The 70,975-nt window shown below is 31.4% G+C and overlaps 8 protein-coding genes across 15 annotated transcripts in view; 3 read left to right on the top strand and 5 right to left on the bottom strand.

The window, feature by feature from the left end:
- Positions 1–3,710: 3,710 nt before the first annotated feature.
- Positions 3,711–6,488, bottom strand: LOC137819063 (uncharacterized). Of its 5 annotated transcripts, none has more exons than XR_011082225.1 (2): positions 6,353–6,488; positions 3,711–4,219 (listed from the first exon to the last, which is right to left on the bottom strand). XR_011082225.1 is itself a non-coding variant. In XM_068622791.1 (2 exons), the coding sequence occupies exon 2, from the start codon at positions 4,201–4,203 to the stop codon at positions 4,003–4,005; it is 201 nt and encodes a 66-aa protein (XP_068478892.1). In that variant the 5' UTR covers positions 4,204–4,219; positions 6,298–6,366; the 3' UTR covers positions 3,711–4,002. The 5 variants fall into 5 exon arrangements, 3 of the variants coding, with proteins under 3 accessions (XP_068478892.1, XP_068478894.1, XP_068478893.1); XR_011082224.1 differs by having other exon boundaries at positions 6,256–6,366; XM_068622791.1 differs by having other exon boundaries at positions 6,298–6,366.
- A 266-nt stretch (positions 6,489–6,754) lies between these two features.
- Positions 6,755–9,443, top strand: LOC137819064 (mediator of RNA polymerase II transcription subunit 9). Of its 2 annotated transcripts, none has more exons than XM_068622794.1 (7): positions 6,755–6,949; positions 7,075–7,403; positions 7,492–7,554; positions 7,665–7,745; positions 8,098–8,156; positions 8,235–8,315; positions 9,109–9,443. In XM_068622794.1, exons 2-6 carry the CDS (start codon positions 7,098–7,100, stop codon positions 8,290–8,292), a joined length of 567 nt encoding a protein of 188 aa, XP_068478895.1. In that variant the 5' UTR covers positions 6,755–6,949; positions 7,075–7,097; the 3' UTR covers positions 8,293–8,315; positions 9,109–9,443. The 2 variants fall into 2 exon arrangements, 1 of the variants encoding a protein (XP_068478895.1); XR_011082226.1 differs by having other exon boundaries at positions 6,756–6,949; positions 7,665–7,752.
- Positions 9,444–12,006: 2,563 nt separating this feature from the next.
- Positions 12,007–14,039, top strand: LOC137818081 (LOB domain-containing protein 22). Its single transcript, XM_068621302.1, has 3 exons — positions 12,007–12,455; positions 12,832–13,308; positions 13,910–14,039. Exons 1-3 carry the CDS (start codon positions 12,076–12,078, stop codon positions 14,037–14,039), a joined length of 987 nt encoding a protein of 328 aa, XP_068477403.1. The 5' UTR covers positions 12,007–12,075.
- A 16,301-nt stretch (positions 14,040–30,340) lies between these two features.
- On the bottom strand, positions 30,341–36,752 carry LOC137818787 (chaperonin CPN60-like 2, mitochondrial). The gene is made up of 17 exons (XM_068622396.1): positions 36,570–36,752; positions 36,261–36,392; positions 35,824–35,983; positions 35,105–35,280; positions 34,750–34,845; positions 34,564–34,668; positions 33,993–34,079; positions 33,813–33,902; positions 32,708–32,788; positions 32,470–32,538; positions 32,304–32,381; positions 31,816–31,911; positions 31,631–31,730; positions 31,398–31,501; positions 31,172–31,277; positions 30,896–30,974; positions 30,341–30,710 (listed from the first exon to the last, which is right to left on the bottom strand). The coding sequence occupies exons 1-17, from the start codon at positions 36,615–36,617 to the stop codon at positions 30,608–30,610; spliced, it is 1,710 nt and encodes a 569-aa protein (XP_068478497.1). The 5' UTR covers positions 36,618–36,752; the 3' UTR covers positions 30,341–30,607.
- A 1,456-nt stretch (positions 36,753–38,208) lies between these two features.
- LOC137818788 (NDR1/HIN1-like protein 6) lies at positions 38,209–39,189 on the bottom strand. Its single transcript, XM_068622397.1, has one exon. It carries the CDS (start codon positions 39,126–39,128, stop codon positions 38,391–38,393), a length of 738 nt encoding a protein of 245 aa, XP_068478498.1. The 5' UTR covers positions 39,129–39,189; the 3' UTR covers positions 38,209–38,390.
- A 6,873-nt stretch (positions 39,190–46,062) lies between these two features.
- Positions 46,063–52,222, top strand: LOC137818545 (receptor-like serine/threonine-protein kinase ALE2). 3 transcript variants are annotated; one of them, XM_068622041.1, is made up of 10 exons: positions 46,138–46,663; positions 47,662–47,848; positions 48,078–48,383; positions 48,494–48,601; positions 48,695–48,802; positions 48,911–49,282; positions 49,401–49,694; positions 50,208–50,600; positions 50,697–50,940; positions 51,394–52,222. In XM_068622041.1, exons 4-10 carry the CDS (start codon positions 48,541–48,543, stop codon positions 52,064–52,066), a joined length of 2,145 nt encoding a protein of 714 aa, XP_068478142.1. In that variant the 5' UTR covers positions 46,138–46,663; positions 47,662–47,848; positions 48,078–48,383; positions 48,494–48,540; the 3' UTR covers positions 52,067–52,222. The 3 variants fall into 3 exon arrangements, with proteins under 3 accessions (XP_068478140.1, XP_068478139.1, XP_068478142.1); XM_068622039.1 differs by lacking the exon at positions 47,662–47,848 and having other exon boundaries at positions 46,063–46,663; XM_068622038.1 differs by lacking the exon at positions 47,662–47,848 and having other exon boundaries at positions 46,095–46,663; positions 50,205–50,600.
- Positions 52,223–52,264: 42 nt separating this feature from the next.
- LOC137818546 (protein HOTHEAD-like) lies at positions 52,265–59,335 on the bottom strand. The gene is made up of 6 exons (XM_068622042.1): positions 59,021–59,335; positions 58,101–58,473; positions 54,420–54,730; positions 53,932–54,317; positions 52,919–53,487; positions 52,265–52,801 (listed from the first exon to the last, which is right to left on the bottom strand). Exons 1-6 carry the CDS (start codon positions 59,205–59,207, stop codon positions 52,747–52,749), a joined length of 1,881 nt encoding a protein of 626 aa, XP_068478143.1. The 5' UTR covers positions 59,208–59,335; the 3' UTR covers positions 52,265–52,746.
- A 7,629-nt stretch (positions 59,336–66,964) lies between these two features.
- The window catches only part of LOC137818547 (protein ROOT HAIR DEFECTIVE 3 homolog 1-like), a 10,479-nt gene continuing 6,468 nt past the window's right edge, over positions 66,965–70,975 (bottom strand). Inside the window, exons 17-23 of the mRNA XM_068622043.1 lie at positions 69,537–69,799; positions 69,353–69,449; positions 69,102–69,266; positions 68,745–68,849; positions 68,126–68,220; positions 67,777–67,873; positions 66,965–67,562 (exon numbers count right to left, since the gene is read on the bottom strand). Of these exons, the coding sequence (XP_068478144.1) occupies positions 67,341–67,562; positions 67,777–67,873; positions 68,126–68,220; positions 68,745–68,849; positions 69,102–69,266; positions 69,353–69,449; positions 69,537–69,799 (1,044 nt within the window). The 3' untranslated portion in view covers positions 66,965–67,340. The remainder of the gene's footprint in view (positions 67,563–67,776; positions 67,874–68,125; positions 68,221–68,744; positions 68,850–69,101; positions 69,267–69,352; positions 69,450–69,536; positions 69,800–70,975) is intronic.

Raw genomic sequence — 70,975 nt, forward strand, 5'->3', positions numbered from 1 at the left:
TAAAACCTAAAAAATAAAAAAAGATGCCCTTTGATACCTGATGTGGCTACAAAAGAGATTCAATCCCGAGGAACCAACCTTTTCATCAACTTTTGTCTTTGTGAATTTTTTTTAATTTTTTTTTACTTATTGTTTTAAATGTACTATTAATGTTGAACCACACATTAGAAAACATAAGACATTTAAAAATATCTCAAGTTTAATAAACAATAGAAAGAATAATATATTTATGATAATAATTTTTGTTTGTGGCAATATATTGTTAGGTGAATGAAGTAGAAATAGGTATAATAAGGAAAGTTAGAAAGTGGCATTATTTCATTGGTTTGTAAAGGCAAAACATATGTGCAGATAAAGATTCCTCTGAATCCCGATGCAATCTATACATCAAAAAGGAAAAAGTTAAATAGGAGAATGTTATTTTTAGCTAAATTCATCTTACCAATAATTTTTATATTAAGATGCCATCATCATCTAAATCATCACTTTTTTTTTGTTTTGGACTTTCAACTATTATTTATTTGTAAGAGACTTGTTGGTGATTAAATGAGAGATGTGTATTTAAATTAACTTTGCCTTCTAATAAAATTATTAAATTATTATTATTTTTTTAAAAAATTAGTCACTATATTAATTAAATTATATATTATATTAGAAACTAAAAAATTATTTATATCTAATGTGATATTTATTATTAATAAAAATTTATAAAATAGTTTTTAAATTGGTATCTAAATTAGCTACCAAGGTTTTAGCTACTAATATTTTAAATGCTAAATTATTTTCTAAAAAACTAATAGAGACTAATTTAGAATATAAGTAATTAGTAGATAAAACCTTAGTAGCTAATGATTAAATATCAATTTAAAAATTACTTTATAAATTTTTATTAATAATAGAAATTACTTTAGATACCAATAACTTTTTTAGTTTATAAAATGGTTTTTAATTTAATCCATATAATAACTAGTTATTTTGATCTCTAAAATTAGTTTATATTTCACAATTTTTCTGGAACCGAAAATTAAGAAAACAAAAATTGTGTTTGGAATCACTTTTTTCATTTTCTTGATAGAAAAAGAATTAGTGTATGGAACCATAAAAAGTATTTCAGATAATTCATAAAAAAACTTTGGAATTTATTTCCATGAATTGACTGATAAAAAAGTATTTCATGAATCACTTTCAAATTAGGAAAATCTTAAGAAGAAAGTATTGGTGATATGCAATTTGATCATTTGTGTGGTGGTGGAGACACTTCTCATATAAGATTGTATATCACTTTCTTTTTTAGATTATGCTTTATTATGTTAAGAAAAATAATTTAAAAACTGATGTCGACAAAATTTTTGGAATATTTTTAAATAATTTATTCACAAATGTAGTTTGCAGAACACCATTTTTAGTTACTTAGTGCATGTTTGAGGAAAGGGCCAATAGTATATTTAACATTCTCCACCAGAATTCCAATGATAATTCAAACGTAGATGCATAAGAGATCAGTGCATAGAAACATGCACTCATATTGTAGACAGAAAAATTAACAATCAATGTTACATGCATCTGCATAATCATGTATGTATTGAAATACTAACTGTGGATTTGCCATCAGTGGAACTGAAATTATGAGTCAAATGTTACAATACCTGTTACTTATTGAAACTAAATGAGTTGGTAAACAGTTCTTGGTTATTTTGATGCAAATACTGAGATGTGTTTGTGTTAGAAAAGGAAGGTGCATGGACAGATAAAGAACAGAAAAGGAAATGGTGGTAGGGTAGCTTAGGTAGGGTATAGCATTAGCATAACATAGCAACACGAAGAGCAAAAAGCACAGTCCCCTATGGCATGGCCATATCATACATATTCTTCTGTATCTTCTCTCCCTTCCTTTGTACTGGTTTTGATAGATAGATACATAGATAGATGTGCTTTTTGTCTGCAGAAGCAGATCGAAGGCAAACACAAGAAACAATATGTAGTGCTACCTCTAAAAGCTGAGACCTGTCACAATGATTCAACTCCTTTTCTTTGCTTTTTAATCATGCCCTTATATATACATACATATATACATTCACCCCATAGTCCTCCTAGTTGACTTGTCATTGTATAAAATACTCAAAAGATGCTTTCCCTCCTAACAATGCCAACTTTTCTGCATGGTTTGACTAATCCTTCATCTCTTTATTCTCTCCTCTCTATACATTATGAACTCTATTATATGTGCATGTTCTTCCCTCTCTCTCCCAATCCATTACTTCATTTCCAAGGTGCTGTTTGTCCATATAAAGTGAGAGATTGAAATGAGTGCTAAGAGTTTTCATAACATATTATTGCAACCATATTATCTGATTTATTTCCTCTTTTCTCCTCAGAGAATTGTGCAATATCAGGTTCCACCTAATCATTCTTTTAGCAGAGATTTTGTTGTAAAATTTGGTGATGTGATAGTAGTTTTGGTCTTCTATTGTTACTTGGGAGAATTTGGTTCTTTTTTTTGTAAATTTGTTTTTTCTGACCATTTTACTGGTGTAGTTTTAGTGTGTTTTGATTGATATATAATCTTGAATAAAATAATTGTGCAATGATCTATTGCATTGTTACATTCAGACATTTATGCTGACATAACATCATCTATTACACTCTCACATCTAGACTTTTGATAAATATTGGATGTCAAGTTAATAAATAGATTAAAATTGTAAGAAAATTAAAATTTGAAAAGAAAATAAGAGGATCAAATTCACTAATTGTAATTAAATCTTAGTTGATATAATTATTCACTTAACAGTTTATGTCAATTTGTCACACAATACTACAAAACTGATTATTATTTTAGAGATTTTTTAAAAACAGAAATAACTTTATGTTTGCTAATAGTTTATATAATTACTGTAAACACAAATCTACCCGTTAAAAGTCTCTTTAATATCTCAAAAAGTCCTTCAATTTTGACTTTGATTAGATGCAAAAAGGAAAGCATTTTTAAGAGCTAGAGGAATGGATTTGACTGGTGTAGTCATATATAAATTGTCAAGATTAAATGCTTATTACTTTAAGAAATCACAGGACTTTAAAATTCATGCATAACATGAGTGTTTTACTTTTTACGATTATCTAGTGAAATGAACAAAAAAGTACTTCATCTTCTGTCTATTTATTTTGCAGAAAGTGCCAATTGAGTGAGACCATTATGGTTTCTTTTTTTTTTGTCAACAAATATTATGGTCCCTAATATGAGTCCTTTACACAGTTTATATGGCTCATTGTATTCCCACTTTATTGGTTCTTTGTCCTAAATGCCACTGAATAATTCCCTGACAATAAGCCCAAATGTCCTACACTTCCTTCCCATGAAAAGAAGAGAAAAAGTTGAGCCAGAAAATGATGGTAACACACTTTTATTTATTCTGCCAAAAATGCTTACAAAACCTTTTAGCCTTTTTGTTTTTGAATTATACTTGTTTTCAGTAAGAAGTACAAAATAAACCCAAAGTTTTTTTTTACCAAACTAACGCAGTTCCAATAATAATAAATTCATAAAAAGAGGGGTGTCAAAATGTGTCCCATACAATGCCACTTCTTCCGGATTAGGAAGCCAGTATAAGGACAATACACTCAATTGAAGGAAAGGAACTGTGTGAATGCACTTCCCTTAAAAAAACTTCCAAAAATAATCTTGTTAATAATATTCAATCATCACAAGTTACTTCAAAGAAAACTCATTTATCAGCATTTACAAAATCTAATTCAGACTACTGGACTGAGACTTCGGTTTTGTCTCATAAATCCATCCATAGTTCCATAAAAAATTTCAGGAACTCAATAAATTCAATGGAATCTTATTACAAAGACTTGAAGTGGTTGTGACATTACCATCTGTCAAGACTATAAATTCGCTATGGCCTCATTCTTCCACTTAAACTTGGGAATATTCAACTAAGTTACAGAAATTTACCAACACAGAGTGTCAAACTGGAAGAAATAAAAAGACACAGATAGTTATTTTGGAGACTGTTGAGATGCATCAGTTTGCTCTTTTTTTGACCCTGTAATAGTTGCAGTTGCTGCTGCGGCCATTGCAGCTGCCGCTGCACCAACTTTTACGCCACCTGCAGCTTTCATTGCACCAGCAATTTTAGCAAATGCTGCTATGCCTCCAACAAGCATAGCCCTTAATGCAACTGTTGGTTTTATCGCCATATCTAAGTCAGACTACCTGTAAAGAACAAAGTCTAACTAATGTCAAGACCAAAAAAGGTTATCAATCATAACCCAACAACATGAGATCATAATAGTATGCCCTGTCACCATGGTTTCCATCAATCCAGCAACATCAACAATCTAAATGCATGCAAGCAACTAACTAAAAGGGACATGATTAACTTTTACCCCTAAAAGGCCTCGTAATTATCGCATCTGAGCAAGGTAATAGTGATGACTATGACCTAAAACCATTATTTAATCAACGGTTTGTTTGGTTAGTGTTACAATGGATTTTAAATTTGCTTTGATTAAGCTTTGGAGGAATGATTAGATGAATGGAATGCCAGAAACAAAAAGGAAACTTAAAGATGAGTTATCCCTTTCAAAATTTGATGGTCTTACCATAATACAAGAATTTATATCATAATTAAAACATATTCCATCCATCCTGCCTTCTGATATAATATGCTTTTTGGTAGATCTCAATGGCACCAACTGATCCATGTACCTGACCTATAGTGGAATAAGATTTGGTTGTTGTTGAATTCAATCTATTTTCATCAGAGTTACAAGACTACAATATACTTAACAGCACAGAAGCCTCTACAATTTGATATCTTAGAATAGTGATACAGGGTTAAAACTTCAAACTGAGAGCATTGAAGTTTATTTTCTCTGTTGCTTAGACTTGTTTTTTGTTGTAGCAGTTGAACCTGCGTGGTACAAGTATAATTCTTTTACACTTTAATCCTTTCAAACAACAACCTTGTTGGCACTATATCTATCGGACCTTCATCTCTAAAAATTTCAGAAAAAAAAAGAGTAATTAACCAGAACTTCAGTTTTTGACAGTGCTGAATGACATCAGGTGATTAATGTAGCCAAGCTCTCACCTAATGGAATAAGGCTTTGTTGTTGTCATCGTCATCAAACCAGAACCTAAAAATAGTAAAAACCCACCTTATCTACCGGCTAACATGGATGAAATGATACCTGCTGACTATAATACAAAGAAAAGGAAACAAATCAAGAGGAGATTTTAACTCTCCTCATCACCTATTATGAATTTAGTTTCCTTGAAGCTGTCTGCTAATAATAAAACGGTTTACTTTTCCTGAAATGCACCCAAATTCAAGCTATTTGTGCTGAAGGTACATCAGAATAAGTTTAAAAGAACAACTATGGTCTGCAGTGATTGTGACTCTTTGGTGGACGACAGCTGGTATTTCTGTATTCTTGAACTGAACTGACTGAAAGATTGCATACCGCAAGCAAAATCAGCTTCAGGGTAAGTATTATATTTTTTTCCTTTACCAATTACAAATAATCTCTACAACGCCAGAGGACCAGATACTTTTTCCCCAGTTCCAATTTCTTTACCAAGTATTGCAATTAGTATAGAATTTCAAAAATCCTTCTCAGTCCCGTCTCATTCAAAATCGTTTGAAAATGACTTACCATGTTTTGGTATCTGTTACAAAAGAGACTCTGAAGATTGCATGTTCTATCAAATGAAAAAATAGCTAAAACAATGTTCAATCACCTAGTAGAAAAAAGAATGCTTATTCATTCTATCACTATCACCTTAACTGTTGATACTACTCCAAAGCCAGAAACGCCATACCAACAACTCCATCACCATTGTTATTATTGCCCTTAACTTATAATCGTGATCAAAATAGTACAACCAGTTTACACTGTTTTCTGAGTATATATATTTCTTTTGTAAAGGATCAAAATGAACACCGAATTTAGGACCAAACTCAGTTCCTATGAGTATTGTCATTGCATAGAGTAAACACTACGTTCTATAATATAATTTTGTAAGCACTTTCTAAACAATGATTTGTGCTTCTCTGAATTCATGCCCACATGAAATTCTACAAATTAATTTCTTTCTCCTTTGGTTTTGATTATGAGCATAAAACAGCAGCCAAACAAAGGAGAAAACTTGGATGACATGAATAGTTTATGTTATAGTTACATGTCAAGCTAAAGTTGCAGAGAAAAAAGGGGGTAGGGGAAAATGAATAACAATCAAAATCAAACCTGGAATTGAAAAAATTGAGAGAAGCAGGTGAAAGATGAAACCTTTAGAATGATGTAAGAAAAGATAAAGAGAATAATGGACGCAGTGAATCTATACCTCGCCGATGTTTCCCTTAACCTCGGACTTCAAAATAAGGGTTGCGCTACTCTGTTTACTCAAAACGACATCGTACACAGGCTTAAAGGCTGTGTTTGGTTTCTACAACAACTACACCTGAATTGTGCAATTTCTTGAAATTCCAATTTTACCCCTATCAAAATAAATTATCACTTGTGTATTCTAAATTCCCAAACGTTTGAAGTTAAACTTTTTTTCTAAAATTATAATTCAAAATATATATATTTTGTATTTTGCATAATACAAAATAACTTATTAAAGTTATTTTTTGAATATTTAAAAGTTAACAAGATATAGAAAATTATGTTTAAATTTTAGAAAAGCAAAAAAAAAAATCAATATTTCTGAAAAATATATCTAATAATACTTTTAAAATTTACCGCACAAACACATCTTACTCCAAATCAGTGCCCTGAGACAGCTTCGTTCCCAAATCGCGTTCCCAAATCGCGTTCATTCTTCAAATTCGCAGCATTCAAAATCGCGTTTGCAAAGCGCAATTCCAACAGCTTAGGGGCTCTAACGCCATTCGACGTTGTTTGCGGCCGTCACTTCTCGCCGGAGCGTCGCTGTTAGGTACCTATCTCTTTCGTTTTCTCGTGTCTCACCTCGAATTTCTTTTACCATTTAGGGTTCCGGGCATTTGTTTGCGTTGATTCAAAATCTTAACCTGAATTAGGGTTAATTTTATTTTTTTGCAGAAGAAGTATAATTGTAGAGACAGATGGATCACTATGGTTCTTCTGGAGGAAGCTGGACTATGATCCCAACTCACACTTCAAATGTTCAATCCCAATCCCAATCCCAATCGAACCAGGACCCTAACCTCTTTCTTCAACAACAACAACAACAGTTTCTCCAGCCACAACCTTTTCAGCAAGCACTACAACCTCAATCTCCATTTCAACAGCACCAGCACCTTTATCAGCAGCAGCAACAACAGCAGCAACGTCTGCTACAGCAACAGCAACAGCAGCAGCAGCAGCAGAACCTTCACCAATCACTGGCCTCTCACTACCATCTCTTACATGTAATGTAACCCCTTTCAAAAATTTAGTTTCATCTCCGTATTTCTTTATTTTTCTTTTCAATAAGGGAGTTGCTTGTTATGGGCACAGTTGGTGGAGAATTTGTCTGAGGTTATTGAACATGGAACCCCAGATCAGCAATCAGATGCATTGGTTTGAAATTTTCCTTTTTTTCATTGTTTTCATTAATCCTTTTTTTAATCAAATTTTCCTTTTAGGATTTTCAATATTTTTTTTTCGTTTTTTTATTTCATTTATTAAAGATCAATGAGTTGAGTAACCACTTTGAGAAGTGCCAGCAGCTGTTAAACTCAATCTCGGACTCGATTAGCACCAAGGCTATGGTAATATGTAATTCTCTAACTTTACCCTTTTATTGTTTTATAAGTTAGTTGTTAAACAGGATTGAAAGTTAGTTGAACACTTGAGCTTCAAAATTCTGAGTTTCCAAAGTCTGCCGAAACTGAATGGCTCTACTTTGGTCTTGCCTTTAATCAAATGCACATTATGCACTCTCTCTCTCTCTCTCTCTCTCTCTTTATCTCTTTTCATACTCTCACTATCTTTTGTTAGATGGACCGTGCATGATAAACATATTCTGTGTTATTGATGTTGAAAATCTTGTCTATGCTGGAAACATCTTTAACTAGTACTTTGGAGCTTGGGTTATTCTCATTATATGTGTGTTGAATGCAGACAGTCGAGGGACAGAAGAAGAAGCAAGAGGAAAGTGAGCAGTTGCTAAATCAGCGAAGGTCTGTACAAATAGTATTATCTTTCTGTGTGGTTAAGTATCTAAATGCTAAAAAAATGTTTGTTTTCCCCTGTTCCAGAGACTTGATTGCCAATTACAGAAAATCTGTGGAGGAGCTTGTTAGGTCTGAGCCATAAGAGAGTATTATCCATTGAGATAGGTAGGGAACCTTAACTAACATTTTTTGCCTTCATGTTTTACTAGTAGTGTGGATCACCAGCTTTCTACCTTAAAATTAAGATTAGCAAACATGCTAATAATTATCTATACTTGATAAGTAATTAAAGATGCATCTCTCAATAAAAGTTCTATATTATCTGCAAATATTAAAGGATGAATAACCATAACTATTGAAGAATTTTAATATTCTTTATTTACTGTTTTTTTAATTTTGTAATGTGGAATACTCAGTTGTATAATCCAATTGGGTTATACTTACATGTATTTTGCTTTGGAGTAGTCACATGAAGTCCAAAGACTTAGAAGTCAAGTCACAAATAAGATTAATCGATGAACTATGAATTGCCTCTTTGAGAAATCCAGTTCTATTCAGTCTCAATTGTAATTTTGTTTTGGTTAGAAAAGATCGCAATGTCTTTGTTTTATATGGTGTAATTGATTGAACAGTTTCAGTCCTGCTTTTTAAGTTTTCCCTTCCTATGCACTGATGTCATGTAGTATAGTAGTATCCTCTTGTCTATTGATCTTACTACTGCCGAAACTATTCATCAGCTTAGTTGTAGTAAGAAAAATAATTTGTGTCTCCAACGAAGTCTGTAAAAATGTAGTGATTAGCAGCATCATTTCCAAAACACCTGATTCAAGAATGAGCGCAAGTTAGTAAATGTCACACTTTCTTCCATTTATAATAATCTTGATGCTCGTCATTGGTTATGATTCAATATTTATTATTTTAACTTTTTGTGACCTTAAGTTTTGATCTTTTATTACAGATCTTGCTGTAGATGTGAGTGTTGAAATTCTCCATTCTCATTCGGATTGTTTATGTTCAACCTTGGAGATTTAAGCCTGCGCATGAATTTATAATTTAATAGATATTCTGCAATTTACTTGTCATGTTTTGGCCATGGATGTCAAGGTTTCTATCCATGAAACAAGGTCAAATTAGGTTTAAATCAACGGCAAATCTTTACCATCAGCTTCTGTTGTCTGTATTAGAAAGGCATGACATTATATTGAGAACAACTCTGGCAATTTGGAGCAATGAGGAATGTAATGTTACTGATTGATTATACAAAATTGGTTGGTTGCCTCCGTTTATCCATAATGTTGGACTACCACTTGTTGTGGATTGAGTCAAATTTTCGTTGATATTGAGTGCATAATGTCATTCATTACACTAACAAAAATTGTTTGAAGAACATTGAATGTTGTCGCTTGACCGAAAGGAATGAAAAGTGAAATCTAAAATGCAATTTTCGCAACTGTTTATAGGTATCACGAGAGTGTTATCTGATATGTTTTTAAATGGTTCGAAGTTGTGAAATCCTTATTTGTTAATGTTTCTGATACCCAAAAACAAAAAGAAGAGATATTTAATGGCTCACTGTGCTCTTTGTCATCAAACTAGATGTCTTTTTTATGTTTAGATTAAGAACAAAGAAATTAGTCCTTTTTATATTTTTCAACTCTCAAAAAATAACATGAGTTAGCAAAAATAATAGGGTAAAATCCGTTTTGTCATTGAAAAAATTCTAAAATCTTAGAAGAAATTTTCATTTCTCTAAATTTTGAACAGATTTTTTAGGGCTATTAACCTATGTAGCACAGATATTGACACGGATACGAACACGAAGATACGTATAATCTCTAAAATGTAGAACATGGGACACGTATCTATATATTATATAATTTTGAATTATATAAATTGAAAACTATTTTTCAGATTCTTTTGAGAGCATGAAGTTATTTTTTTATGACTAGTTCAAAGAATTTGTTTCATATTTTTATAATCATAATAAAAATTTATATAATAAATTTGAGTTTTTAGAAAATTATTGTATTTATACATTTTAAAATTGTATTAGAACCGTGCTAGAATTTTAAAAAATCCAACAAATATTTTTTGAATTGAACATTTCACCAATAAGTGTTCTACGAAATATCGACACCAATATGTGTGTCCGCGACACGGATATGTCATTTTATGCCTCATACCTATTAACATTTAAACATTTTATGTAGTGGTTAGTAATAATGATAGATAAAAAAAAACATAAAAAGTTGACGGTCTTAGGAATTTAGCCTTATATTTTATAGATTTTTTTTTTTGTATTTATGAAATTAAAGTTATTTTTAAAAGAGATTAATTTTATTTAAATTAAAATTTGGGGTTGATTTTTTTTAAGAGTAGTTTTAATTGTATTAATGTTTTACTATTCAATTCTTTTCAATTATTTTTTCTGATAAAAAGGTATTTTGTATTTATATTTAAATTAAATAAATAATATTATTTGATATTTAAACAAATAATTAAAAGTTATCGATGACTATTCACCTCATCCTTACTCTTAATATAATATATTAGTTATATATTCAAACAAAATCACCTCTAATTATAAATTTACATATCAAATCTCTCATTTATATCAGTTTTTTATTGTTATTATCAGCAACATATAAAAATATTTTAAAACTTAAGAAAAAAAGGATATTTAATACATTAAAAAATTTATAGGAAGCAAAAACACATTTTACCCAAAATAATATCCCATAAACAGAATGTTTGTTACCAATACTAGTTTGATTATGCAACTAACATCATTTACAACCTGAAAATTATTAAATAAAATTTAATTTTAAATATTAAAAATATTAATTATTATATTAACTAAATTATATATTATTTTAAAAATAAATAAATTAATAGTTTATAAATTAATTTTTATTATTGATAAATATTTTTTAAATTGGTATTGAATTAGCTACAATCATATAATTTAAATCTAAATAATTAATAGTTAAAATCTTAATAACTAATTAAATATTAATTTAAAAATATTTATCAATAATAATAGAAATAAATTTAAAAAATAATAATTTTGTAGTTTTTAAAATAATATCTAATTTAATTATTATAAAAATTAATTATTTTTAATTTTTAAAAATTGTTTCTATTTAATAATTTTTCATTTTCCTTAATTGCAATTATGAATGAGCTGCAAGAACTCTAATTAAAGCTAACATCTTCGGATCAACAAGTTTAATTTGGGTGCAATGTGAAGTTGCAAATTATCTGAACATGATTTCATAGCTAATTTGATTTTGTTTTTCCCATTTATTGGTGAGAGATTTACAATGCATAAAGAAAAGTTGAAGATAACAGAAAGCAAAGCATAAAAAGACGTGTATATATATAGGTGTAAAAACTGTCCATATCATGACACGTAAATCTGCATAATTAGATGAATGGAGTCTGAGCCACTGATACATTACACATAATCCTTCATCATCTCCAAAAATGTCCGAATGAATCGCTCTCTGTTGCTGAAACAAACCCTGTGAAGATGATGTAACAATTAATGAACTCAATAATAATAATAATGTGAAGGTGTTGACTTGGCTTTCAAATCTGCATCTGGTTCACAAAAAGGCAAAAAGAATAATAATAATAATAATAATAATAAGTAGGGTTCCTATTTTAAGGTGCAGCAGAAAGAATAGTTGTTCTAATAATCATGGAAACAGAAGCATGGAAAAAATAGAATGGAAAAAGTTATCTGAGTCCAAAAATAAGACTTGGCAAAAGGAAACGGTTAGTGTATTAATTATATCTATCTGTCTTTCCTCCCATTTCTCTCCATCTCCCATTGTTCTCATCAAACAAAGCCCAGAAAATAAGGGCAGACAAACTTTAGCCCCAGAAAAGGTCCCCCCCTTAGGCACCTTCCCCGCCGGAGATGCAGCCGAAATCCCGTTTTTTTGTTCCTCCCCAAAAGGCCGTGAACAACAATAACAACTCCAACACAACCACCACCACCCCCACCTCCTCCACCACCACCAACAACAGAATCTCAACAACAAGAAATGGCAACAGCACCACCCAGGCTTGCGCTGCATGCAAGTACCAACGCAGAAAGTGTGCACCTGACTGCATTCTCGCACCTTACTTCCCCCATGATCGACAGCGCCAGTTTCTCAACGCACACAAGCTCTTTGGCGTAAGCAACATCACCAAGATCATCAAGGTTGTCAGCCCTCACGACAAGGACCAAGCCGTGCGCACCATCATCTACCAATCTGACATGCGCGCCACAGACCCCGTTGGAGGATGTTACAGGTACGCTAATCATACATTCAATACCACATTTTTTATATATATACGAACATATATAGCACAGACATTCTGATACAAACACATACATGTAGCACAACAAACACATACATAGACATTGATACAAACATACATGTAGCACAACAAACACATACATAGATATTGATACAAACATATACATGTAACACAACAAACACATACATGTATTGATATGATACGAGAACACTGATACGATAGCACAGATTTGATATGATAAGACTCATATGATATGAACACTGATACGATTTAAGTGTTTCATTTAAATTCTATTAATTCATTGCTGATAAAAAAAGTGAAAAATACTGATATGATTAGGGTTGTGAAACTATCATTTTTTCTATAGGTATATTCTGGACCTTCAGGCACAGATTGAGTACTGTCGAGCGGAGCTGGAACTGGTGCTTCAACAACTGGCGATGTTTCGAGCTCAGGCTCAGAATCAGCATCAGTATCAGCAGCAGCACGGGATGTATGCTCCGAACAATGTGAACGTGGCTGTGAATGGAGATGGTGAGGTTTTGAACGCGGATCCGATGGGGTTGTATAGCCAGCAACAGTATCAGTGTCTGCAGCCGCACCAGCAGGAGCAGTATGTTATGATGCACGAAAATGGGAGCCAAAACTGCAACGGCGCCACTCCTTTGCAGGAACAGATCAACACGTGGGCTGTTCAGAACACTGCTGTGTCGCTTTCTTCGTTGTCGTTGCAAGGGCAGAGTAGTAATGTTAGTGATGAGTATGATCACAAGCCCGTCATTGACATTGATTCTGATGAGAGAAGTGAGTTAGGGTTCGAGTCTGAAGAATTAGTCCATCGCAGGTTTGTCTATCAATAGCATATATGTGTGTTCTCATTGAGATTTGAAAGGGCTACATCAAATTACAATTACCTTCGAATATATATGAATCAGTGATTCAAAATCAACATTAAATCATATACCTGTAAATCAAAGTATCAAGATATCAGTCAAAATAAGATAAGAAAAATAAGTTAACAGTACTTTTGGAAAAACTTATAAACCATTCATCACCCCTTCTTCTAAAGTGATTATGTTATTACACACTCTTTTTCTCAGCAAAACATCTTCTAATCACTTTACCTCATCAATATCAATTGCTTAATGCATGGACTATCATGATTTCCATTCATATCCATTCTTGTGTTGGGTTTGTCATGAATCCGTTAGTTCAAAGATTTGTATTGTTCACAATAATGAAAAATCTAGTTGGTTCTGGAGTTTTCTCAGATTTTGTATTTGTTTTGAATAGAAATTAATGGGATTGGGTGATCTAGATCTGTGAAGGCATGAATTCTAACAGAGTGAAGAACTAAATTATGATTATAGTTGTTTGAGTTTGTGAGTGATGAAGCATGCAGCATGAACTAACAGGATGAAGTTGTTGATTTAAATAATTTGCAGTGACGAAGCAGTGCTGTTTAAGATAGATGATGCAGTAATAAAAGCTGAGGGTGAGTGCATGCAACAAGCTCAAGATCATGACCTGAAAGGTGCAGCAACATCGTTTAGCCTCACAAACTGTACTTGCTGATGAGTGTTAATTTAGCATAGAATGTAGAAGATGCTTCCACATCATTTTGATGGCATATTAGGATATTGCGTTTTGTGGTTAAAAGTTTGCAGCAGTCTTATATGCGAAGCTAGAGTTATTTACACAATTTCTTTCACACAATTCTTTTTCTTTTCTTGTAGTCATGAATGAAAATAATGTATTCTTGCTCCTTTGATGCCTGATTCAATGAAAGGAATGAACAGATTAGGTTTATGTTCAGAGTCAAATATTGGAACAACACAAAAATTCTTTTACCATATCGTGTGATGTATTTTTCATAGACTTAAGAAAAAGCTATTGTTACAGCAATATTACATAGAACAAAGTTATACTTTGAAAATGAGGGTATACTTGTATACAACCCTAGAACAAAAGTTATACTTTGAAAATGAGGGTACTTGTATGTATACAAGCCTTGATTGTGAGAGTTATAACAAATAAAAATATAATAAAAAATAAACTTTGTAATTAAATTATATAAAAAATTATTGAAATAATTATATTGAAAGTTGTATGGTGGGTGCAGAGAAAAAAGAAGTTATTTTTCAATTAATGTATTATGGTCTTTTAGAATGGCTTTTGGAATAAGGAGAAATTTACTTGTAACATTAAAAACGAATAGCTAAACTTGGGAAATAAGTTGTGAATTATTTTGATAGTGTAGGTTTTGAGATTGAGTGATTCTGAGCATTGAGTTGTTAAAAGGTAGAACATATGTACCAACCCTAATAAACAGGACCACGCCAAGTAACGAATCACTTGAGTTGAAAACTGGGTTTTTCACTTTTGGGCAAGTCGTGATATCACTTTGTTCACGTCATTTTTTTTTTCAAATAAATATATATTATAATTATTTAATTATAATTAAAATTATAAGTTATGTAATATTTGAAATTAATTTGATAAATAATTTTTGTATGAAGGAATAAATACTTAGATAAAGAAAATGAGAAAATTAATAATCAAACTTGAAATTGAATTTGATTATCAAGCTTGTTTGTGCAAACAATTGTTTCTATTGTGACATCCGGTTCTGCAATATGAACATTTTTTTTTGTTTATTTAGAATTGAATTATCTATTTCATGGATTAAATTATACCTCATTAGCTATAAATGACAAAATGAGCAAACAACAATTACATGTGGACAAGGCAGATGTATAATTTGAAACTTCCCAGAATTCTCTATTTATTTTCCAAATAATTAATTCTCATTTCTATTTATTTCCAAATGCAATAACACTTTTTTCATATTTTTTATTAATCTAATAACCAAATTAATATATTACATTAACGTCAAACATGATCCATACACAATTATTCAATTTTTTATTGCTTAAAACTAACACCCTTAGAAAATTATGTATTAAATTAATTTTAAACATTACATAACTTACTACTCAATACATAAACAAGAAATTTCTACAAGAAAATTAAAAAAATAAATAATATATATATATATCACTACAAGAAAATCATGAAATAAAAACTCATTTTTAGAAACCAAAATAATTAGTTGCAATAGTAACTAAATTAGAGACCATTTTAGAAACTAAAACAAAAATTGGTTTCTAAATTAGTTTCTATTATTTTTAAATAGTTTCTAAATTGGTATCTAATTAGCAACCAAGGTTTTAGAGACCAAATTTAGAAACTAAATAATTGGTAGTTAAAACCTGATTGCTAATTAGATACCAATTTAGAAACTATTTAACAATAATATAAACTAATTTAGAAACCAATTTTTTGTTTTAGTTTCTAAAATAGTCTCTAATTTAGTTACTATTACAACTAATTATTTTGGTATCTAAAAATTAGTTTCTATTTGATGATTTTCTTGTAGTATATATATATATATGACGTGGACAAAGTCGTGCCAACTTGGCACGACTTCTACATATTGACACGACTTGTTTATATTTGTAATTTTTTTGAAAGCAATCCGTAAAAACAGAAAAAAAAAATGTAGAGAAGAAAGTATGTTAATGGATGTGATCTTAGGTGTATTAGCATGTATTATAAAAAGTTAGGGATACAATTAATATGATCTCAATGACCTGAATTATAGCAAAACATATATTTATATTATCATTTCTGGCATTTAAGTAGGAGCAACAGAATAGAATCAGATACAAAGTTTATTACTAAACCAATGAGGAATAGAATCAGATTCAAAGTTCTATACTAACTCAAGATCAGATACAATCCTTCTGGTATGCATATATATATATATATAGTTAGGAGCTTTGAGGATTGAAGAATAGCAACAGCATGTACTCAAGCAAAAACAGTGGGAAGCAAAGGATCTTAGGGTTCTTGAACAATAGTGGATTCACATGTTCGGGGAAGGGGAACAACTCCATGTATATGAGCTGCGTCAAGCTTCCAGGTGGAAGGCTGCTGAGTATTTATTGCCTTGGAAAAAGGGTTTTGGGCTGCTTCAAGAAATGCGTTTGCCTGCCTCTGCCCAAGTGTTGCATCATATGCTGTGGTTGCTGTGCTTGTTCTGCTTGTTGTCCTTGCTAACACTCACACCTTCATCTCTTATAACTCTTTCACTATATTTCTGAAAATGGTTTATTAAAATTTGTCATGTTGGAATGGAATTAAGAAATTATTATGTAAGTTTAAAAATTTATTTTATTATTAAAAAATATTTAAATAATGAATTATGATATTTTCTTTTGAAGTTTGAATTAATTAAACTTTTTAATATATAATATTTATAATTACTTGTATCTTTAATAAAATTTAAAAAATATAGTAGAAAATAGTTTTGTGTTAAATTAAAATAAATTTATTAAATATATTAAAATTTATGAAAATAATAAGTATTATTATATATATTTGTTATTTTATATAATTATATATATTTTATTAATATTATAATTTTATTTTATTATTTTTATTATTTATAATTACATGTTGTTATTTATAGTATAATTAAATATTTTTGAAATTGTTAAATAAATTTAGCTAACATTTAATTTTGTATATTGTATTATATAATTATACTAATAATTATAATAGTAATAAATTAATTAATATGCAAGAATATAGTAATAATGTAATTATATTCAAACCAAAACTCATTGGACACTCTCACCATATTTTGAGAATGGATACATATTTAGGTAAAATGCAAAAATACAAAAGTATTAAGTTGAATCAATACTCAATCTCTTTATTAACATAATCAAGACAAGAGTCAATACTCATAAAGATACATTGATTATATATTATAATATTTAGTATTTATAAAATGAATTATTATTGTTTTCAATTTATTTCTTAGCTAAATATTTTATATTTTATTTATTTCTCTTTCCTTTTCACATCCTTTTCACATGCCTATTTTCTTTCTCTCTAATTTTTCCATTACCAAATAAAGCATTAATTTCCATATATTTAAGATAAGTTTTGGGGTATAGATAACAAAAAAAGTAACCATTATTTATATATATATATATATATATATATAAAGACAACTTATTTATAATTAAAAAAAGTCAATAAAAAATAATGATGTGTGTATTTTATTTTTTATAGCTAAATTAAAATTAATATAAACATTAAATTTTAGTCTTCTAAAATAAAATAATTAGATAGAGAATGTGTACAAACTAGTTTCTTTAGACATTTTAATTGTACGACTTAGATAAAAAAAATTGTAGTTAGGGACATTTTACTTTTTATAATACTTTATAATTTCTACTTATTATTGTATTACTTTTACTTAATTATTACATTGATTTTATTTAATTACTACATTTTTATTTTGCTATATTTTATACGTACACATATAATGGGATATACTCCATTATATAATACATAATTAGGTCTAAAATATTTCATATTTTTATAATTGCTAAATATAGTTTTATAATAAATATAACATAATTAAAAAATAGAGAAAAAAAAATCTTTTCGTGACTCAATGAGGTGAAGAAAAGAAATTCTAACCACTTTCTCTTTCCATCAATTAAGAGCTCTTTAATTTGCACTTCAAACATAAATTGGATGAACTATACCTAAGGAATGAGACAAGTTTTCATCTTATCCACCATCAATGAGGATAAGTATTGAGGTCGGGGAAAAGCAAGTAAAGATGAGCATCCTGCAATATGCAGACGATACTCTATTTTTATGTAAAGCCTCAATCCAAAGTGTTCTGACTTTAAAGGCTATTCTGAAGTGTTTTGAATTTGCATCTGGCCTTAAGGTTAACTATTCCAAGAGTAAGGTTGGTGGAGTGAGAGTGAATATAAATCAGTTGTTCGCCTCTATCCTTAATTGTGACATTATGAAGGCACCTTTCAGTTACTTGGGGGTGATGGTAGATGGGAATCATAAGAGGTGTGCATTTTGGGAAGGTATGCTCACTAAGTTACGGAATAGGTTGAGCGCGTGGAAAGGGAAATCCCTCTCTTTGGCAGGCAGATTATGCCTTATCAAATCGGTACTTACGTCCTTACCGCTCTTCTATGTTTCCCTATTTTGTATGCCGACAACTGTGATGAGGGAAGTGAAAAGGATACAAAAAAAACTTTTTATGGGATTGGGGGTCAGAAAACAGGAAAATTGCTTGGGTGGCGTGGGATAAGATATGTCAATCGAAAGATAAAGGTGGATTAGGGGTCATTGATATAGAAAAGTTTAACTTGGCTCTTCTAGGGAAATGGATTTGGAGACTTAAGTCTGAAGAGAGAAGTGTTTGGAAGGATATTCTAGAGTCTAAGTATGGTGGGTGGAGGGGATTAAGATCTCAATGTCAGATTTGTAAGGAGTCGATGTGGTGGAGGGACCTTAGGAAGGTATGGTACTTAGAGGGGTGGGGTAATGATTTTGAAGGCAGAGGTCGGTGAGAAGTAGGTGACGGGAAAGAAATCAGGTTTTGGGAGGATAAATGGTTGGAAAACATTCTTCTACTACATAAATTCCCCAGGCTCTTTTCAATCTCCTTAGATACTGATTGTACTCTCTCACAAGTTGGGGTTTGGAATAATAATATTTGGTCGTGGAAGCTTGCGGTGGAGAAGGAATCTTTTTGTGTGGGAATCTAGTCTGGTTGATGTTCTGTTGCAGTTGTTGGATAACAAAAGGTTAACAAGAGAGGGTGGAGTTAAACCCGATAAATGGCTCTGGAAGGATGTGGATAACATGGATTTCTCTGTGAAAGCAGCATATAAGTGTCTCATGGGGGAGACGTCTGTAGTGGGTGAGGATTTATTCGTGAATTTTTGGACTCTAAAGACATTACCTTCGGCACAATTTATGTCTTGAAGGGTGGTATGTAATGTCATTCCCACTAAGGACAATCTTTCGAGACGTGACATACCTTTGATGAGTGATCGGTGCCCTTTGTGTGGTGCGGAAGAAGAGTCGGTAAGACACTTATTTTTTGAATGTTGGATCTCTTGGAGAATTTGGGGTATGTGTCTAGAGTGGCTGGGGTTCCCTTCGGTGCTACATCGTGATCCACAAATGCATTTTAGGATGTTCAAACCTATAGGCTTGAACCATGCAGTTATCAGGTGCTGGGGGGTATTTAGGTTGGTATTGTGAGTGAAATTTGGAATCACAGGAATAGGGTTGTGTTTGAGAATGGGAAGGTGGATCTAGTGGAGGTTTTTACCGTGACACAAAGGAAGGCTTGGTCTTGGGTCACAGTAAAAGAAAAATTGGTTGTTTTCTCTTATTCAGACTGGTGTTTGAAACCTCTTTGTTGTATGAGGTATTTGAAAGACTGATTCCTTGTATTATTTAACTAACGATTTGTTTCCAGTTTTGGTAGTCGTGGTGTGGTTTTGTGCAGGTTTCATCGGTAACTCCTATCTGGAAAGGTTGGATTGAGGTTTGGAAGGTATTGTATGTCTGTGCAGGCTGTCTTGGTCATTTCTTTTTTGGCAGGGTAGGATTGAGGATTTTGTTCTGAACTGTGATAAAGGAAGTGACTTTATGTATGCTTATCGGTTTGGTGTTGGAATCTTTATGATGTCTGAGCTGTGGCAAATGGATATGTGGTACCTTTTGATTACGGGTATGGTGATTGGGAAACTGGTAAGTGCTTTTTGCAGGTATCTTTGGCTTATGCATCCTTCTCGTAGGATCGGGTTGTTGATGTTAACACTTGGGGTTTTGGTACAACTCAACCTGCTACAAAGATATGGATTAGTTGTTGGATGTTATGTCTTGTATTGGTTTGTTGTGTTTGACACTTAGGTATGGTAATTCAGCCTGTTGCCAAAGACTTTTGTTTAGTTGTTGGATGTATTTAGTTGTTGGATGTATGTCCTTGATTGAGGGTGTGACCTATTTGGTGGGGTGAGGTAAGTGTATTTGTTGGATTTCTTTATCTTGTCTGGAATTTTATATTTGATCTGTAGTGCAATGTTTGTCGGATCCCTGGTTGGCAGGGTACTAGAAAACTTGGTTTTGGAGTTTTGTATAAGGGTTGGGACACCCCTGAAGTGTCTCATTTTATTTCATTTATTTATTACTGATAAAAAAATTATAAAAAAATCAATGAGAATAAGAAGCTGAAACTTGGTTCTCTAAATCTTCTACTGTGTTTCTGTCATGCTTCCTTTCAATCATATTTTTTTATAAAAGAATGAAGGTTGCATGATTTTTACCTCACTCCCTAAAATACAAAGGTTTTGCCAACCAAGTTTATACCTCAGTCTCAGCTAAATCCTTTAAAGGGAAGAGCAAAATCGATATTGGTACAAAAAAAATCATTTAGTGAAGCAGTTTAGAGGTCCAAATCATCCATATCTGGCACCTGACTAGGAGGTTTATATTTGTCATGATTCTCCACCACAGTTGCCTCGGTTGTTGTCAGTAGCAATGAAACACTGCATGAGAACAAAATAGTTAAATTCAAATAATAATAATAATAATATTATGTTTGTCTCTACAATGAACATGGCTTGTATTCACCCTTGGTTTGATATTTTTTGGGTTTCTTTTATTATTGATTGAGATGGATAGAGAGTAGGAGGTCTACTGGTTGATATGTAGATAGAAAGGCTCTTTGAGAAAATCTGTTTTGTTGTATAAAGGTTTGACCATCCTGAAGTGGTTTCATTTAATTTCATTGCTATTTGCTGATATAAGATTCAAACTTGTGCAGTTCATAAAACAACCTCAGTTTATAAAGCTTTTCCAATACTCTACACACACAAAATATGTGATGATATGGTTTTTACCTGGCTGCATCTACCAAAGCTGTTCTAACAATTTTTTTGGATGAGTGACCAACTTTGAAAACAGCAACACCGCCCGATAGTTTTGATAGGCGTTCCTGTGTTTTTTCTTTATCAAACATGGCAGAACTGTTTTCCATAGCTGTCCTTAGCTACAAAAGAATTATGATAATTAAACATTGTATGACTAATTCAACAACTTTTTTAGTCACACGAAAGCCATCTAGAGAATGGCAAATATTATCATGACATGTCAACTCTTTGAAACTGAAATATTATTATGTATAATTTTAAAATCTACATACGAACATCACTTGATCTACATAGCTGCAACATTAGAAACATTAAGGTATGCACAAAACACTAAATGGCATGAGCCCACTAAACATAAAATAACTGTTATGAAATCTATAAGAAAATAACTGCAACATAATATATATATATAGGATTTTTCTTGTGATGGGTTTGTCATGAATCGTTAGTTCAAAGATTTGTATTGCTCACAATAATGAAAAATCTAGTTGGTTCTGGAGTTTTCTCAGATTTTGTATTGGATAGAAATTAATGGGATTGTGTGATCTAGATCTGTGAATGCGTGAATTCTAAAAGAGTGAATAACTAAATTATGATTATAGTTGTTTGAGTTTGTGAGTGATGAAGCATGTAGCATGAACTAACAGGATGAAGTTGTTGATTTAAATAATTTGCAGTGATGAAGCAGTGCTGTTTAAGATAGATGATGCAGTAATAAAAGCTGAGGGTGAGTGCATGCAACAAGCTCAAGACCATGACCTGAAAGGTGCAGCAACATCGTTTATGTTGAATAAACTTTAAATGTTAGTTTGTGGGTTTTAAAATTAGAAGTTACTAGAATATTATAGAATGAGGGTTTGGATAGATGAAAGGTCAAAAGTTGTAAGTGGGATTTTAATTATGGTGTTAGTGGGATTTTAAGGTCATAATGTAGATCTTTCTAGAAGAGCTTCCTAAAGCCTATAAGAAGGATGCTCTCTCATTTGTAAGAAGCACCACAGAAAGAAATACAATAGAGAGAATTACAAGAAGAGTGTTTCTTTTAGAGAGAATTTAAGTGTGAGTGAGTGATTGCTTGTTTTACAATTTGGTATCAAGAGCCAATGGCGAATGTGACGGGTCAAATACCGCTACCACGGTTAACGAAGGCGACCAGATATGACAACTGGAGCATTCAAATGAAAGCTCTTCTCGGTTCTCAGGATTCATGGGAGGTGGTCGAAGAAGGTTTTGAAGAACCAACAAATACCACGGGTTATACGGCAGCTCAAACCAAGGCATTGAAAGAGATGCGATCGAAAGATAAGTCAGCTTTGTACATGTTGTATAGAGCTATTGATGAGGCAATTTTTGAGAAGATTGTTGGTGCGTCCACTTCAAAGGAAGCATGGGACATATTGGAGAAGATGTTCAAAGGAGTTGACCGAGTTAAGCAAGTGCGTCTACAAACTCTGCGTGGCGAGTTGGAGAATATGAAGATGATGGAGTCAGAAAGTGTATCTAACTACATCACGCGTGTACAGGCTGTGGTGAATCAACTCAACCGAAACGGTGAAACGCTGACCGATGCACGAGTTGTGGAGAAGATTTTGAGAACATTAACAGACAATTTTGAGAGTATTGTGTGCACGATAGAGGAGTCAAAGGACCTTGCGAAACTCACAGTCGACGAGCTTGCCGGTTCTCTCGAGGCACACGAGCAACAAAAGAAGAAGAAGAAGGAAGAAACACTCGAGCAAGCACTTCAAACCAAGGCGTCAATCAAAGACGAAAAGGTATTCTATCATCAAAATTCTCAATATAGAGGGCGTGGTCGTGGAATTCGTGTAAACGGTCGTGGTGGAAAAGGCAGCAACCATGAAGGGTACTATAAGGAGAAGGAACAGTCGAGCCAACCAAATTGGCGTGGAAGAGAACGTGGTAGAGGAAGAGGCGGCCGATCAAATTATTCCAACATCGAGTGCTACAAATGTCACAAATATGGTCACTATGCGAAGGATTGTAACTCTGACAAATGTTACAATTGTGGTAAAGTGGGGCATTTTGCAAAAGATTGTCGTGTTGATATAAAGATAGAAGAAACAACCAACCTAGCCTTGGAAGTCGAAACGAATGAAGGTGTTCTCTTGATGGCTCAAGATGAAGTCAACATTAACAATGACACTTTGTGGTACCTCGACTCAGGAGCAAGCAACCATATATGCGGTCACGAGTACCTATTCAAAGATATGCAAAAGATTGAAGATGGTCATGTTTCATTTGGAGATGCATCAAAGGTGGAGGTCAAAGGGCGAGGTACGGTTTGCTACTTACAAAAGGATGGCTTAATTGGGTCACTCCAAGATGTTTATTACGTACCAGACCTCAAGACCAATATTTTGAGTATGGGACAACTCACGGAGGAAGGTTACTCGATATTTTTGAAAGATCGGCTACTACACTTGAAGGACAAGAAAGGGCGTTTGGTTGCTCGAATCGAGATGGCAAGAAATCGGATGTACAAGCTGAATTTGAGAAGCATACGAGAAAAATGTTTGCAAGTCAACATAGAAGACAAGGCATCATTGTGGCATCTTCGTTTTGGTCACCTACATCATGGTGGCCTAAAAGAGTTAGCGAAGAAGAATATGGTGCACGGGCTACCCAACATGGACTACGAGGGAAAATTTTGTGAAGAATGTGTGCTCAGCAAGCATGTGAGAACCTCGTTTCCAAAGAAGGCTCAATATTGGGCTAAGCAACCTCTCGAATTGATTCATACCGACATATGTGGACCAATTACTCCAGAGTCCTTCAGCGGTAAAAGGTATTTCATTACCTTCATTGATGATTTCTCACGGAAAACTTGGGTTTACTTTCTGAAAGAAAAATCCGAGGCATTTGAGGTGTTCAAAAAGTTCAAGGTGATGGTGGAGAGGACAACTGATAAACAGATCAAAGTTGTACGATCTGATAGAGGTGGCGAGTATACTTCAACGACTTTCATGGAGTATTGCGAGGAGCAAGGCATAAGGCGATTTCTAACTGCACCATACACTCCTCAACAAAATGGTGTGGCCGAGAGGAAGAATCGGACCATTCTCGACATGGTTCGATCAATGCTTAAGAGCAAAAAGATGCCAAAGGAATTTTGGGCGGAAGCTGTGCAATGCGCCATCTATGTGCAAAATCGATGTCCACATGTGAAGTTAGATGATCAAACACCACAAGAGGCATGGAGCGGACAAAAGCCAACAGTTTCTCATCTCAAAGTGTTTGGTAGTGTGGCTTATGCACACGTACCAGATCAACGAAGAACGAAGCTCGAAGACAAAAGCAAAAGGTATGTTTTTATTGGGTATGATGAGAAGGCAAAAGGGTACAAGCTACTTGATCCAATAAGCAAGAAGGTGACGGTGAGTCGTGATGTGCAAATAAATGAAGCAAGCGAGTGGGATTGGAACAATTCTTCAGAGGTTATGATTGAAGTTGGAGAATCATCACCGACAAGTATAAATTCCGAAACAACCGATGATGAAGATGAACCACGACAACCTAAAATTCGAAGTTTGCATGATTTGTATGATTCGACAAATGAGGTACACCTAGTATGTCTTTTGGCAGATGCTGAAAATATCAGCTTTGAAGAGGCGGTGCGAGACAAGAAGTGGCAAACTGCCATGGATGAGGAGATTAAAGTGATTGACCGCAACAACACATGGGAGCTAATAGAATTGCCAGAGGGAAGTCAGTCCATTGGTGTGAAGTGGATATTCAAGAAAAAGATGAATGCTCGAGGCGAGATAGAGAGGTACAAGGCGCGACTCGTTGCGAAGGGATACAAACAAAAGAAGGGAATTGACTACGATGAGGTGTTTGCTCCCGTTGTAAGAATGGAGACAATTCGATTGCTCATTTCCCAAGCAGCTCAATTTAAATGGCCGATATTTCAAATGGATGTCAAGTCGGCATTCTTGAATGGTGTGCTTGAAGAAGAAGTCTACATCGAACAACCACCTGGGTACATGAAAATCGGAGAGGAGAAGAAGGTGCTAAAATTGAAGAAGGCACTTTACGGGTTGAAGCAAGCACCGCGGGTATGGAATACTCGTATCGATACATACTTCAAGGAGAACGGGTTCAAGCAATGTCCTTACGAGCATGCTCTTTACGCAAAGAATAATGGAGGTAACATGATATTTGTTGCTCTTTATGTTGATGATCTCATTTTTATGGGTAACAATAATGAGATGATAGAAGAGTTTAAGAGCACAATGAGACGGGAATTTGAGATGACAGATTTGGGATTGATGAAGTTTTTTCTTGGCTTGGAGGTTAGACAAAAAGAGATGGGTATTTTTGTATCACAGGAGACATATGCAAAAGAGATTTTGAAGAAGTACAAGATGGAAAATTGCAACCCAGTATCAATACCAATGGAACCAGGTGCAAAAATCTCAAAGTTCGATGGAGGAGAACGTGTCGATGCAAGTAGATACCGGAGTTTGGTAGGAAGCCTTCGTTATCTCACATGCACGAGGTCGGATCTTTCATTAAGTGTCAGCATAATAAGTCGATTCATGGAGGAACCAGTTTACTCACATTGGAAGGCGTTGAAGCGAGTCCTACGGTACATCCAAGGTACTGTATCACTTGGATTGTTCTACTCAAAAGCAGAAGATTACAAGTTGGTGGGTTACTCTGACAGTGATTGGTGTGGAGACATAGATGATCGGAAAAGTACATCGAGATATGTATTCTTTATGGGCAACACAGCATTTTCTTGGCTTTCAAAGAAGCAACCGATCGTGATGCTATCAACGTGTGAAGCTGAATATGTGGCAGCATCTTGGTGTGTATGTCATGCGATATGGCTGAGAAACTTGTTGAGTAAGATGGAGCTAAAGCAACTAGATGCAACTGTGATTCAAGTTGACAATAAATCAGCAATTGAGTTGGCAAAGAACCCAGTGAACCATGAAAGAAGCAAACACATTGACGTTCGTTTTCATTTTATTCGTGATCATGTGAAGAAAGGAAGTGTGGAATTGGTGCATGTGGCAAGTCAAGATCAAGTTGCTGATATCTTCACAAAACCGCTACCGAAAGTCTTTTTCGACAAATACAAGAAGATGATTGGCATGATGGATGGTAGAAACATTTAAGTTTATGGGGGAGTTTTGTTGAATAAACTTTAAATGTTAGTTTGTGGGTTTTAAAATTAGAAGTTACTAGAATATTATAGAATGAGGGTTTGGATAGGTGAAAGGTCAAAAGTTGTAAGTGGGATTTTAATTATGGTGTTAGTGGGATTTTAAGGTCATAATGTAGATCTTTCTAGAAGAGCTTCCTAAAGCCTATAAGAAGAATGCTCTCTCATTTGTAAGAAGCACCACAGAAAGAAATACAATAGAGAGAATTACAAGAAGAGTGTTTCTTTTAGAGAGAATTTAAGTGTGAGTGAGTGATTGCTTGTTTCACAGTTTAGCCTCACAAACTGTACTTGCTGATGAGTGTTAATTTAGCATAGAATGTAGAAGATGCTTCCACATCATTTTGATGGCATATTAGGATATTGCGTTTTGTGGTTAAAAGTTTGCAGCAGTCTTATATGCGAAGCTAGAGTTATTTACACAATTTCTTTCACACAATTCTTTTTCTTTTCTTGTAGTCATGAATGAAAATAATGTATTCTTGCTCCTTTGATGCCTGATTCAATGAAAGGAATGAACAGATTAGGTTTATGTTCAGAGTCAAATATTGGAACAACACAAAAATTCTTTTACCATATCGTGTGATGTATTTTTCATAGACTTAAGAAAAAGCTATTGTTACAGCAATATTACATAGAACAAAAGTTATACTTTGAAAATGAGGGTATACTTGTATACAACCCTAGAATGGCTTTTGGAATAAGGAGAAATTGACTTGTAACATTAAAACGAATAGCTAAACTTGGGAAATAAGTTGTGAATCTATTATGACAGTAGGTTTTGAGATTGAGTTATTCTCAGCATTGAGTTGTTATTCATTGAAAGGTGAAACATGTGTAGGAACCCTAATAAACAGGACCACGCCAAGTAAAGAATACCTTGAGTTGAAAAGCAAAAAGTAGAGAAGAAAGTAAGTTAACTGAGGTGTATTAGCATGTATTATAAAAAGTTAGGGATATAATATGATCTCAATGATCTGAATTATAGCAAAACATATATTTATATTATCATTTCTGGCATTTAAGTAGGAGCAACAGAATAATAGAATCAGATACAAAGTTTATCACAAAACCAATGAGGAATCAGATACAAAGTTCTATATCAGATACAATCCTTCTGGTATGCATATATATATATATAGTTAGGAGGTTTGAGAATTGAAAATATCACAGCATTGGCATTAGCAACAACAGCATGTTCTCAAGCAAAAACAGTGGGAAGCAAAGGACCTTAGGGTGCTTGAACAATAGTGGATTCACAGGGGGGAAGGGGAACAACTCCATGTATATGAGCTGCGTTAAGCTTCCAGGTGGAAGTGTGCTGAGTTTCTACTGCATTGGACAAAGGGTTTGGGGCTGCTTCAAGACATGCCTTTCACTGCCTCTGCCCAAGTGTTGCATCACAACATGCTGTGGTTGTTGTGCTTGTGCTTTCTAACACTCACCTTCATCCCTTATAAGTCTTTCGCTCTTAATTTATAATTATATAATAATCATGTATATTTGGTGATTGAAATTTGTAATGTGATGGTTGAAATAAAATGTGTAAGATTAAAAATTTATCTTATTATTAAAGAAATATTTAAATAATGAATTGTGATATTATTTTGTTTTTTTTAAGTTTGAATTAATTAAATTTTTTAATATATAATATTTATAATTACTTGTATTTTTTAATAAAAAATTAAAAAATATTATAGAAAATAGTTTTGTGTTAAATTTAAATAAATTTATTAAATATGTTAAAATTTATGAAAATAATAAGTATTATGTTGGACAAATGTACCCAAATGTGTCTAGTTGTTCATGGGAATAACTGAACAAGAAATTAGTTATGATCCTTCTAGAATTTGGTGTGATATACTATGTTCATAAATGAAATTCAAGCATTTTTCTATTAGTGTGTTTTGTCCTTTTTTATCACGTATGTGTCAAGAAAACATTATATAAAGCTCTGTAATATTATTCTTTTGATGAGAGGGTGATTTCAAAAATTATAATTTAAAGTGTGTTTAAGTTAAAAAAAAATAAAAATTAATTTATTTCGTAAATAATTTTAATTTTTTTATAATAAAATATATTATTTGAATAATAAATTTTAAACTAAATTGAATTTCTATAAATTTATTAAAGCAATTTTATTATTTAAAATAAAATTTAAGTTTCTACATATAAACATTTTTTTAAAAATGTTTCATAATTTTCTCATTTTATATTTATTCCCTTTTTTTCATAATTCTTATTTAGTTCGATTTTACTTTAGTTGTATCTACTCGATGTTAATTTAGCTTTGATCAATATATTATTGGTTCCACATTATTTTTACACTTTCCTAAGTCGATCATTTTTTTAGGCCAAAGTTCATCAAGAAAATTTTCTATCGAAATCGTGGGTTATTTTTATTTTTTTTATTGATGTAAGCTAACTAGTTTATTTTTCGGTTTAGGTTAGTAAGAATTTTCTTAATCGACTTCAAGAATGTTTTCAATTGATGTAAAACATTTTTTTCTCATTGAGTCAATTAGGATTATTTTAGTTAATGTTTGATAGATTTCTTTTTAATTTACATTGATTATTATTATTATTATTTAAATGTAGGTCAATGATGTTATTCAAAGTTTTTTCAACTAACATTGACATTATTATTTTTATTTGAACTCAATTAGAGTTTTTTTTATTGACATTAATTTTATTAATATATATTAGAGTGTTTCTATTGGTGTGAGAACAATATATAATCTCCAACAAATTCATTCCAGTAATAAGAAATAGAAAGCACACGTAGTAAGATAAAGATGAAAAAAATATTAAAAAAAACAAAATAGATTGATAAGTTGAAAAACATTTCATTAGTATAACAATTTTATTAGAGATATATTAGAGATAAAGATAAAAAAAATTACAATAACAATTTAAATATTGAAAAATAATTAACTACAAATTTTTTATAATTACCAATTTAGAAACTATTTATTAATAATAAAAACTAATTTAAACATACCAACATAATAATTAATTATTTTTGTCTCTAAAACTAAAATCAACAAAATCATCAAGGTTGTCAACCTCACGACAAGGACCAAGCGGTGCGCACCATCATCTACCAATCTGACATGCGCACCACAGATCTCGTTGGAGGGTGTTATAGGTATGGGTAATCATACATTCAATCTATGTATCATATTTTTTATATAACCATATTACAACTCTCAATCTATGTAGTATAGACATTGATACAAATACGGATACGGACACAAAGATATATATAATTTCTAAAATATAGGACAGAGATTTATGTGCACAAGTATGTTTCAGATTTTTTTTTTAACATAAAAGATGTTTTTCATGACTGGTTCAAAAAGATTTGTTCCTTATTTTTATAATCATAATATATACAATCATAATATATACAATAAATTTGAGTTTTTGGAAAATTAATGTATTTGTCTTTTTTAAAATTGTGTTAGAACCCTACTAGAATTGTCATAAATCCAACAAATGTTTTTTGAATTGGACATTTCATTTATATGTATCTTACGAGTGTCTTAGAAGTTTTGGTGAAGAGTAGTGTCCGAATCTCATAAATCTCAATACTATTATTTTTATTTTTTTATATTATTTAATTTTAAACTTATCATTTACTATATATATTTATTTCTAAATTCATAAGATTTGTATGGAGCATAACGCTATTGAAAGTTAGAACATGTGTAGGAACCCTAATAAACAGGACCACGCCAAGTAAAGAATACCTTGAGTTGAAAAGTACAGAAGAAAAGAAAGTATGTTACCACCTTTGAGAATTGAAAATATCACAGCATGAGCACGAGCATTAGCAGCAGCATGAATTGTTTCTCAAAATCATTGTTAAATAGAAGAATGTGCATCAGTGTAACACAAAAACTCAGTACATCTTCTACTGTGTTTCTGTCAGGCTACCTTTCAATCATATTTTTTTTATAAAAGAATGAAGGTTGCATGATTTTTACCTCACTTCCTAAAATACAAAGGTTTTGCCAACCAAGTTTATACCTCAGCCTCAGCTAAATCCTTTAAAGGGAAAAGCAAAATCGATATTGGTACAAAAAATTATTTTCATCATTTGGTGAAGCAGTTTAGAGGTCCAAATCATCCATATCTGGCACCCGACTAGGAGGTTTATATTTGTCATGATTCTCCACCACAGTTGCCTCGGTTGTTGTCAGTAGCAATGAAACACTGCATGAGAACAAAATAGTTAAATCCAAAAAATAATAATAATAATATGTTTGTCTCTACTATGAACATGACTTGTATTCACCCTTAGTTATATAAGATTCAAATTTGTGCAGTTCATAAAACAACCTCAGTTTATGAAGCTTTTCCAATACTTTACACAGAAACATGCGATGATATGGTTTTACCTGGCTGCATCTACCAAAGCTGTTCTAACAACTTTAAGAGGATCTATTATTCCAGCCTTTACCATATCAACATAGATACCTGCTTTACAGAAAAAGCACCAACTAAGCAGCATAATGAGATAACTTCAAAACCATCATTCAGTAATAAGTATTCAGAATTTACATTTTAGAAAGATAGTAGCTGATAACGGGAAGCACAGTACTAACAGGTGGCAAATAATGATGATAATGGATTTCTGTGTCATCTTATATATGCAAACTAGTATGGTAACAAACCTTTAGCGGCATCAAAACCTAAATTATGATCATCTTGTTCCAATAATTTGCTGTGGACCAAAGCACCATCAAAACCAGCATTGGAAGCTATTGTAAATGTAGGCGCCTATAAATAACATGCATTGTCAGAGGATGAAAAACTACCAAACAAGTAAAAATGTCATTATCAAGAAGAGAGAGCAATGCTTTATGCAACAATATAAAGTAGGGGTGAGAATGGTACTACCTTGAGTGCATTCTGAATAATCTGTACTCCTCTTTTTTCATCTTCATTTTGAGTTTGAAGGTTATCCAAGACTTTGGTAGCGTATAAGAGAGCGACTCCACCACCTAGTTCAAACAATTACATATTAACTTTGATAGATGAACGAGTCTTAGAGTGGGAATGAGAATACAAACTGCAAACCCTTGCCTCCTTGGACTTATTATCCCATCAGAAAGAAGGAAAAAATGAATTACCTGGAACAATTCCCTCTTCGACAGCAGCTCTAGTGGCATTTAAAGCATCTGTTACTCTATCTTTCCTTTCCCCAACTTCAACCTCACTAGCCCCTCCAACCTGAACATTTAGTTGCATCTTCCATGTGAGGTAATGAATATAATTAATCATTATAGACTAATAATTTTTAGGATGAGTGACAAACTTTGAAAACAGCAACACCGCCCGATAGTTTTGAAAGCCGTTCCTGTGTTTTTTCTTTATCAAACATGGCAGAACTGTTTTCCATAGCTGTCCTTAGCTACAAAAGAATTATGATAATTAAACATTTTAATTGTATGAATAATTCAACAATTTTTTTACTAGAAGTCACATGAAAGCCATCTAGAGAATGGCAAATATTATCATGACATGTCAACTCTTTGAAACTGAAATATCATTATGTATAATTTTAAAATCTACAGACGAACATCACTTGATCTACATAGCTGCAACATTAGAAACATTAAGGTATGCACAAAACACTAAATGGCATGAGCCCACTAAACATAAAATAACTGTTATGAAATCTATAAGAAAATAACTACAACATAATATATATATATATATATAAATTACTCAGCTGAATGTTTTAGAATACTTGAAAATAAATTGTGTACACATAAAAATGTAATCTTTCAAAAGAAAAGATACCTGTTCACATCTCTCTTCAATGGCCTTCTTATCCCCACCACCATGTAGAACAATAGTGTCATCAACGGTGACAGTAACCTGTTGCACATTATAATAGATTATATATTATATAACAGTTTGAAGAACCAAATATTACTTATCTTGGTACTTGGTTCAAGCCACATACCTTTTTTGCAGTGCCAAGCATTTCTGGTTGGACTTTATCAAGAGACAAACCACGCTCTTCAGTGATGACCTGTTTTCAAAATCATCATAACCTTTTTCATAACATACAACAAGCTGTAGCCCCAATTGCTAGACCTTGAATAGATTAGTTGCTATTAAAATCTTGAAAAGTAAAAAGAAGGCACCCAATGGGAACCCAAATGCAGCATATGACAAATAAAATCTGGATAGAAAACAACCTCTCCTCCAGTAAGAGTTGCAAGATCATCTAGATTTGCCCTTCTACTATCCCCAAAACCAGGAGCTTTCACAGCACAAACCTAAAGTTAAGAAACTTGAAATCAAAGAATGAGGAAAACAAGTATATACACACAAAAAAATTCCAAATTGCTTGTCATATTAAGGTCAAACATATAAGACATTTTACAAATACAAAAATAATACTTACCTTAAACAAACATGCAAACAAGAAAAAGAAAGCATGCACCAGATACACACACTTTAAAACTACTACCAGAAAATTCACTTTTGGTAGTCAAAATTCTTCTACATATATTAAAGTTTACTATATATTTCGATAAATAGGTGGGACTTGAGAATCTAATACGTGTCCACTCATTTATATTTATGTATATGCATTTATAAATAAAAATCTTATCATTCCTAAAGGTTTTAAGCATGGAATTTTCTCACTTCCAAGTAAATAGTATTAAGTGATTGAAACCTTAGGAATTTGGGACATTTTTCAAGGGAATTTAGATGCAAGGAAAGATGATAATGACAGTAAACAGACAATGCACAGTTTGAACTAACTTTATGTAGCCACTTGCAGATGGGTGGTATTGTCTTTAGTTTGTTGTTCTATCTACTCAACACTAATCCTCAAGTAACATCAAAACCCAACATAAAATGGAGGGAAACAAAATGGAAGATAAAGAGACAGGAGAACAAGACAAGAAAGCAAATTCAAGTAGCAGGCAGTAGGGTTGGGCAAAATGCATAAATTGAACTAAACTATTTTAAAACTAAGTTAAACTTTAAAAGTGGATCAATAGAACTGATTGTATAAGTTTTTAAATGAATTGAATTGAATCATGGTTTGAGTGAACTAAATCAAATTGAACGAGTATAAATTGTTTTGAATTGCTAGAACTATATTAATTGTTTGAATTATTACCAATAGACATTTTATACTAAAGTATATTTTCCAATCTCATAAGTTACAGTCCAGTTTGGTTCTATTTAGAAACAATTAAGCTTTTAAAGACTAAACTAATATAACAATTCAATTCAGTTTTCTTTTTCAACATTTCAGTTAAGGCAAAGAGCTGTGATATGGATCACCTTAAGCCCAGCACGATGCTTGTTGAGTATGAGCATAGCCAATGCATCACTCTCTACATCTTCAGCAACAACTAGGAGTGGTCTTTTATTCTGATTAACATTAAAATAGTAAAGTAAATAATGAGAATGCAGAAATTGCAAATGAAAATGAGCACACTGAATCAGGAATAGTTTATCCACCGTTACTGCAAGCTCCAGTGTTTTCAGCAGTGAATTCATGTCTGAAATTTTCTTGTCATGGATGAGAATGAAGGGGTTCTCCAATTCCTAACAAAATCAAAATTAACGTTATTGATATAACATAATTCTGAACGCAAATAAAGTAAACCAAATTGAATGAACCTTTTCATTTGCATGATGTGCATCATGCTTAAATAAAACCAAGACACTTTTGTCAAATTAAATCAAATAGCTAAGCATGAAGCCATTAATAACAAATATCAACAAAAAACCACTTTGAAAAATGAAAATAGGTTTTGAGAAATGAACGGAACCCTATGTTCCTACCAATGACTACATGATAGTAAGATAGAAAAACAGAAAGACTACTTTGACAGAGGAAAGGTAGGAACTTCACAGTAGACAAAGTAAACTTTGCAATACATACTCATACACTAAAAATAAGAGAACATTTGTCACACCATCATTAGATGTTAATCAAAGGTTGATCTACTGTAATACAACATACTACTTCATTTTCTGAGAATGTTTGACATATTACGTATGTAACAAAGAATAATTGTGTGCTTACACATTTGCGGGTCTTCTGGTCAGTAATAAAATAAGGAGATATGTAGCCTCTGGTTAGCTTCATTCCTTCTACCACTTCCAACTCGTTATCCAAAGTATTCCCGTCCTAAAAGTTTTAAAATTATAGATACCCTGGACTGAAACTATGGTGTGTAATAAGTTCACAAAAATGAGCTATATTGCTTACAGCAACAGTAATGACTCCCTCCTTCCCAACTTTCTCCATTGCCCTTGCTATCAATTCTCCAATATCACGCTCCCCATTTGCAGATATAGTTCCAACCTACTTGTCAGAAATTAGTAGCAATAAACAAAATATAACTGGTATAATGAATGACAATTAATTTATCCATCAGGAAGATAAGTAGCAGTATAGCTTCTTTTATAAATAAAGGGTAACTAATGCCAAAAATATTCAATGCCTATGAACCTATAATTAATAATAGGAGGCAAGCAAGAGGCATATCATGTAGTAAATCAATTTTCTTAACCAAAATGTACTCAGTGAATGAAATGTTTTCTTGAGAAAAAAACTCTTGAACCTGGGTTATCTCTTCTGGTGTACTTATCATCAATGCTCTGCTTTTCAAGTCAGTAATTACAGCATCAACTGCCTTATTTATTCCACTTCGTAAATCCATAACATTTACGCCAGCAGCAATTGATTTGCATCCTTCTGTGAGTATTGCCTGAGTCAAAACAGTTGCACAAGTTGTACCTGTAATCAAAGAAGAAACATCGACCTGTAAGATTTATGAATGGTTACAAAAAAGAAAAGGGAATAGATAAAGGAAAATATAACTATGTTCGTCTCTCTAAGTTTTCCACCTAAAATGAAATAGGGTGGAAATTTTCAGAGGAGATTATCATAATATTTTCAAGCATATTAAATTATAATATTAGAAAAATATTAATTCAAGAAACTTAATCAAAGAGTAATAATAACCACCATTGGGCATGATCTTCTTAGTTATATATTTTTCTCATTTGTTTGTTAAGATGTTTAAGATCACTTAAGCAAGTTATATATCAAATCTGTTTAAGAAACACCATCCTCAGGGACTACTGGTCGATGACTAATTTACAGACAAGTCTCTGTTAATTACCCTGAGATTGAAAAAGATCTCAATTCTTCAGTCCCAGAAGATGCTTTTAGAGAACTTATAATGAAGTACTATTATCAGGAAAAATAAAAACTCAAATGAGCAATGATGGGACACTTTCAACATAAAAGGTTAGGGTTTGAAAGAAAAGTAATCACCATCTCCAGCAGCAGTGTTGGTAGCCTTGGCCACCTGCTTGACAAGATCAGCACCGACATTTTTGGCTTTGTCATTAAATTTGATACTTTTAGCCACAGTCACACCATCCTTCGTGATCCTGGGATTCCCACGGCTTCTCTCAATTATCACATTGCGACCCTGATTCAACCAATTCAAAACAGAAGAGAAAACAAGAAAGTTACCCCTCATCACATCAACTTCTCTTGTCAACCTTTCTCATCCAGACTCATTACAACAACAATAATGAATAACTTTGAACCACACAAAAATTACATATTAAAACATCCAAACTTGTCATCCAAATTCCAAAAAAGCAAATAACGAACTACCAAAAGGACAAGTTAGAGACACGTTGGCAAAATTGAATTCAACAACAAAATAAGGCCATGGCAATATAAATCTGTGTGTGTGTTACCTTGGGTCCCATGGTTACTTTCACAGCATCAGCAACCTGAGTTACACCTTGGAGGATTGCAGCACGAGCCCCAACCCCAAAGTTGATATCCTTGCTCACAAAATTTCTGCTTGACAACACCCTACCATATACCTGTCCCCAAAAATCAAGTCAATTCCTCTGTCACTCAGAGTGAGATTACTGACACCCTTCTAAAAATTTTGTACTATAATGATATAACAAAACAAATCTATGGCAATTGAAAATGCAGAAGCAAACTCAGTTTCATCCACTACACAGCAAAGGAAAGAATAAAGGGAAGATTCTTACGAGGTTCTTGGCGGAGGAAGAAGCTACTCTACGAGCTAATCGATACATTGCAATTGCAGTTTGCAGCAACAATTGATTTGGAAATGAAATCAGAAATGGCGACCAATGGAAGAAGTAGGGCTTTGCAGAGGGTTTAAGCTTTTTTTCCTTCTCTTTGTTGCTTCTGGAAAACTGTTTATACTCAAGGGCAAATTCTTCCCTGCACCCCCATCATTTCTTCCGACACCTCTTACTTTGAGAAATATCAAAATTATCCCTTAGTTTTTTGGTATATTACATAATCTAAAATACAAAATATGTATTTTGAATTATACAATCCATAATACAAATGTTGCGTTACTAATTACACAATGTAAAATACAAATGTATTTTACATTGAATTATATAATTTGAAACACGAATTTTGCATCTTGGAAAATTTATATTGTGGATTGCTAAATTACTAATACAAATTTTTCATTCAAATTGCATATTATAAAATATAAAATTTGTATTTTGGATTGTAAAATTCTAGATTATTTAATCCATGAAATCTCTTGATTCTGTATTCCAGAACTAAAAAAAATATATATATATATATCAAGATAATTTTAATATTTTTAAAAGTAAGTAATGCAAGAGGAAAATATGAATTTTGTAAAGGAAAAATTTGCAATAGTCTAGCCATATTTAGTCACATAGCCCAACCTAATAAGAAAATGGCTCCTTTTATTCAGACACCCTTGTTTATTAAATACACTCTCCTTCTGTTTCTTATTAAAATGACATATTTACCCTTTTCCTCCATATTTCCAATCTATTTTTAAGAATTTTAAGAGAATAAAGATATGTTAAAAGAAAATGTTTTTTAAAATTTTAAGAAAATAAAAAAAAATTATTTCCAAAATTTAAAAAGAAAAAAATCTTTATTATAAAAAATATATATATTTTTACCTTCATAAAAGTATTTTTAAAAACATTAACAAATAAAGGGGTCGAGCTATTATTTTAACTCTTCTCGGTAGTTTATTATTATGTCAAACAACTCATCACTTAAAAAATACTAATAAATTACAAAGATTAAAATAAAAAAAATTGCAAGTAAAAAATGGAAATAAAATATTGAATACCGTCAAAATATAAAAATGGACTTTATAATATTCTTTGTCCAAATAATCATATTGATAATTACAATTTTTATATTATTATGCAATATATTGTGTACATGTATTATAATTATGTGTATACAATATACAAATAAAATTACTTATTTATAAACTTTTTTTAATAAAATCCTAGAACAATCAATCAATCAATCTTATAAGTTTGATCTATAAATGTCAATCAATATGTTTAATAATAAAAATAAATAAATAATTATATAAATTTAATATATTTTATTAGAAAATCATTAAATAAAAGATAAAAATAATTAGTTGTTAAAATAATTAAATTAGACATTATTTTAAAATTTAAAAAAAAATTATTAATTTTTAAATTAGTTTATATTATTCATAAATAGTTTCTAAATTAAAATTTAATTAATTATTAAAAAATATGTAGTTAAATAATTTTGTAATAGTGATATTTAAGGTTGATTGATCATTTAGGCAAACCCTATTAAAATAAGTTAAATCTAAAATATATTACACAACACTTGAATCTGAATCATGTTCCTTGCCACGAACAAGCATTTAATCATCATTAATACCAAATCAAAAATCAGAAATTACAACATAGTGAAAAAAAATCAAGAAAAAAAGAGAAAAAAAAAATCATAAAACCACAATATGTATATGTATATATATGTGTATATATATGTGTATACGTATGTATCAGTATTTATACGGTCCATTTCCAGACTTTGAACCTCACATCCACTTCGCACGCCGTATTCTCTACCGACGCCGACGCCGGTTTCTCGCCGTCGGGGAGAGTCACGGCGATGTCGTCGCATAAAACGGTGATTCCGACGCCGGGGGTTTGGAGTACGCTCATCTGGGCCTCCACCTTCGTCTCCAACTTCACCTTTAGCGCCACCTCGCTCTTGCTCTTCGCGCTCCTCTTGAGTTCCGTCACGGTGTCGCTCTGCACCTCTTCCTCGGTGCTGGTGACGTGGGCCTGGAGCACGGTAGTGTTCCTCTGGTGGTGGAGGAAAGAGGGGATGGTGGCGGTGGCGAGCGTGGCGTCGGCGTAAAGGAGGGAGACGGAAGTGGGATCGTAGGAGAAGAGGATGTTGTGGTTGGGGTTGGTAGTTGAGAGAGTGAGGTCGAAGCTGGCCTTGAAGGTGGAGGGAGAGGTGAGGTTGAAGTAGGAGAGTTTGAGGGAGGTGACGGAGAATGAGGGGCGTTGGGGGTGGCAGAGGAAGTAGAAGACGGTTCCGGCGCCGCCAATGAGGAGGAGGAGGAGCAGGAGGATGAGGAGGAGGTAGCAGCAGAGGGTGGAAGCACAGCCGCGGCTGCTGCGGCGGCGGGGCGGTTGGGGGCGGTAGGTGGGGCGATTGGCGCCAGAAAGCTGGGATTTTGTTGCCGGGAATGTTGGCTTGGTGGTTTTGGCAGAAGGATGAACCCTATCAGTCATGGTGGTTTTGGTTTTAGGTTTAGGGCTTCAAATGGAGAGAGAATTTTAAGAAAATTGTGAGGTGCGTGAATTTATGATGTGTGGATTAACGTTAAAAGATGTAGTTAAAGTGAATTTGAAGGGTGGTTGAGTGTGATACCTGGAAACAAGAGATGCCAACATTCCAACACAATCTTCTTTCACTCACTCTCAATACGGTATTACATGCATAGGTTCTAGGGTTTAGAATTTACACTGATGAAATTTTTAGGTTTAGAATTTAGCGTTAGTAGAGTTAGTTGATTCTGATGAAATTTTTATTAGTTTTAATCGTTTAGTTAATTGTGATGAAATTTTTATTAGTTTTAATCGTTAGAGTCTGATAGAATTTTTATTAGTTAGATGTTCAATAGTTAATATGATAGTTGATCTCTTAAAATTTAGGGTTTAGAGTTTGTTGATTCTGATGAAATTTTTATTAGTTTTAGTCGTTGAGTCCGACAGAATCTTTATTAATTAGGTGTTCAATAGTTAATATGATAGTTAATAGTTAATATGATAGTTGATCTCTTTTTATTTTAATTATTTTTTAAAATAGAAAAAACTACATGCATATACATCTTATATCTTATATGGGAAAATTTTTGCCACTCATTACTAGAAATGAGATGTTTTTTAATATTATTACTGTCCACAGCCAAAAATTGATGAGATTTCGTCATTTGAAGTGATATAAGGTACTGTGTGTTTAGGAAATGAATGAAGATGAGAAATAAAGATGAGAAAAGACACATAAGATCCCATTAGGGTAAGCAGTCCCATAGAAAATAACACAGTGAAAGTTATGTAAGAAGTAACCAACCAGCTAATGCCAAATTGATTCATTATCTTATTCTTTTTTTTTGTTCACTGAAATTGATTCCACACCTTCCATTACTTCTTTTACTTTTCTACCTTTTATATTCATTCATCTTTAATTCAACTGCTAAGTAATTCACCAAAAATAACAAAGTTTAGTTTAATAGCTAAATTAGTTGTTAACTAAAAGATTTATAACTAATTAGATACTAATTTGAAAGTTATTAATTAATAATAAATTTTTCTTTAGATTAAATGATTTTTAAAAAAATTTAAATACTATTTAATTTAGATGATAATGTAATGATTAATTATTTTTTACCATTAAAATAATCTGTATAACAATTTAGAATCATCAAATACTGTTAACATTGATGTCAGATAATCTAATTTTTCTTGTGATATATGTCTCTTTCCTCTGAGATGTGTTTGTAAAAAATAAATGGTAGAAAAACGTTTTAAACAATTAAATACTTATTGAATAAGCGTCTATTATTCTATTATGCAAGCACTTATGTTAAGTTATTTTTATATATATATATTTAAAAATAAAATATGTTAAACTGATTTGGAAGCTCTATTTTAAACTGGTACAATTATGAATAAGATAAGATGTTTCTGAGCAGTATTTGAGATATTTATAATTGAAAATATATTTTATTTCCAAAAACTTGCCAGAAAAATAAATTCTTACAAGCTATTTAGTTTTTATAAATTATTAAATTATTTTAAGCGTGCCAAAAATATATTCTCTACGTACCGATTTTTTTTCATAATCATTCAACACAAATGGCAACCACAAAACTTCATATTGGGCTTAATTTCCATTCATATTTTGGGCTTGATTCCACCAAGGCCCAACTTCAACATTTAATTAGTTTTCTTTAGCCACCTCCACCTACTAGTGATCGGGTCTAGCAGACAAATTACAGCCCAACAATGTTAATCTAAGGGCTTCTTCTTCCCGCTCCCCTACGTTTTTCTTCCTACACCCCAACAATTTTTTAAATCCCGAAACTGGCCTTGACCTTTTATTTGAAAAAGGGCATCATGGTTACCGAAAATCGGGATCTGGGAATGTGCTACGGATTCATCAATCCGGAACTGAATCATTTTTTTTTATGAGGGGGTGTTCTGAAAGCAAATTTTGCATAAATTATTGATTTTCATATTGCTGAATCCGGAAGCCTAATTCTGCTATGGATTGATGGATCCGGAATGTTTTTTTTAATGATGGATTTTTGAATGTGAAATGTATATTTTGAATTACGGTAGATCCAAAATTTTATCGAAAGTACCAATTCGAAATTTTTCCAGATTCCATAATCCATAATGCAAAAAAATAAATACAATTCAAATGCATCTTAGGTTTTTTTAAAAAAAAATAGGAACAGTTTGATCTTTACATAACATTATGGGAATGCAGGAAGAAAAATGTAGAAGTGCAGGAAGAAACTGTTTAATCTAAGAGGTCCAATCTCTTCACCTAAGTCCAACTTAGGTGTTTTTTTTATGTTTTTTGTGTTGTCACTCACATTTTTTTCTTCACACACCAACCCCTATATTGTAGATTTAAGAGTTACATATCATATTGTTTGTTCTCCTATTTTATTTCAAATCTATCTAAAATAAATTTATTGAATGGATCTTTTGTCATAACAAGAAGATATGAAAAATGAAATTGAGACTTTAGTGTTGAATAAGACTTGTAATAAGTACACACGAATGATGGGATCCAAACCATGTTGCACACGAATGACAATGCATATAAACCATCATCTTTGCATAATATCACTTTTGCCACACAAAAACTGAGTCAATTTATGGGTAATCTCACTTAAAAGTAATTTCGAGTAGTTAAAACTTTGATATGATATTTAAAAATTATCTAATAATAATAAAAATTAATTTAGAAACCAAAAATTCTTTTAGTCTATAAAATAGTTTTTAATTTAGTCACTATAGCAATTAATTATTTTTTGTCTTTAAAATTAGTTTCTATTTTTTGATTTTTTTTAGTGTTTATATTATTTTGGTGAATCTTTCTTATTGGATCAGGTTAAAGAGCTGAGTCATGTTTAGAAGTGTATTACCTAACTCTTGATTATTGATTAGTCACACTAACTCTTGTTTAAGCATATTTGAGTTTGTGACATCGGTCAGTATAATAACCAAATATCGAATTATAGTCTCGATCCTGCAGATCTTACCAGTATATTTACAAATTAAATTAAATTTATTTATCAGAAATAATTAATTTTACATTCCCAAAAAGTATTGACTTAGTGTGATGTGGTGAATTTATGATAAATATATAAAAGTGGAAACATTGGAAAAAGATGGGTTTTGGAGAGTTATTTTCAAATTGTACGAGAATGCAGTTTATGTGAAGTGCATTATTTGGGTTCACTTTCTCACTGCAAATAATTTAACCCAACAACAAGGCTTTGTCATTTTCAAAATTTAGTACCAAAAATGAAGGATCACCCAAATCACCGACAATTCTCAAACGTGTATTGTGTGGTCACACCTTTTTCTCATGCTAATATTTCATCAACTACTCAAAATTAAATCATTTTTATAAATTAGCTATCCACCCAACTCATTTTATCATCTTAATTAACATTATTTCAATGCATTGCATTCAAATTATAATATGTTGTTGGCTTAATTAAATTTTAAGTTTATAATAAATTTAAATATTTCAATTAAGTTCATATTACAAATGTTCGTTTCAATATCTACAATACTTATATTTTTCTTTTTTTATTTGTTGTTTTATATTGTCATAAACTGAAGTGATATGACAATTTGATTTTGTAGTCACAACTTTAGATATAACAATAACAATGAATGTATAAAATAAATGAGATTTACATCACTTATTCACTAATTGGATTCAATAGAAAAATATAAAAAGTTTAGACACTCAATAGAAAGAATTTTTTAATAAGAATTTAACTAAACATAATCAAATTTATCAGCAACTTAAATTTTGGAATTTCATTAAGTAATGATGATGAATAGTTCATCAAACTTTAAAGAGATCGAAACGTCCTCTTAAAATTTGAGTGAAAACCAATAAGATAACTTTCAAAATAGGTTAATCCAACAAAAAATAACCATAATGACGTGCATCAATATAATAGGATTTTATTTCCGCTGCTAAATGCAAATGAGGATTAATCTGATTGGATTTTTTTTATATTCAATCCTTCCTTTTTGTTGTCTTAGTGGAAGATACCCATTAGATAATAGTTTTTTTTTTTTGTCTTTTTGTCTTTTTTTTAAACTCTAATTTTAGTTGCTTAGGCTATTATTAGGGGTTTATTTGCTTAGTCTCCCATGCTTTTATTTTCTTTTTTATTTTTAAAATTTATGATATTTTTCATGATGATAGTACTATCTCACATGAGTTTTATACGTTTTATGGAAAAAACTTAACTCTTGATTATGTTGTTTCTTATTTTCTTTATACATATACACAAGTAACAAGGATCTAAGATAATAACTATGTGAACCTAATTAATGAAAAAATTAAATGATATAGACTCATTATAAAAAATATAATGTTTTTGAATACTTAATAAAATAATTTGTTAATAAAAAATTTAGTTAATAATACCTAATTTTATGAGGGTTTCAAACTTAATTAAATCTATAATCTATATTCAATAATTTCACGATATTTTCTTTGGGGAAAAAATTCCCTAATTAAGAAATGGTTGGGTTTCAACTAAGAGTTAAGGGTGATTTAGTGTATAAGAAGGATAAACTGAATATAGAAAGAAAATAAACACTTCACGAAGTTGAAATAATACTAAAAAATTGTAATATTCCTACAACTATAATATGTAAAAGTTAAATTAAGTTGAATTAAAAAATAAAGATTAAAAAAAAGGATGTGACAGTGATACATGGCTAATTTGATTTGTAGTTAAATCATGTTCATCTTTAATTAGATGAAATGAATGTGTCTTCATTATGTCAATTACAAATTGATACTTGTTTAACGTTAACTAATCATATTATTTGCATCGTAATTAGAGGTAATTAAGCTGACATTGTTTGAGATTAACGTTGCACTTGTCCTATTCAAATATATATAAAAAAACTACATGAATTTATATGCCCTAATGAAATCAAATTAACAAATATTGAAGTTTATAGTAAATAACTTTTGTGTTTTGTTTATAAAAGGGTTTTAAAATACATTAGAAAAACATTTTTAGTGATTATTTTTTAGAAGAATGTGTGTTTTAATTCATAATTTTATTCTGAACTTATGAATAACGAAACTATTTTTTAATCATGTTATAAAATTTATTTGATTAAACATCAAACATACTTTTAGGTTTTTTATTCGGAAGTTCGTGTTTAAATATATATATTTTTAATCCGAATGCTTAACCTTGATTAGCTTATTTTATTTTTTTATGAATTACGTGCTTAAATTAAATATATGATTTTTTTTCTAACATAAATAAAAGCTTAAATTATTTTAAACACAAATCAAAATAAAAAAATAATTAAAATTACAAAACTCGTGTTTTAATTCTTGGTTTTTTATTTTAATTACACAATTACAAAATCATGTTTTAAAACATAATTTTTTTGTTTTAATTGTGTTTCGAACACAATTCACTTTTTTTTTAAATACATCCATTTCGATAAATATTTAAAAATATTGTCCCATTCATATATAAAAAAAAAAATCTTCTCTACTTGTGGTTCTTACTTGGTTTTGTCCATAATTAAAAGTGGAATAAAGGACCACTCCAAGAAGAAGCTTCCCAGCAGCTATTTCAGAATTTGGTAACCTTCAAAATTTCAACAAGAAGAAAATTTGACCATGAACTTGATTTTTGCTACCAGAAGAAATTCATTATTACATTGTTATATGTGGTTGTGGTTCTAAAGTAGGTTTGGTTTAGTGTTGAATTAAAGTTCCACATAATTGAAAAGATTAAACGCATTATCTTATATTCCATTTATGTTTCGTAATCGATGAAATACTTGTGTGAGAATATCAAGTTTAGATTATTCATATTTTTCGTGAAGGAATACGTGATATGTTAATAAGTTGATTAATTTAGGATTTATTCATAAAGAATAATTTCATTGGTATGATAGGCTTCCATGATGCAGTCAGTTATTAGAATTCTTTACGAATAAGTATAGTTTACATGTGTTAACATATGAGTTTTGGTATAATTTTCTCATATTTTTGTATTTTTTTTAATAATATTTTTTTCATGTGATGATAGATGATTGTTGTTACTTTAGGTGTCAGTCTAAGATGTCAAATTGCATAATATTTAACCTATGAAAGCTTTTATAAAAAAAAAAAAACCAAAGTCAGTGATAATGTTGACATTAATTCAAAGCCAGAAAGAAAACAGTAGAAAAAAAGTTATCAACATTTTCATTTAGTGTGAACCAACTTTCAATCTAAGATTCCTAGTTGAACCAAGTACTTAGGTTCTGATTTTAACATTATTTGATCAAATAGTTAAAATTTGTCTCTAAAGAGTATTTTTATTTCTCTACAATTTAAAATTGAAATGTTTGTTTTCTAAAATGAATACATTTAAATCTCAATCTTAACAAATTGACATTTAATGTATTATTTTAAATTTCTAAGGTTCATTTTAGATCAAATAAATAATTCTTATTTTATAGTTTAAAAAATTGGAAGAACCAGTTAGCATAATATTACACATCAACAGTTAAGACAGCAATAGAATATTCTGTTAAACACTTCAACACTTAACTGATGTAATGATAAAAGTTAAAAATAGAACCTTTAGGTTTTGGTGTAACTTTTCTGAGATAAAAAACTTAGGTAGGAAATGAAAACCAAATTCTGCTTAAAGAAAAAGAAAATGTTATCCTTTGGGGTGATTACTGTGAACCATGAATATATGTGATCAAGATTCAAAACAATCCCAAAAGTCTATGCCAATTCAATTTCTAATTTGGATTTGTAAATGTTCTTACTTGTTATAAAAAGTACTGTGTAACCCAAAATCACATCATGGTGAAGGTGAATCATTACCTACCCAGATAAACTGAAAAGAAGGTCAAGCATTAAGGTGTTAAATATTAATTTAATCCAATCATTCTTTTACTTTATGGCCAATTTTTATGTCTCTTTCTCTCTCTCAAAATCAAGAACACTCACACATGTCCAACCCCACAAGCTCTTACGGAATAGTTACTGTTCTTTTCTGCTTAAAGTGAAGTGGGGTTGTGCTTTTTGGTTTCGTCTGCTGTTAGATTTTTCTGAGCAACAATGAAATCAGTTGCTTCACGACTCTCATGTCTGCAAGCCTTGTACCTTTACTTCTGAAAAATAGAAAAAGGTGGAAACACTGGTGTCTTCCACCAAGATCATTCTTGTGGAATTACCAGGCTGTTTTAATACTTTGGTTGACATTATTGAGGCTATGTTCTAATTGCAGACTTTGCTGTGCTTGTCCTTGGATGTGTCAAGCGAGTTTTGCTTCAGCATATGCTGCTGCTTTCACCAAATTCTCTTCAGTTTTACTTTCCATGAAGGGGTGTTGGTAAAAGCTGAGAGATCTTCAGAGTTGTTGATCTAGTTTTTCTTCAGGAGGAAATGGGGCTGCACCTGATTTTCCTGCTAATTGAGCTGCATTTAGTTGTCTGCACTCACCAGATTCATGCATATGCAGGTATGAGCATAATTGAGACGCTCTGAGTTAGTTTCTGCATGTTGGGTCAAAACGGGAAGATGAGAAACAAAATCCCAAATATACTGTTTTGAGTGTTGTATCTGGTGGTTATATATGTGGTTCAAAATTTGTTACAGTTGACATATTCTATGTGTTTGGATTCTATAATCTTTGCTTAATTGGGATTCTTTGATGATTCTCTCCTTAGAGTTCGTACCTGTGGAGTTCATGTGTGTCAAAATTTGGCCTACCTGTAACTGACCCGTATACTAGATTCTCTTTGGTTCACATTCGCAGTTCATTTACTCGCATTGGACAAAAATTTAATGTTGAAATGATGATCAAACATCTAATTTTACTAATTTCTACAGTCCACTTCTCTTAAGAAAAAGACAGATTCAGTTTGCTGTAATAAAGCAATGCAATAGCTTTGGACAATCATGATGAATTTTTATCACAAGTTTAAACATTTGAAGTGAACTTTTCACACAGAATCTTGATCAGTATAGTTAATCGGTTCAATCTCTGCTGATCAATATAAAATACATGTTTAGAACACGGATTGTTAGAAAAAAAACCCTTAATATTATTAGTCTTATATTTTCAGAATTTAGAATCTTGATCATTACTGCAAATGATGCAGAGAAATTAGCAAGGAATTTGGCTTTTGCTATTACTATGATCACTTTAGCTTGACACAGATCTGTGATGCCATTACTAGGAGCCTGGTATTGGATACCATTACTTGCTTCTGCATCAAATTTTCTGTCCAGTCATCTCATTGATATATCTTGTGTTTCTTTAGGATAATCCAAATAATGATTCTAATATGATGTATTAGATAAAACCATACCAGAAAGAGACACCAATATTATAAAACAAATGTTCTTACTGCTTTGTTTTTTTATGTTTAAGGACACAGAGTTCAACCTAAGCTATGGACTAGGAATTCAGTGATAATATCAACTTACAAATCCATGTTTTGTTATGTGTTTCAGTATTAAAAACATTCTCCTGGTTACTCTGTAACAAGGTTGATATGAAATCCCAATAGGCCATGGCTATAGTATAAATCCATGAGGATATGGAAAGTTCTGGTTAATTAAACAAAGCAGTTACTCTGAGGAATTTAGCTTTCTAAGGAACTAACTATACCCTCAGAACAGGTGGGAGATCATGAAAAAGGTATAGACAATTAACAAAGTATATTTTATGGATCTTTTTGAACAAGAAGAAGCACTAGCCCTCTCCCCTCTATAGTTTCTTTCTGCCTTCACACCCACCTCCCCAAAACTTTCCATTAATAATCCACCTAAGTATTTTTTCAACAACTTATTATGGAGTTGATAACCTCCTCTTGGAAAATTCATGCTCATAATTATTCTAAATTTGAATTTTTTCTTTCCTTCTGTAGCCACCAAACTGCCAGATTCCAGTGACAGAAGGCATATTAGTATTGCAATCCCACCATCAAAGTCATCTTCTGAAGGTCATTCAAGTATTATTGCACATTCACCTTCCAAGTCATCTTCTGGGGTACCTTCAAGCATTGCACTTTCACCTTCCAAGTCAATTCACAAAGCTCCTACAATCATATGGACACATGGTTCTGTGGATTCCCCAATCTCACATCATAAGCATCACTATTCTAAAAGAAAGTCACACAATCCAGCTCTAGCACCAATCTATTCAGTCCAGGCTCCTACATACAGCCATCAAGGTTTGATTCTGTGACTGAAAGATCTTAAATTTTTTACACAATTTTTTTTTTGCATTTATTGATATTAGAATGTTAAAATTAATTTGGTTCTGCAAACTTCTACTGAATAGGTCCTTCAGTCTTCAAATCACGACCTCCTTTCTCTTCACCAAATATTATGGATATTCATGCCCCGGCTCCTGCACCATCCCCAGCTATTGTGCCGGGTCACCTCGATGGTATAAAATCTTATTTTTCTCATTGCTTTTAGAGTTTATTTCTGTTCTAAGATTTCATCTACCTGATTGTTTCTTATATCCTTTTTGTATCAGTACCCTCTACTTCACCTACAATTTCTCCTCTAGGTTCATCATTGCAGAAGAAAAAGACTCCACCTCCAGCATATGAATTGGTTCTGCCACCTCCACCTCCTAATAAGGGTAATCTAATCTTGATCCTGCAACTAGCTAAGAATATTGTTATAGTTATGCTAGTTCTTCTTTTTCAATAATCTGAAGAAAGCTAGCTGATGTTGATCCCACATGTAGATTGCTTGCCAATGACTTGCTCAGAGCCCTTGACGTATACTCCTCCTGGGTCACCTTGTGGTTGTGTATGGCCACTTCAGGTTAAAATCCATATCAACATTGCAATATACAAGTTTTTTCCGTTGGTTGCAGAGCTAGCCAAGGAAATTGCAGCAAGTGTTCTACTGAACCATACCCAGGTTCGCATTGTGGAAGCTGATGCAGCTAGTCAGCAACTGGAGAAAACCACTGTTCTCATAGACTTAGTACCCAAAGGAGTAAAATTTGATGATACCACCGCATTTTTAATATATAAGAAATTCTGGCGCAGGGAGATTCTGATAGATGCTTCAGTTTTTGGTGCTTATGAAGTACTCTATGTTCAGTATCCAGGTTATACATTGATTATCATCTGTTAGGACTTTCTTTTTCATAAAGTGAATATCTATGGTACGTTTGGTTTTAGTAGTAGAAATGTCCCTACATTCATACTTTTGGATAACTAATGCAGGTCTTCCACCATCTCCACCTTCAACTCCCTCAGATGCTTCTGTTATAGATGATGAGCCAAATCCAGGACATGACAACAATGGAATGATGATGAAACCTTTAGGAGTAGATGTCCCAAAGAGGAAAAAAGAAGGGAGTAATGGAAGAATGATTGTTATAATTGTGCTGTCATCAGTTACTGCTTTTGTTGTATTCATTGGTCTTGCTTGGATTTGTGCACTGAAATGCTGTGCCTATGTTCATGAACACAAACCACTTCCCGATGGTTTAATTTCATCCTCTTCAAAACAATCAAGTAAGTGCAATTAATGATTCTGTCAAAAGTTTGTTGGCAGTTTAGAGGTTGTTCATAGAAACTTCTTTTTTACAATGATTTACTGTTGTGAAACTGTTCTTAGACAATTTTGTAGCATACTAATTTCCCTTAATTAAAGTACTTTTACCCAATATTTGGATCCTATAAAACATAACAATTGATTCCATTTATAGATGAATTATTTCATAAAACTTGGTTTGATGATCATAGTATCTAAAATGTTAATTTCATTTATATGAAATATTTTATGATTTGCACAATACCACTTTTGGTAGGGCTTCTAAGTGATTTCACATCAAATGAACTGTTTTCAATTCAGAAGTTGAAGTATGATAAACGTTGGGTTGTAATCCATAATGCTAATACGGTCTTGGTTTCTATCTGTGACTTCTCTTCATATTAACTTGGATCCCCCATCCATCAATTTGCTTTTCTGTCTCTTGTTGTATGTGGAACTCAGTGTAATTTTTTAACTAAATTTACTCTTAGCAGGGGCTGCAAGTTCATTGGCTTACGGGGTCAGGTCAGGCTCTGGATTACAGTCCTTCAATTCTGGAACAATAACATATACAGGGTCTGCTAAGATTTTTACTTTGAATGACATAGAAAAAGCAACAAATAACTTTGATTCTTCGAGAATATTAGGAGAAGGTGGTTTTGGACTTGTTTATGAAGGTGTTCTAAATGATGGGAGGAATATAGCCGTGAAGGTTCTCAAAAGAGATGATCAGCGTGGTGGTCGTGAATTCTTGGCAGAAGTTGAGATGCTTAGCCGTCTACACCATCGAAATTTAGTTACATTGTTTGGTATATGCATAGAGAAACAGACTCGCTGCTTAGTTTATGAGCTTGTCCCTAATGGAAGTGTGGAATCCCACTTACATGGTAAACAAAAGTGCAGTTTAAGATATTTGTCATTACTGTTGGAAGTAAAAAATATCATATTTTTTGGAATCTGACTTTTGAATACTATTTTCGCAGGACCTGACAAGGAAACTGATCCACTGGATTGGACTGCGAGGATGAAGATTGCTCTTGGTGCAGCTCGGGGTTTGGCCTATCTGCATGAAGATTCAAATCCATGTGTCATACACCGGGATTTCAAGGCTAGCAACATCTTGTTGGAGTATGATTTTACACCCAAGGTCTCAGATTTTGGATTGGCTAGAACAGCACTGGATGAGAGAAACAAGCACATCTCCACACATGTTATGGGAACATTTGGGTAAGAACCCCTTTCTAGCCACTTCATGTTCAGTTTTGATGAATGGATTCGCTAAACATGCATGCAATGTACTCATTTCATTCCAGTATCTATAGTGTTTAGCAGACCACTGAATTATATTGTGTAGGTACTTGACCTTATCTATGCATTCCAGTCATAAACCAACTATCTGGAAATGTAAGCTTTCGGGTGATGGAACATGGTTTTATTATAGCTCTTGGTACTTCCCCTCTAGCAAGATCCCATTGGGCTTGAATAATGTGCAAGCCTGCCTTATCTTCTGTTAAAATTGAACTTTTTTATCATAAATTCATAGACTATATCATGATCATGATGAACCAACTTTTCCCAAAACTTAAGTGGTTAGGGGATGGCATGTAAAAGCTTCTATTTCATCTCTTAAATAATTTCTTAAGATGAAAACTGAATTCATCTCACTGACATGTCTTGCAGATACTTAGCTCCTGAATATGCAATGACTGGCCATCTTCTGGTCAAGAGTGATGTTTACAGTTATGGAGTTGTACTCCTTGAGCTCCTAACTGGAAGAAAGCCCGTGGATTTGTCACAACCACCAGGTCAAGAAAATCTTGTGACGTGGGTTCGTCCACTTCTCACTAGTAAGGAGGGTTTGCAGATGATCATAGACCCAGTTGTAAAGCCTAGCATTTCTGTTGATATTGTAGTTAAAGTTGCAGCGATTGCATCCATGTGTGTGCAACCAGAAGTCTCACAACGTCCTTTCATGGGAGAAGTTGTTCAGGCCTTGAAGCTGGTGTGCAGTGAGGTTGAGGAAACAGACTATTTAAGATCAATGAGTTATCAAGAGGGTATTCTAACTGATGTGGAAGGAAAGTTTTCTGAAGCTTCAGGTGAAAGAGTGGAATTTTCGGAGTATCAAAAAACTCTTTCTGGCTATCAATCTGGTGAAGAAAAGGTAGAATTATCAGCATCAGAGTTTCTCAGTACTTCAGGCCAGGAATTTGAGTCATTCAGGAGGTATTCTCGATCAGGGCCTCTAACTATTGGGAAGAAAAGGCAGTTCTGGCAGAAGTTGCGAAGTTTGTCAAGTGGTAGTACCAGTGAACACGGATTTTCAACTAAACTATGGTCTGGATCCCATTAAGCTTTCAACAATCTTGCATTTTGCTTACTGAATTCATGTTCCATGAATCACTTCTTAGATTCATTCTAAAGAAAATGTGGTGATAATATGTAAAACGTCACGAACTACAACTACTTATCAATGTATAAACTCTGTACCCCTGTCGGTTTCTAGGTAGCTATGTCTAAAGTCTGAACAATCGGTAGTAGTACAGAGAATAGTAACAAGTTGTTCATGTCCATAATATTAGTTATCTGACAAAAAATGGACTAAATTTTTTAAAGGATTTAAGTGGCACATGCAGATATTATATATATATAAAATAGGGAGGGAAAGCAACAAGTTTGCTTCACATAGATCACGTTAATAGGACACTACTGACACTATCATTTTGTTTCTTTCCCTCTGTTCATCACTTGTCTAATATTTATAAGTATCTAAAGATCCAGAATGATTTTTCCATTTTTCCTGGAAATAGAAAAGGTTAAAACAAGTCATTACAATTGCTTTTTCCTCCCCCAAAAAACCATGACTTAGTTGACTTCTAATAAATTACCCTTTTGTAGAAATTACAATAAACTGCATTCATTTCAAAATCCTATCACTAGCACTCTTTTTTTCTTGATGTGCATCAGTGCTTCTTCATTTAGACCACCCTTCTTTTCAAGATTCAATATGTTCTTCACACAATGAATTCTTCCTCATATACCTGCCAATTTCCCCAACCTGTCTCTCAAAATCTTCAGTCCCATGTACCTGTCACAAACATAGATAGATTATTGTCACGAAAATGCAAATGTTGGTATCATAACTTTTGCAATCAAGTCCAAACATTTGTTTATTCTGCCTCATGATCCCAGTCTACATACATACCTGCCCATCATCATAACAGTGGCTTGAGGATTTGTTCCTGGTGATTCATCAAATGTTGAGCCATCTACCACACGGAGTCTGTCAACACCAAGGACCATGTAATCAGGGTTGACTACCTTCCCCACATGGCACCCTCCATGGTAGTGCCAAATTGTGATCACAGTGTCTTTGCAAAACTGCTTTAGTGACTTTGTGTCTTTCACATGCTTGGGTATGAAGTTGACATTAGCCTTCACAGTGAGGTTGAGCAGTTCCTCTGCTGTTTTTTTGTCACACATAGTGTAGTTTGTGAAATGTTTTGACTGGACAACCTTAATGGCCAAACGGATCCCCTTGACGCAGCGCTCAAGATCATATGGATGACTGAAGTAGTTGAAGGTAACAGCAGGGTTGTCTTTCACATTGGTGTTGACCAGCTTGAGCTCACCAACTGACCAAGGATTGGCAACTTTTGACAAAATAAAGCCTCCCTTAAATGCTTCAATCGGTAGGTCTCTCTTGTTCTTGACAAATTCTTGAACAGCTTCTGGTGATCTTTGCTTAGGAGGGATTGTAGACAACTGCCCAATCTGTTGTCCATCATGTCAAAAATCAAAAGTGACTTCATAGAATTTCTTGCTAGCTAGATACTAACCTATGCAGACCTTATATTATATACCATGATCAACATGTTAAATGCCATGTGGATTTGGACTGTAATGTTTGACAATTTTGACTCTTAAGATTAAGGAAATCCTATATTATTCAAGATGGATGACTATAGGACCAATCATCCTACTTTTTATGTGTTATGAATATTTTATTCCTTAAAAGAAAAATAGTTATGAAGTGTTAAGTCAGATAAAGAAGGACAAAGTTAGAAAAGGATCATAAATACTTTTCTATGTGGTATTGTAAAATTGACAGATATCTTGAAACAACAGAAATGTTAAAAGAACACTTCTTTCAAAATGGAGGAAGTGATTGTTAAGGATTCCAATGTTCAGACATGACTTTAGAGAAATATTGCATACCTCGGCTGACATGATACCATGGTGGCAATGAATGCTATCATTAGACTGACTAAACCCACTGCTAGCCTCAATGTACACACCCATCTTGGTGATCCCAACAGTTTCTATGAGTGACTGATGAACTGGTCTTTTAGAAGGAACAAACATTGTGTTCATGGGATTGTCTACCATTCCTTTCCCAACAAACTGGTTGTCAAGGACCACTGGGATGTTCAACTTCTGGAGTTCTTCTTTTGGTCCAATTCCACTAAGCATTAGCAACTGAGGAGTCCCAATTGCCCCAGTAGACATTATAACTTCACTATGCCTATCATTTGCCAGAATAGCTTCATGCTGTTTCCCATTTTCATCTTGGAAAATAACCCCTACAGCTTTTGGTTTCTTTCCTGCAAAGGTAACATTGATTTTAGTCATTCAAGTTACTTGCAAAACCATAAACTTACAAGTATACCTCTTTGACTTTATCTATGTTACATCATTACATGTACCTTTTGTATCAAACACAATCTTTTGAACAGTGGCATAGACCAAAACAGTAAGCTTTTCATGGTTGCCTGAAGCAAGCAGTTCAGCAGCCGTGTGACGGCGGCCAAATCTGTCAAAAATGGTTCCACCAACTTTTGTTCCGTAGAGATGATCATAGGTGAAGCCATTAAAAGGTGACACACCAGAGTCTAGAAGACTATCCCTCACTGCTCTTTGATAAGGTGAAAACGTTGGACGGTGAACAATTTGTTTTTCAACCCATGGATATGACTGATTTACTAGCTTGGCATCCCATCCCACCTTCTCAATAAAACTGCATTCCATAGAAATGTTAAGAGAAGACATTTGAGATCAAAATAAATGTTCTAGAGGGTCCTCATCATTACTAAATTATGGACTCAACCAAGTCAAATTCAGTGAGACAATAATGCAGTTAGGTGGTGCATGTGTTAGCAACAAACTTTAATATATCATCATGCATAATTCACTGAAATTTATTGAGATATAAGAAAGAATGCATGAGTGTTACTTCATAAAAGATTATATCGATTGAATAAAAATGGTATATGTAGCAATTTTTGAAGCCTAATAAGTTTTGCAATGACATAAAGAAAAGTGTGTTAGAAACTGCATTAGTAGCATATCTCTGGGAAACATTGATAATGTCCCTCAATTGAGTTTTTAAAGAATAGCATGCTCAGTAAATAATATATTCTTCAAATGGTTCTGGATCAAGTTTTCCAGAAAACTATTCCCAAGAGGTGGAAATCTAACTTTTTCAAGATTAAATAATTTTTTTACTAAAAACACTGTTATTCTTATTAAATAATTTAATGAGGTAAAAAATAAAATATTTTTAGAAAAAATAGCATATTATTATGTGACTTAAAAAAAAAAACTACATAAGTATTATTGGAAATACTTTTTGGCAAATTCTCCATACAATTCCATACTTTCTCTTTACACCTCTATATTTTTTTTAACTCCAATCCTACCCTTATGAGTATATGTTATAAGTTTCCGTTCGCTTATCATTACAAGAAAATTATTAAATAAAATCTAATTTTGGAGACCGAAATAATTAGTTACTATTTAATTAAATTAGAGACCATTTTATAAACTAAAAAAACTATTGGTATTTAAAGTAGTTTCTATTATTAATAAAAAATTATAAAATGGTTTCTAAATTGGTATCTAACCATTAACTACCAAGGTTTTAGCTACTTACTACTTTATATTCTAAATCAGTCTCTATTAGTCTTTTAGAGACCAATTTAAAATTTAAAATATTAGTTGCTAAAACTTAGGTAGCTAATTTATATACAAATTTAGAAACCATTTTATAAATTTTTATTAATAATAGAAACCACTTTAAATATGAATAATACTTTAGTCTCTAAATTCGTATTTATTTTAGTTAATATAATGACTAATTATTTTGTCTCTAGATTTGATTACTATTTAATGATTTTTTTGTAGTGTATTTTTTTTTCATTTTTTTAGTATATACCGAATTGTAAAATGCGTAACACCTCCTTACTATAATATGCATTCTGAATTATACAATCCAAAAGGTAATTATGAATTCTGAAATATCTTTCAGATTATACAATCCAAAATACATTTTAGATTGTACAATATGAAAGGTATTTTCGGATCCAGAAATACCTTCCAGATCGTACAATTTGAAAATATCTTATGAATTGTACAATCCGTAAGCTATTATTGAACACGAGAATACCTTTCAAATCATACAATATGGAAATACCTTACAAATTGTACCATTCGAAAGTTATTATCGGATACAGGAATATCCTTCCAAATTTTATAATCCATAATTAATTTGTTTAAAGAAAAAAAAATTATATTTTAGATTGTAAAATCTGAAAATACCTTTCGGATTGTAGAATCCGAGAGTATAAAAGAGAAAAAAAAATATGTTCAAATTGTAAAATTTAAAAGTATTTTTTTAAAAAAAAATCTCTAAATACATGTCTGTTTTCATTGACTTAGTGAGTACCACATAAGATTTATTAATTTGAAAGTGTGTATTAAAAAAAAGCATTAAAAGAACATTTATTAATGTTCTTCTAAATTGTAAACAGGCCAACCCAAGTCTTTCTTTCTGGCCACAAAAAAAAAAGTATTTGCATTTCCTTATCATACAGTTGAATGGTATTAAAGACATGTTTTTCCTAACTGAACAAAACTCCAATATTATTGGATAAAAATATTTTTTTCATTTTCTTTGCAAGTCCCTTAATTTTTATGTTTTGCTTTCTCTCATTTAAAAAATAGTTACTGATTAATTTAAATTAAATAAATAATCTCTAACACATACAAATTCTCATGAAATTCAACATTAAAAATATTATTATTATCATTAATTTTAATGTTAAAACAAGATTCATATTATTATTTAACAACAAAATATCATTGTTAAATGAAAATTCATATTTAATGTTGTTAAACCAAATAATTTTTGCTTCTTTAGTTGTTATTTTATTTCTTGATTCTCATTTTTTTTTTCTCCTGAAACTTTGTATATGTGAAAAACCTATGCATTTGATATATTATTATATTTCAATTATGTATTCAAATGTTAAGCATGTAACACCTCACCCACATTTTTATTTACTTTTTGGTCCTTTAAAAATAATATATTTATTTTCACATCCAGCTAAGAAGAAGTAGTTGAACTTTATTAACATCACCGCCAAACCAGACAAATTCATTATTAGTGTACCTTTCTGCTCTACTTTAAGTAAATACAACAAAATTTTCACTTTACATTTTATTTTATATAACTTAAAATTTCAAAGTTTTAGATCACAAAACTAAAAAATATTCTTGCATCAAAATGGAAATAATCATTAAAAATTAAAAATAATGTATCAAACAATAAAACTTACAAAAATAAACCAAAACTTCTTATGTTGAAATAATCAAAATAATACATAATCCAAGAGAATATACCTTCTATAGAAAAAAGAAAATAATCCAAATAATAACATATTCCAAGAGAAAAGTTAGATTTTGAATTCAAAATATTTAGATGTAATGAATGTAACATCATATCAAGAATTTTATTTTATTTTCTTCCATCATTATCTATATATGAGGTGTGTTTTCTATTACTAGACAACCATACTTTGATTGATTGAACTTATTGCCACCACCAAATTCATCATGTCCACTCTATATAAATGTTTATAATTTAATTTAATTTAATATATTGTTTCTTGGTGATGACTTAAATTAAATACTTTAGATTTGAGGTCAAACTAATCCAAAATAATAAAAAAAACAAATTTAAATATGAAAATTAGAACAAAATTATATGTTTTTTAAAAAAATAGAATCTTAGAAGAAGAAAAAATGCATTTCATATTTAAATATTATACAAGTGTGTGTTAAAAACAATGTATAAAGTAAATGAAAATGTAATATTTTGTATGCAGTGTTGTTCTTATTAAACTCTGACCCAATAAAAAGAGAAACAATTAATACATAAGAGATCATGTATATCCTACACATGAGAACTGAGTGTCATATAGTTTATCTATCAGATGAAGATGAACATTGAAAATGAACAGAAAATGTTGAAAAGAAAGGGGAAATTGAAGTGAAAACAAGTTTGAATGTGGTTGAGGAAACAATGAAGAGTTTGGAAGAAGTTGTACCTTGGATTTGCTCTAGTGTAGAAACCAGCATTGATAGAACTGCCACCTCCTAGGACCCTGGCCCTTGAATTGTAGACTCCATCAGTTGAAATGAAGTATTGAGAAGCTGAAGTTGGAGAAATGTCTGCCAAGGTAATGTGGAAGTTCTCAAGAAATGAAACATTGGGGTTGGTGAAGGGAACACCACCTCTTTCAAGCACCAGAACACTGTAATTCTGAGAGAGAGTTGCAGCCAGAGGACACCCTGCTGTGCCACCTCCCAATATTATGTAGTCATAGACATTATTGGAGGTGGTAGTTGAAATTGATGGTGATGAGAAGGAGCTTGCATTTCTGATAAAAGGGTATTTATTTTCATGCCAGTGACTACTACCTGCAAAGAAATTTGCTGATCAAAATATAGTAGTCCCTTCATCTTCACTGGTTTAATAACATACACTATTTCAATGTATTATTATTATCACTGCTATAACTAGAATTAGGCAAGGGTTAACCAAAAATGGAAGATTTTGAACAAGTATTTGGAGAAACAAGGTGTATGTAGAAAAAGTCCCTTTTGATTAAAAATCTATAATATATAGTATGAATAGTGTGCCATATTATAAAGTGTTTGTTTGTGATCTAGCAGAATGTGTGATCTAGAAATGAAACCCCAAATAAAAGTAGCAGAAACCAGAACCAGAGTGCATAGATTTTTGCCACAAATTTCCCCTTCTGTGGGAATTTATTGGTGGAAACTCAGATGCCATTGGCTGATACAAAAATTGAGATTCAAACCGACAAGAAAGAGAGAGTTCAGCCTGGTTTTCAGCATTGAAAAAAAAAGAAAATTCTTCCTAGATATTGATGTTCAAAAAAATAGAAGCTGAAGGAGAACCAAATTGAGCTAAAAAATGTGAGTTGTGTAGTTAGACAAGAACCTTGACAAGAGGGTAGAAAGTTGCAGAGGCATAGAGCAAGGCAGAACAAGAATCTGAGTGCACCAACTGAAGCCATGGAATCTGAGGGCCCAGAAAAAACACAATCTTTCTCTCTCTCTGAAGAAGCTGCTTCTTCCCAACCTATAAGTGGCTTGCTCTCATTGGCCTTGGTTTGTGTGTGCATCATATAAATATGTAAAATACATCCTTACCCTCTAAAGATTATGGCAACAAAATATGAGTTAGTGAGAGAGAAAGCAGATTAGAAATGCATGATGCATAAATCTCACTCACCTTTATACTTTTAGAAACAGTAGAAAAATGTTACTGAGTAAGGCATTTAATGAGGAAATGAATGCCACAGTTAGAGTCTAAAGTTCTTCGCCGTTGGATTTGGCTTCTATTTTGTGATGACCTCATGAGTTTTTACAAAGACAGCTCATTCACCACCCTACACTTTTAAAGCTCCATATTTAATATGCCACCAAAAGTTTGTTATTTTCTTTTCATTTTTCCTCTATGATAGATGGTAGATTCAAGGGCACTTGCTGAATATTGTCCTTCAACCAACACTCTTACTAGACTTAAGCACTCATTAATACTAACATGCCATCTCAATATTGAAAAACAAATTATACTGGGTCCGCACGACTAAGACGGTGACTCGACACTAAGTCATAACGTCGATCGACACCATACAAACCATTCAGCAAGAATAGTGAAGCTAATCAACAATCAAGAGTTAGATAATGCACTTCTAAATATGACTCAGCTTCCTAACCTGGCCAATAAGAAATGACTCATGACAATAGTATAAATAGAAACAAAATCTAAGAATCAGGTACGTCATTCTACAATGCTTACGATACCTAATATCCAATACTAAATTATACAGTAGAGGAAGAGGAAGGTGTCTATTTCAAGAGAAAGAGAAGAAAAGCTGATCGACCGACTGAAGAAGAGTCTTAATAGTTCTTTTTATTTCAACCCATTCGAGAATAAAATGAAAATTAGAAAAACAAGTAATATATATTTTCTGCAATTAATAGCTGTTTCTCGTACTTCTTTGCATGGTTTATTTCTGATTTGACCAGAAGTTGATTTTCTGCATCACTGCTGGTATAGTTTGGTGGTTTTATTTATCACATTGGTTAGAAGTCAAACAAGAGTAAAGTTCAGAATTGATTAACCACATCCCTTATTTTGGTTTGCTTGTTTGAGTCATCCTAATGAAACTGCTAACCCCTTTTTGATTAGGTGTTTACTTTTGATGGATCAACCCAAACTTCTACAAATGTTGCAACTGCTACTGAGTGTGGGGACAAAAGCACCATTATTTTAGAAAAGCAAGGGTTCCACAGTTAACAAAGAAGCACATTGTGAAGGCCACAAACACTTCAAAATGACACATAAACATAAAGAGTGAAGAGAAATATGCAGCTCATATATAAATAAATGTAAGCATTTGTAAATATCATCACTGTGTTATTATTTTCTGTGCTTCTTTATGACCTGCATTGTCAACTTTAGAATGAGGCCAAAATGAACCTCTAAAATATTCAACACTTGTGATGTAATATTGTGTGATTTATGAAGAAAAAGAAGGGAAAATGCATCAGAAACAAAATGATAGAAGGAAAGATGAGATGATGCATAAGAGAGTTGGCAATTCGTGGCAGAATTCATGCACTTGAGTTAATGTTGCAGGCAATGCTTTGCTTCCATCTCATTTCATAACCGATCATCATTAATAATGCAACTATCACATTCAAATATGGATATGTTTGCTTTTTTTCCCCTTATTTATCACTTTAAATTAGAAAATTCTTTTAAAAAAAATTCATCAAAAATTCATCAAAATCAAAATTAAAGTGAAGCATTTGAAAGATGCTTTTAACTTGTAACCATAAAATAATGAGAGGTTATAGTTATTACAAGTCTCACTAACTACCACATTTGAAAACAAACACTCTAATTTTTAGTCAACACAGTTCTCCGTACAAACTTAGCCTAGTGTAATAAAAAAAATTATTAAATAACAATTAAATTTAAATAAAAATAATAATTAATCACTATATTAATTAAATTAAATACTAATTTAAATATTAAAAAAAATTATATTTAAATTGATTTTTATTATTAATAAAATTTATAAAATAGTTTCTAAACTGGTACTTAAATTAATTATCAAGATATTAAATATTAATATTTTAGATTTAAAATTGTTCTCTTAATCTTTTAGAAACTAATTTAAGTATTAAATATTAATATTTTAGATTTAAAATTGTTCTCTTAATCTTTAGAAACTAATTTAAAATCTAAAATATTAATAACTAAAATCTTGATAGTTAATGACTAAATACCCATTTAAAATATATTTTATATATTTTTATTAATAGTGAAATCTACTTTAAATATCAATAATTTTTAAATTTTTAAAATAATTTCTAATTTAATTTAATAATAACTATTTATTTTCATATCTAAAATTACTTATAATTTGATATTTTTTTTGTACTTATTACGTTTACTTCCATTATTTTATATATCAGATCAAATGAATTTAAAGTTTTTTTAACACTAATTTAAAATCTAAAATATTAGTAGTTAAAATTTTGGTAACTGGCTAGATATCAATTTAAAAAATTTTATACATTTATATTAATAATAGAAACTACTTTAGATATCAATAATTTTTTTAGTCTTTAAAATAATTTATAATTTAATCTAATAATAAATAATTATTTTAATCTTTAAAATTAATTATAAGTTGATAATTTTTATTGTACTTGATCATAATGGATTTAAAGTTCTTTATTATATATATTAGATAAATGGATTTAAAGTTCTTAGAGATTATAAAATACCGATACCAGTCTTTTCCATTAACTATGATGGATCTCTTCATGAACCAGGAATTGTCTTCTTAATGTTATTTTGTCATACACTACTATCTTCTAAGAATTGTCTCCTTAAAATACCATTTAATGTATATTTATTATATATTTAAAAGCACTTTATAATGTATATTTATTATATATTTAAAAGCCCTTTATAATGTATATTTATTATATATTTAAAAGAAAGAATTTGTCAAATCAATTTCTAATCTAATTTATCTGCCATCACTCTTTTTTCAATCCAAATTTATTAAAACACTTCTTTAAATGTATATTTATTATAGATTTAAAAGAAAGAGGTTGTGAGATCAATCTCTCTAGTCTATTTTCTCTACGATCACTTTTTTTCAATCCAACTTGTTTAAACATTGCAAAATACAATTAATAATATAAATTAAAGTTATGGAGAATAAAAAATACAACAATTAAGCAGTTTAATCAACACTGAATTGGCATTTTATTATTTCAAAAAAATTAATCACATCACATGCATTTTAATTAAGCAATTTTCAATTAATATTTTTTTCAAATGACTAGAAAACTCATGCATCACATTACACTACAAGAAAATCATGAAATAAAACTAATTTTTAGAGACAAAAAATAATTAATTGTTATAGTGACTAAATTAGAGACCATTTTGGAGACTAAAAAAATTTTGGTTTCTAAATTAGTTTCTATTATTGTTAAATGTTTTTTAAATTGGTATCTAATTAGCAACCAAAGTTTTTGCTACCAATTATTTGCATTCTAAATTTCGTAGCAAAAACCTTGGTTGCTAATTGGACAAAAATTTAGAAACCATTCAACAATAATAAAAACTAATTTAGAAACCAAAAGTTTTTACACTATAAGATGATCTTTAATTTAGTCACTATAGTAACTAATTATTTTTATCTCTAGAAATTGATTTTTATTTCATGATTTTCTTGTAGTGTCAGTCTAACAACTAGTTTTAAAAAAATAAGAAAAAAAAGGAATTAAATAATTAATATAACCGAAAATTAGGTTATGCTACAACCTTATGTTTGTGACACATTCTTTGTGGGGCAAAAATTGAAGTGGGACCATCCCATGAATGAAATCTAGGTTGGGTGTTTCCATGCTGAGTTGTCATTTCTTCCATTCTCTATTTATATATTATTCTTACTATTAATATTAATTTATTAATATTAATAATATTAATATTGTGGCTATGCTTCATTCTATGAAAGTGCAAGTTAAGTTAACCACATATCATATGAGGCTTTAAATCCTCCATAGAAGTAGGTAGGTAGGTAAGTAAGAAAATGGATATTAATTTTACAATTATATTCCCAAAAAAATTCTTTCAAGACCTAATTTTTATGACTTTTCTTCAACTTTCACAACAATTCCTTTCAATTTCATTTACAAATTGTTGAACCCTAACATTGGAAGGGAACAATTTGGAAAAGATGAAGTTCCCCTTCAGAATCACCCCAATCATAAATAAGGCACTTTAAGTCTTTTACTTTAGTCATTATAGAAAAAAAAGGTATTTGGTATATTAATATTTAATTTTACTATTGGTTAATTTGGTGCTATGATAAGTAAAGTGTCTTTAAAAAAAATGAAGTTTTTACTTTGATAGAAGAAAAAAATTATATATTTTTTTTGTCTCATTTTCAAATAGATGGATTGTCTCACCAAATTTAGCCCATGTAAATGTTCTTTAACTATTCTCCATGTGCCTTATTATTTATTGAATAGAAATATTAAAAAAATATTACAATGATTTAATAAATGGTTTTTGATCTTAAGAGGATTGAAAGATAAACTTTCAATAACAATAGAATATTTATAAAAAAAATTATCAAAAAAATTATTTTTAATTTTAAAAACCTGATTTCAGAATTTATTTTAGATAAAAAATACACGTGATCAATCCATTAAGTGTGAAGGTTATTAATAAATATGTTAACATTTAAATTAATGTTTTGACATAGTCACATAGTAATTTAAATCCGTCCTTTATTTTTTGTAATTTCTAAAGATAAATCTTATATTTTTTTAGTTAAAATTGATAATGATTAATATTTTTATTTATATATTTTTTTATAAATCATTTGATTCATTAGAGTATTGCTGATATTTATTTTATTTTATTAAATATTAAATTTTTTTATTAAAATATTAATGTTTGATGAAATTTTATTATTTTTCTTACATTTTTATTGTTCAAAAAATAATATTAATACTACAACCAATAGATCCAAAACAAAAAAAAATAACAAAAAATAATTGAAAAAAATTAAAAAAGTAGCGAGACCGTCCGGCAACCCATCCTCTAACAAAATGGATTACAAATTTCAACTTGTATCACCTTAACGGGTCATGACAGAATGAGACCTGTTTTGTCACTCTTATACCGGTGTGATCGGTAATTTGATGTCGTGGATCTTCTCATACCTTATATATAATATATATTTATTAAATTTATTAATTTCTCTTTTATTTACTTATTTTTGTAGATTTAATTTTTCTCAACATAAGTTATACTTCTTTTAAATTACCTTATTTGTTGAATTATTTAAATTTATCTTAATTATTTGAATTATATTGAATTGTTTCACATGTATTTGTGCATCAGAGCTTGATCTTTTAAGCACCAGAAACAACTTCATCTTCTCACAGTTAGACAAAGTTTGGCAGATTTATGGAACTCACGTTCGTCTTCACCAAACTCACAGTAACAACATTAATGCAGATCAAACCTTCCATAACCTACCAATCAATTAATACTATATTCACAAAATACTATAGTAAGTAATTCTATTGCTAATATTTTTTTATTTTTTTATCAGCAATTGTATTGCTAATATATATTATTATGTCCAATAAATTATCAAATTCGTGTCACTTTATTACAATTTAAAAATTCATGCAAACTTTTATATATTGGTGTACCGTTAGGGACCACCAGACACAACTGCATAAAAAAAATAAAAAATAAAGTACATTTGAACATACGGTTAAATCGTATGGAAAATCAATTAATATATTAATCGTAGTATATATGCTAAATCCTAAATTTTAAACCTTAACTCTCATTCCATAAATCTCTAACCCTAACCCTTAAATCCTAAACCCTAATTTTGGTCTAACAATAATTGGTCGTATAAATAGACATAACAATCAAAATAAAATAGTCATTATTACGACATTTATTGCATCAACATATTGGATATATACCTAATCGTCTTACTAGTATATTTCCAACCAAAAGTCGAGGCACGAACACCAAAAAAGAAATCTAAATAAAGAAATGAGATTATGTTCGAAAAGATAACTTGTTCAACTGGTAGAAGAAACTGTCTTAACCTCTTATACAATGAACTTATTTTATATTCAGATGTATATAATTAACATTTTTAGTTTATAATTTAGTGAAGGTGTAATTTTGATTCTTAAAAAAAATAAATTATATATTAATATATGTATTAAAATAACAGGTGGTAAAACTAATTGTTAAACTTTATTACTAATATCTTTACCTGAATAATAATTTACATAGTTATCATTGATAATTATTGTAATTTGTTGTTTTTAGTTAAATGACATATTAATATGGATAAGAATGATTTAATTTTAAAAATTACAAAGAATGAAATATTGGTGAAACTATATAATGCATAAAATTGAGGGAGTATATTAGAAAGAGAAAAGATTCTTATATTCACAAATCTAACACTTCACATTTGCATACACTCACTAAAAATGGATAATAACTCAATGAGAATAGATGAGTAATTAATATTGAAAAATAAAAATAGACAATCAAATACCTAATAGCACGTGTTTTTAATAAGGGAGTAATAATATGAAGTATTAAATATGATGAATAATAATTGTTCTAGAAAGAATGTATAGTGTTATTAAAATTAGAAGGAATTAAAAATTTTCAAAAAATTCATTGGCATTCAATTGAAAGGTACTCCATCTTAAATTAAATATAAGTACATTTTAATGATAATATTTAAAAAATATCCTTATATTTAAATTTAAGTATGTGTCTTGATAAATTAAAGCATATGATATTTATAGATTTCCTATTTCTTTTTCAAATGTAACATTTACATTTTCACTAATTTGCATGTGATAAAATATTAGATAAAAATTACTCTAAGATGTCATATTCTCCAAATTATTTCCTACAATGCCACACAATTCCTTGGAACCTTTTTTTTCACCCATGAGAAGTTGGATCCTTTAGTTGCACTTCTCAAATTTTACTTAATTATTTATTATTATTTTAAAGTTTTTTTTTAAAAATTCATCTTAATTTTGCAAAATTTTTTTTTTGAATACAATACTTAGTTTTAATATAAATTAAAAATATGAAAGTTTATTCAAAGTTATAAAAAATATCATCAAACTAAAACACAAAACAATAATTTTATTATAATTTAAAAATACAATACATAATTAATTTGTTTTATTTAATAACAAATTTAAAATTAAGTACTTTAGAATTAAGAAAGTGATAGCAAGTACTTTGATCAATCTTTCATTAATTTGTATCTAAACAAAGAAATATCTGATCAATCTTTCATCAATTAGTATCTAAACATAGAAATATTTGATCAATCTTTCATTAATTTGTATCTAAATAGAGAAATATCTGATCAATCTTTCATCAGTTTGTATCTAAATAAAGAAATATCTGATCAATCTTTCATCAATTTGTATCTAAATAAAGAAATATCTGATCAAACTTTCATCAATTTGTATCTAAACAAAGAAATATCTGTTCAATCTTTCATTAATTTGTATCTAAATAGAGAAATATTTGAGTGGTACATAAACAAGCAATCCAGAAAAAGGTTTTATGATGACAAGGAAACACACTTTATTTTGAGAATAATTGTATATTTGTTAAGAATATCAAGCATGGATAAAACATTGTTAAACATGCCAAAAATGGAACAAAACAACGATAGTTGTCTTCCAACAATGTCACAGATAAAACAAAAAAGTTGGCATTACAAGCAGCAAGAGCTGTAGTATCTCTTTTAGAATGATCTAATATCAACACACGAATCCAATTAATAAATTTTCCAAAAGAAGAAGAAGCACTCAGTAGTAGTAGACTGATAAAATTACAAACAAAATTGATTGCAAAAGAAGCATAAGCATCAAAGAAAGAAAGAAAGAAAGAGCGTGTAAAATAAGCTATAACTTCTCCAATAACTGAAGCACCTAAAATTGGAAAAGAGAACTATTATAAGGGGGAGGAACTACCTCACAATAAAACATTGCCCCCTGTATATGGCACTTGCACAAAAAAACCAATGCCTTTCAATGTCTTGAATGCTCACAAGTCAAATTTTGTGGACAAGCATGACCACACACCATTTTCCTACACAAGAATTTAGTTTTCACAAGATGAGTTTCTTCACCTACTCATCTTTAACTGGACTGGCATACTCGGTTCCGTTGTCCAATGCAGTCAGGTTAGATGACGTGCTCGACGAGACGCCGTGAGTCTCATTGTAACTGTTTTTTGTTGGGGATCTCTGAGGATTGTTAGTTGCATGGTTTTGTCCCTCCTCTGCTAGTTTTTTCATAAGGTTCATGATGGTTGGAACAAACTTGGTAGACAAGGATATGATTGCCGGAAGCTGAAGAAAGAAAGAAAGGGTAAGAAACAAGGATGCTATGAACTTGAAAACAGACACTTTGAACACTATAGAATGTGAAAGCCTAGTAGCTTATTAGCTGAACAATAAACTAATGCTCATAGATTGCAACAAAATTCACACAAGCAATACAGATATATTAGTCAATATTGGGATTGAACAATAAACTTTGAAGATCATAATAGCTTGTACTCACAGCTCCGTTGCGAAATTCACCCGAAATGTCAAGCTGCACCCACAGGGCTTTAGCAAGAAGATAACCAACAAAGATGACACCCAAATACAAGGGATTTCTGCCATGGAAAATATTAAAATTGGGTGAGATCAATTATTTAGTACACAAAAGTAGAGAGTTTTCTTTAGGTTTGTGCTTAAGGTAACATTATGTTATTAAAATACTAAAAACAAGTTTATGTCCAACACAATTCTCTTTTTACAATTACTACTTTTACACTAAACAGTTGTAAGAGGAGTAAGATGAAGAGCAAGAGAAAAACCAAAGAAGCAATGCTAAAAAATATCAGCAGAATGAGGTTCACATGCACCTTAGAAGTGTCATAAATTCATTAAATCCTAGGATAACCAAAGCAGCTATCGCCCAAGGGGGGGGTAACCAGTTGTTGTTGCGCTTGTTTGCTTCCTGAAAATACAAAGAATATTACATCAATAAGTAGGAATAGTAAAATCCAACAAGAAATTCAAATCTATTGATAATTTACGCTTTCATGAAAGAACCTAGAACCTAAACATTACCACAAAAGAGAAAAATCCTTTGGACCATGCCAACAATTTTACAAAGGACAAAACTTACATTAAGTACAACAGGTACTGCTGGTGCTATTCTCCAATCAAATTTGGAGTTTTACTTCGGTAATTTGCATCTTTTTAAATGCATGGCGTATTACCAAGGTGAAACTCTAAACATAATTGGAGAATATCACCAATAGTACCTATAGAACTGTAATGTAAGTTTTAACCCTTTAGAAATACAGGGAAAATACTATGTGAAATATAAGAGCATAAACTTGCCTCATTTCCTTAATATCCAAAACGCACATAGAATTGACATTAATAATATTAATTTTCCAATAATCACAGTAGATTTTCCATTTTCCTATATATAGAGGAACTTTAAAAGTCTTTAACAAATAAGAAACATCATGCCTGTGCAGAAATGGCTTGAGAGACACTGTACTCTGTCTCTGTCTTGAATTGCCTCCACAAAGACTTGCACTGGACAGGCGTAATCAATGTTTTAGAGGATGAAACCTGAATGGAAATTTCACACACCACAGATCAGTCAGTGCCCAGGATAGAAAATGCTCTCAAAATGTCACCAGAGAAACCACAATATAGCATTTTCAGCCTAAAATATACATCAAACAATTCACAAATCATCACAGCAAGAGATATATTTATATTTTGTTAGGGCAATCAGATCATTATTTGATGCAAATCAGACTATTCATCTACCGAAATGAATACACAGCTCAATAGTTCATCACATAAATAAAAATGCACCTCTTCCCAGCTACTAGAAGCTAGTGGATCAACCGTTGTCATGCTCCTTGTACCATTACTACTTGGTGATGGTTCCACCAAAGCAACTGCTAACACTTTCTCAATATTGTCAGAGTCATCATCATCCAAACGAATTGCAGCCATTACAGATAGCAACTTCAATGACTGAAAAGTTGTAAATATGGTTAAACAGATTAAACAAAAAGCCATACATAATCATTAAGGAAATAATATTCATAGACATGCCGTACAGCAGATCGAGCAGTCTTGGTGATGGCTCGTATATCTTCTTTACCAGTCCAAACACGAGGCATTGAATCAGCATCATGACTAAACAACATTGTAAACCTGCTTTCAAAAGTTAAGGTTAAGTGCATCAAAGTACAACTCAAAGGAAAAGGTAAAGTCAACTTATAAATTGCAGAAGATTCGTACCTGTCCTTCATGCGGATTAGAACTCTTCCTACTTCTTCTCTGGCCTTTCCTTCTACCAGACCTCTTGCATAATCCTCTAAACTTTTAAGCATTTTCAGTCTTGTTTCTTCATCCATATCAAACCCAGTAAGTGCAGCAGAGAACCCTGAAACAGCTGATACAGTCTCACGCGTAAGAAGGTTCCTTATTGATGACCAAGTATCACTACTAGCTCCGTCCAAAAGAGCTTCGACAGGTCCAGACAAAGCGTGTTTAAGTTTTTCCTGCAACAGTAATACTATGAGAAATCTTTCCAAGAAGTTATTCCCTCAAATTAAAAACCAAACCAACTGGAACAACCTAACAAAATTTCATAAATTACAAGCCTAAAATCACTACCGAGCATGAGAAGTATCTCGTACATTTGAATAGTCGCTATTAATTGAAAAAGTTTTAACAACATAAATTGTATCAAACGTTCCCTTATTGATGGTGGGTAAGGACGACGATTCTACCCATACCTAACGGATAATTGCAAAATAAAAATCTACACCAGGCAGAATAAAAATCTGCTTAAAAGGAATACTATAATACCCAACCAACCTCATAACCATATACCTATAGATGTGTGAGATTGAAAGATTTCATGTACATAGACACTATTTATCAATTTTAAGAATTAATTGATAAAAAAATTATTATATAATCCTGATTATGGTAAGTTTATAATACTGATATCGTGTGGCCATGTTCCAATGATTTAAGAATTTTCTTCAATTTAACTGTAACAATTCTTTAATTAATGTTCTTTATTAATTTATTGATTTTACACTTAAGCTAAGTGACAGAAGCAAAGGGTGACATGTAAGGGCCAAGGTCACGTACGTATTTAAATTATGCCCCTTAGAAGCTACAAAAACAAAATATTGGAAAAATGAGCATAGACATCACCATGCTAATTGGCCCTCGGGGAGAAAAAAGAGAGAAGTGTATATCTGATACGACAAGTAATGTGATAGGAATAGAAAGATAGATATGTAATAGACTTATTCTGAAGGTGAGATGTCTATATATAATTACCCAAAATTATTTTATCCACCTAATTTATTTATTTTCTCATTCATTATTGTGTACTCAATATAGCTAATAAATGTATATATATTATTAAACTTCTTTGTTTATTTTATGCAAGCAAAAAATTCAAGTTTTCTTTACTATATTATAATTTTTTTGGTTCTTTGATCTTCCAAATTCCAAATCCATGGCTCCACTCCTAAAGTGAAGTGTGGGTAATGGGTATTTTTTCAAACATGAGTATAAAGACAAGTACTTTAGTAACCTACTCAAACCCTATCCATTGTCATCCCCACAAGTGGGCACTCTTGCTTAGTTATAATCGCATATCACCACTCAAAAATAATTCAAAATTGATTTTTGGCACAACTATTAGTACATACGGC

The sequence above is a fragment of the Phaseolus vulgaris genome, chromosome 10 (assembly GCF_000499845.2).
Source record: "Phaseolus vulgaris cultivar G19833 chromosome 10, P. vulgaris v2.0, whole genome shotgun sequence".
In the NCBI taxonomy this organism is placed as follows: Eukaryota; Viridiplantae; Streptophyta; class Magnoliopsida; order Fabales; family Fabaceae; genus Phaseolus; species Phaseolus vulgaris.

Excerpts from the sequence above, each read along its gene's own strand:
- LOC137819063 (XM_068622791.1), bottom strand. The coding sequence starts at position 4,203 with ATGGCGATAAAACCAACAGTTGCATTAAGGGCTATGCTTGTTGGAGGC.
- LOC137819064 (XM_068622794.1), top strand. The coding sequence starts at position 7,098 with ATGGATCACTATGGTTCTTCTGGAGGAAGCTGGACTATGATCCCAACT. Across the intron at positions 7,746-8,097 it reads CGATTAGCACCAAGGCTATG|ACAGTCGAGGGACAGAAGAA; the intron begins GTAATATGTAAT and ends TGTTGAATGCAG. Across the intron at positions 8,157-8,234 it reads CAGTTGCTAAATCAGCGAAG|AGACTTGATTGCCAATTACA; the intron begins GTCTGTACAAAT and ends CCCCTGTTCCAG.
- LOC137818081 (XM_068621302.1), top strand. The coding sequence starts at position 12,076 with ATGCAGCCGAAATCCCGTTTTTTTGTTCCTCCCCAAAAGGCCGTGAAC. Across the intron at positions 12,456-12,831 it reads CCCGTTGGAGGATGTTACAG|GTATATTCTGGACCTTCAGG; the intron begins GTACGCTAATCA and ends TTTTTTCTATAG. Across the intron at positions 13,309-13,909 it reads GAAGAATTAGTCCATCGCAG|TGACGAAGCAGTGCTGTTTA; the intron begins GTTTGTCTATCA and ends AATAATTTGCAG.
- LOC137818787 (XM_068622396.1), bottom strand. The coding sequence starts at position 36,617 with ATGTATCGATTAGCTCGTAGAGTAGCTTCTTCCTCCGCCAAGAACCTC. Across the intron at positions 34,669-34,749 it reads AGGGAGTCATTACTGTTGCT|GACGGGAATACTTTGGATAA; the intron begins GTAAGCAATATA and ends TAAAACTTTTAG. Across the intron at positions 32,539-32,707 it reads CAACTCTTACTGGAGGAGAG|GTCATCACTGAAGAGCGTGG; the intron begins GTTGTTTTCTAT and ends TTTTGAAAACAG.
- LOC137818788 (XM_068622397.1), bottom strand. The coding sequence starts at position 39,128 with ATGACTGATAGGGTTCATCCTTCTGCCAAAACCACCAAGCCAACATTC.
- LOC137818545 (XM_068622038.1), top strand. The coding sequence starts at position 46,588 with ATGGGGCTGCACCTGATTTTCCTGCTAATTGAGCTGCATTTAGTTGTC. Across the intron at positions 46,664-48,077 it reads CCAGATTCATGCATATGCAG|CCACCAAACTGCCAGATTCC; the intron begins GTATGAGCATAA and ends TTCCTTCTGTAG. Across the intron at positions 50,941-51,393 it reads CATGTTATGGGAACATTTGG|ATACTTAGCTCCTGAATATG; the intron begins GTAAGAACCCCT and ends CATGTCTTGCAG.
- LOC137818546 (XM_068622042.1), bottom strand. The coding sequence starts at position 59,207 with ATGATGCACACACAAACCAAGGCCAATGAGAGCAAGCCACTTATAGGT. Across the intron at positions 58,474-59,020 it reads CTTTCTACCCTCTTGTCAAG|GTAGTAGTCACTGGCATGAA; the intron begins GTTCTTGTCTAA and ends ATTTCTTTGCAG. Across the intron at positions 53,488-53,931 it reads ATGGTATCATGTCAGCCGAG|ATTGGGCAGTTGTCTACAAT; the intron begins GTATGCAATATT and ends GATGGACAACAG.